General features: G+C 47.6%; 1 protein-coding gene across 4 annotated transcripts; it reads right to left on the bottom strand.

Annotated features, from left to right (window-relative positions):
• Positions 1–25383: 25383 nt before the first annotated feature.
• Ddx11 (DEAD/H-box helicase 11) lies at positions 25384–52649 on the bottom strand. 4 transcript variants are annotated; one of them, XM_075951566.1, is made up of 27 exons: positions 52537–52649; positions 49861–50008; positions 46163–46408; positions 45661–45747; positions 45195–45352; positions 44382–44427; positions 43510–43617; positions 41635–41722; positions 41074–41279; positions 38482–38634; positions 37626–37672; positions 37233–37312; positions 36350–36394; positions 36168–36235; positions 33490–33528; positions 33166–33286; positions 32940–33062; positions 32669–32781; positions 29095–29167; positions 28760–28863; positions 28065–28214; positions 27754–27822; positions 27539–27639; positions 27184–27268; positions 26806–26884; positions 26327–26481; positions 25384–26254 (listed from the first exon to the last, which is right to left on the bottom strand). In XM_075951566.1, exons 2-27 carry the CDS (start codon positions 50002–50004, stop codon positions 26219–26221), a joined length of 2724 nt encoding a protein of 907 aa, XP_075807681.1. In that variant the 5' UTR covers positions 50005–50008; positions 52537–52649; the 3' UTR covers positions 25384–26218. The 4 variants fall into 4 exon arrangements, 3 of the variants coding, with proteins under 3 accessions (XP_075807681.1, XP_075807680.1, XP_075807682.1); XM_075951565.1 differs by having other exon boundaries at positions 27539–27822; XR_012908172.1 differs by lacking the exons at positions 25384–26254; positions 27539–27639 and having other exon boundaries at positions 26427–26481.
• Positions 52650–53492: the final 843 nt, after the last annotated feature.

A 53492-nucleotide genomic window follows, 5' to 3' on the forward strand; every position in this document is an offset into this window, starting at 1 on the left:
TGAGCCCCAGCAGGCATCCCTCCAGGTCCTCAGTTCTGCTGCAGATAGGTCAGGCCAGCTACCCAGCAGCTGCCAGCTGCTTCCTGACACTTAGGCATTCTACCTGGACACCTCTGGGGTCCCTTCCCCTGGATCTAGCATTGATCCTTCTGTTTCTGTGGTGCTGTATGTGACAGTCACTTGTCAACTTTACACAGCGGGAGGCATCTGAAAAGAGAGGATCTCAACTGAGAGAGCGCCTCCATCAGATTGCCTGTGGGGAAGTGTGGGGGCATTTTCTTTATTAATGAATGAGATACAAGGATGGTAGCGTAGGGTAAAGGGGCCAAGGAAAGAACACCCTGGCCCTGAAATGACTCCAAGTCCCAGACTTGGATCAGGAGGGAAAAAAAGACAAACAAAAAAACACCAACCCTCAGCACAAAATCCCTCAACTTCAAGATCAGGCCACAGAAATGCTCCAATCCCAGGTCACCCTGGAAAACCCTGCTCTCACCCCCAGGAAAACCTGCACTGATGCTGCCTTCTCTTCAGTTCTCTGCTTCTTCTCCCCACAGCAGGGGCAGCCTCCCTCCTGGCTTTTTCCCTCCCAATAGTCAATCTCCAGTGTGAGGTTTTCTGTAGTGTGTGACACAGGTGGTTTCTTGGCTCCTGAGCCAGGATAGCTTTCCACCTAAGCTGTAACAGTTACAGGTAGCCCACTGCGGGTTGTAACAGCAGTGGGCAGGATGCCCTGGGAGGTATAGAGCTGGCTCAGAGGGCCTGTGAAAACAAGACTGTCGGGAGCTCTCCTCTACAGCCTCCATGTCATTTCCTGCCTCCAGGTTCCCGCCCTGCTCCAGCTCCTGCCTTGACTTCTCTTCCTGATGGTAAATTGCAGTGATATTTTGTATCTATTTTTAACAAATGAAGCTTCCTGAAGATCAGAGTAGAAAGCTAAGCCACTAGAGACCAGGCATGGTGACTCACACTCAGTACTTGGGAGACCCACGCCTTTAATCCCAGCACTACAGAGGCAGAGACAGGAAGGGATATGGCTGGACAGAGAGAGATATAAGGAGTGGGGAGATGAGAGGTTTGGTGGAGACAGATGCAGTGTAAGGACAGGATCACCCCACCTTCGGAGCATAAGGACTCTCTAGTGGCTGGCTGCTTTGCTTCCCTGATCCTCAGCATTAATCCCTGTATCTGGCTCTGGGTTTTTATTATTAAGGCCTATTAGAATTCGTGTTACAGTAAATGATTAGGATGTGTGAAACCTTCTCCATCCCAAATTGCTTTTGGTGGTGATGTGTGTCACATCGATACAAAGTAACCTAGGACAGACGTGTACTTTGTCCATTGGTCCTGCTCAGGGGCAGGCAATGCTTTGGTGTCAGAGAATGAGGATGAAACAGAGGCTGAGAGACACGCCCCTTTTGAGAAAGGTGGTTGGTAGTTAGAACTTTGGGGGATGGGAAGGCCCTAACTGCCACAAACTGGGGTTTAACTTACATTACGTAGCCCGCTTCTGGAGATGTAGTCCTCAGATAGGGGGCCTGTATCATCTGCTCACCACGTTTTATTTTGTTTTTCTTTAGACGAGGTCTCAAGTCAAGGTTTCTCTGTGTATCCCTAGATGTCCTAGAACTTGCTCTGTACACCGGGACTCCAATTTAGAGATACACCTGTCTCTGCCTCTGAAGTGCTGGGATTCAAGGTGTATACAAACATCACCAGGCTTCCTCATGGGGTTTCTACAAGCTCAAAACACAAACCAACTGTCTCCAGCCATCAGGGGCACATGAGAAACAGCCGAAGGGAAGCAGGCTCTATGTTCAAAGGAAACACTGTTTCAGATGGGCAGGAGTAAAACATTCAGACATTCTGCACAGCAGGGTGGTGGTCTCCTCAAGCAGGCTCTCCTAAGATGTTCAGAGCAGCTGCCTGTGGGCTTCATGTGGCCCACATCTTAAGAAGACAGTATGGTGACTCAACACTGTGGTTCTGAGGAAGTTGGGTAGGGACGCAGGCAAGTTTGGACTCTTCCAGCTGTAGGTGGAGTCGAGGCAGAAAGAAGAGTCGGTGCCCCAGGCCTCAGCCTATTTCTCTCCCTAGCTGGACAGTCAAGAGGCAGGAAGGACAGAGGCTGCAGTTGACCTGCCCATTGTTCATTTCACCATAGTGGTTGAAAGTCACCGGTGATGCCCTTGGGGAGGGATAAGAAGGTGATCTATAGAAACAGATCTGGGAGTCATCTGTCCTCTTCCATAAGGCTGTTTGCAAAGCTGAATCAAGAGGCTAGAGACATGCCTGTCCCGTATTGTTATTTAAAATGGAACTGCTGTTCTCCTCAAAGCACATGGATCCTCAAAGCCAAAATGTTCTTAAAGTAGAGGCTGCCATCCAGACACTGAAGAAGATCATACCTCAGAGCGACATGTGGAGGGCAGGATGGGTACCATGCCTGCATTAATCTCAGCCTGGGCCACATGTCCATGGGGTAGGACCCCAGCCTTGCCTTTGTATCTACTGTTACCACATCCCACAATGTCCTCAGGAATAATGCACACGGATACCGAGACATAGACACCCTGTGGTCTCCTCCATGTCCCTCTACACAATGCTCGACTGCAAGGCTCTGCTCACTGAAAGGGGTAGCTCAACTCATCCAGACACCTCAGAGCCCTCCTGATAGCTCCTGCTTTCCCCAGATCTAAGCCCTCCCAACCACCCCCTAGCCACGTCTGGCATTGCTCTTTTGAAAATGGAATTTACTGCTCCCCAGCTTCTCTGTCTCACTCCATCTTCTCCGGGAATCCACTAATAGCTTCCAGCCACATGCAGTGTCCCCAGGGAACGGCTCCCGCCATCACTTCTGCATGGCGTGTGCACCAATGGTGACTACTTACAAGGAAGTCCCTGTCACACTCTGCACGCGCGTCCCTCTTTGTCTCTCCTCAGAAGGCTGAAAATAACAGCTCACCATACTTGACAAACGCCTGAGAGCAGGACCCCCACCATGGCGTCTATGGGGCTCAGGGAATCCTAGCTGCCGTAGTGCAGCTGATTGAAGAAGGAACAGCTAAAACTGTCCTGGAGAGGGAGCCTGGCTCTCCAAATCATGACTCTTCTATTGTCCAGTAGATGGAGTCAGCCTCTCCTACAACCTCTAGTTTTTTTGAAAAGTGGTCCCTTTAAATAGAGGCCATTGCACCTGAAGCAAGAAAGCAACAAGAAAGCAATGAGCTGGGATGGCCACCTTGGGTTCATCGTATATTCAAAACCACAAATTTCTCTCTCTTTCTCCCTCTCCCTCTCTCTCCTAGAAGCATAATGTACCTAGAATGTCCCCAACTTCTCTTGGTCACAAGCCTAGTCTCCAGAGTCACACATTTCATTTTTCCTTTATCCTGTAGGAGAATGTTGTTTGCCTTTATGTCTCTAGAGATCAATGCTCGGTTTCATGCCTAGGCACGTACTTTGCCAGACTGCTGCCTCCAATAGTACACAGCAAAGGGACACTCTGCTAAGCTCTTCTTTGCTTTCCGGATTCTTTACCTTCGTGGGATCACACTCCCTTTCTTCAACTGAGCTTTGTTTCTCTTTATCTACTGGGACATCCCAGTGACGATGTTGGAGTGATGTAGTCCTTTTATTAAATCCTTGGGGGTCCAACTGCTCTGGAAAGACCCTTGAGGAATTCTGAAGTTAGTCTTCATATATAACTGGGAACCTAAGATTTGGAAAAAAAAGTTATCAAGGCCTGTCCTTCAGAATGGCCTCTCTAGAGCTGTGGAGTGTCAAGCTGTCCAGCATGGGCAGGCTAATAGGACTGCCATAGGCACCCACAGGGATGATACCCATGTCAAGCTGTCCAGCGTGGGCAGGCTAGTAGGACCGCTATAGGCACCCACAGGGATGATACCAGGTCAAGGGTTATTGTATAGTTGACATGAGCACAATAGTAGTGAGATGCGTTCCTGGGGACTCTTTAAGACTGGGTTCAGGCTGAGCCCCCAGTAGTGCAAGGGAGAGAACATGCAGGAAACTGGGGTCACACTCTGAAGATAAGGACAGAGACCCCTGCCCTGAAATGCTGTCGGTCAGCCCTGGAGGGACAGGTGGGGAGGTGGACGACATGGAGTAAATGGGCTCAGTCTGGGAGTGCTGAGCGCTTGGACCTCTGTGTTGTAATACAGACACAGGTATTCGGACATACCACATAGGCTTTTATATTACAGAGTAATATATAATTATTTATCTGGCATCCTCCACCTGCAGCCTTCAAGAGGAGGCAGAGCAAGCATTCTGACCAGGAACTTACATATTAAGGAGTTGAGGTTCCATGAAGGGACTTGACAGAGATCACGTAAAAAAAAAAATGAGGTTTCTGGGTCTCTTTGTTCCTCAGCAGACTGGCCCCTTTGATCAGCTGCATCAATTACTCTCCATTTGCATTTCCCTAGGACCCTGGTAGTGTACACCGGGCTCTACACTTTGTCTCCAGACAACTATCTATGACCTTAGTGTTCTGGAGTGCATCTAACAGGATGCTCAGATTCTGTAATGAAATCAAGGTGTTCAGCCGTTGTTTCCATCAGCTATGACAAGTGGATGACAACTTAAGCTTGGGAACAGGCTTCAATATCTGTAATTTTCTCTTTCGAGAGTCTGACTTTTTGAGACAGGGATGACTGGAGATGGCTTGAGAAGCAGGCGAGAGGCTGCAACCCTGCTATAGCTGCTGTTTTGAGAGTCCCTGTTCACTGGTCATAAGGCCAATCAGCACCCAGGATAAGAAGGGAGAAATCCAGATCTCCTATATGTAAGGATCAAATCTACACAGTGGTTTCCCTGAACTCCATGAAGTGAATATGTATGGCAAAAGCCTAAAGTTCCTCCCTCCAACCATCACTACCTCCCTTGGAGGAGAGTAACTCCATGCCCAAGAGAACCCAGGTCACCTCCTCTCACTTTCTGAGCATTCACGCTTAAAGTGCCCTTTAATTCACCCTGGAAGCAAGCCCTTGGACCACATATTTGACAGGTTCAGGCTAGAGAGTGGCCAAAAGTTCCCCATGCTATGTATCTTTCTGCCTCTGTTCTCCCTGGTCCCAAGAATGAAAGATTGTAAACGCGGCTTTGACAAATCCCCTAATGACTTTGTCTCTTTGTAGGATACATGATCAAAATGTACCTCAACCTCAAAAGGTCTAAAATGGTTTTGGAGACTCAGGATCCAGCTATAAAGGCCACTAAACACTGTTCTAGCTGTAATTTCTAAATGAGGAAATATCTGTCTGTCTCTTTGATTCTATGAAGCAGAAGCTAGCAGACACTAGTACTTTCATAAGAAGGGGGACAGGTCTCTGTAGGCTATAGCCCGCTGTGATGGGTCCATTTCAAGCTCTGACCTCACAAACTGCCACTGTGATGGGAGAAAGCATGTCCTGTATATAAGGCTGTAGGGCGGACTGCATTTCCGTCTCTAGAGACCGGAGAGGTGATCTCAATGCCTGTGGGACTCCTTACTAACTACCTACTCGAATAGCTGTTGGTTTGAGGCTTCTCCACAGCCTATGTGCAGAGAAGAGAAGCACAGTGTCCATGTAGCCTTATGTCCCGCCTCCCCCAAAAGAGGAATCTTTAGAGTCAATAAAAGATTTTTTATAATATTGGTCGAGGTGCATTTGGTTCTGTAAAACTGACCTATCAGGAGGATAACTTCATGTTTTTCTTTGGGATCACCTTCTTATTTAGCTTCTCTAGGATCTCATATTATAGGCTCAATGTCCTTTATTTATGGCTAGAATCCACTTATGAGTGAGTACATACCATTTCATCTTTTTTGGTCTGGGTTACCTCACTCAGGATAGTGTTTTCTATTTCCATACATTTGCATGCAAAATTCAAGATGTCATTGTTTTTTACCGCTGAGTAGTACTCTAATGTGTATATATTCCACACTTTCTTTATCCATTCTTCCGTTGAGGGGCATCTAGGTTGTTTCCAAGTTCTAGCTATTACAAATAATGCTGTTATGAACAGAGTTGAACAAATGCTTTTGTAGTATGATAGAGCTTCTCTTGGGTATATTCCCAAGAGTGGTATTGCTGGGTCCTGGGGTAGGTTGATCCCGAATTTCCTGAGAAATAGGCACACTGATTTCCAAAGTGGTTGCACAAGTTTGCATTCCCACCAGCAATGGATGAGTGTTCCCCTTACTCCACATCCTCTCCAGCAAAGGCTATCATTGGTGTTTTTGATTTTAGCCATTCTGACAGGTGTAAGATGGTATCTCAAAGTTGTTTTGATTTGCATTTCCCTGATCACTAAGGAGGTTGAGCATGACCTTAAGTGTCTTTTGGCCATTTGAACTTCTTCTGTCGAGAATTCTCTGTTCAGATCAGTGCCCCCTTTTATAATTGGGTTGATTAGCCTTTTACAGTCTAGTTTCTTGAGTTCTTTATATATTTTGGAAATCAAATCTTTGTCTGTTGTGGGGTTGGTGAAGATCTTCTCCCAGTCAGTAGGATGCCTTTTTGTATTGGAAGGAGACAAGATTGCCAGGAAAAAATTGGAAACTTGGGGATGGGGATGGGGTGGGCATAAGGGGAAATGGGGAGAGCTTGGGGGAATGGGATGGTTGGGAGGGAGGCAGGGTGGATATGGGAGTAGGGAAATATATATATATATATATATATATATATATATATATATCTTAATTAAGGGAGCCATTTTAGGGTCGGAGAGACTTGACTCTAGATAGGGAAATATGTATATATATATATATATATATATATCTTAATTAAGGGAGCCATTTTAGGGTCGGAGAGACTTGACTCTAGATGTGTTCCCAGGTGTCCATGGAGATGTCCTCAGCTAGATCCTTGGGCAGCTGAGGAGAGGGAGCCTGAATAGCCCTATCCTATAGCCAAACTGATGAATATCTTGCATATCACCATAGAAACTTCATCTGGCGATGGATGAAGCTAGAGACAGAGACCCACATTGGAACACTGGACTGAGCTCCTAAGGTCCAAATGAGGAGCAAAAGGGAGAACATGAGCAAGGAAGTTAGGACCGCGAGGGGTGTGCCCACACACTGAGACGGTGGGGCTGATCTAATGGGAGCTCACCAAGGCCAGCTGGATAATGGAGCATGTGATCAAACCGGACTCCCTGAACGTGGCTGACAAGGAGGGATGACTGACAGTGCCAAGGACAATGGCACTGGGTTTTGATCCTACTGCATGTAATGACTTTGTGGGAGCCTAGTCTGTTTGGATGCTCACCTTCCTAGACCTGAATGGAGGGAGGAGGACCTTGGACTTCCCACAGGGCAGGGAACCCCAACTGCTCTTTGGACTGGAGAGGGAGGGGAAGGGGAATGGGGGGAGCGGGAGGGAAATGGGAGGAGAGGAGGTGGAAATTTTTAATTAAATAATAAAAAAAATTTTAAAAAGGCAAAAAAAAATCAAAGAGTATGGGGATTGCATCATTCCCCCTGTTGGCAGAAGCCGACCGACCCAGGGAAATGCCTAAGTGGAGCCATATGTAACTAAAGAATGCTATTGTGTGAATAGTTAGTGATGGGAAGATGAGCTGACTTGTGTGAAGACTTGTGTGTGAACAGTTAGTGATGGGAAGATGAGCTGACTTGTGTGAAGACTTGTGTGTGAACAGTTAGTGATGGGAAGATGAGCTGACTTGTGTGAAGACTTGTGTGTGAACAGTTAGTGATGGGAAGATGAGCTGACTTGTGTGAAGACTTGTGTGGCTCTGCTGTGTTTTTTTAATAGCTTCGAAAATAAATAAAATTTGTTTTCTGAAAAAAAACTGGCCTATCATTGTTCTACAGGCACTCTGGTGGCCATAAAAGTCGTAGACAACATAGAGAAGGACTTTCAGTCCATCATGTCAGAGATGGCGAAACTCAAAATACTAAAATCATCCTAAAATCATTCCCCTCTTCCAGCTCTAGTAACATCAAAATATTCCTGTTTTATTTCTGAATACAGCCCAGGAGGAAACTTCTTCCAACTGATAATGGAAGAGAGCAGGTGACAGGAGGAAAAGCCAAGAAAATATCCGAGCAGCTACTGTCAGCCATCAATACTGATCAATATCAATACCTTGACATTGTCCATTGAGACTTGAAACCCCAAACATCCTGCTCATTGCAGAGGGCAATGTGAAACTGTCAGGCTTTGGTTTTAGCCACCAAGTGTAGAGCTGGCATGAGCTGCAATAGCAAAGAGGGACCAAGAGCTTCTATGCCCCAGAAAATATCACCAGGTTCAGTGCTAACAGCAGACTGAAGGGATGAGTCTACACAAATCTAGCTCACTCAATCAGGAGGCTTACTGAAGCTCCTTGCAGAAGTGTGGGTGCGGAATCACTTAAAGAAGGGGTGACTGAACGGCAGCTGCCCCTCTCAATGCCCGTGACCACCTAGCCACATGGCCTGCCTCTCCCAAAAAAAAATAGCCTGAAAAGGCAATACCAGGTTAAGTTTACATTGGTCAAGGTGCACTTGGCTCTGTGAAACTGGCCTATCATTGCCTCTCAGGCAACCCGGTGGCTTTTATAGTTGTCGACAACATAGAGAAGCACCTTCAGTCCATCATGTCAGCATCCCAACGTCATTTGCTTCTTCCAGGTTCTGGAAACCTGAAAACATTAACTTTAATTTTCAAAGATGTTTTCTGGCTGTTGGAACTTTTGCTGTGTTTTTATTTTGGAAGCAAACATTCATCCACCCACCCCCATGCCCCACCACAATCTTCCTTCCATGCATCACCCTTCTGTCACTCCGAAAATGCATAGCTTTTGCATAAACTGTCTGAAAAGACTGAAATAAACACAGAAGAGGCAAAGGAAGTGTACTTTGTCAAAGACTATGCCCCTCCTTTTTTGGGATGGGGTACTATTGTGATGTCCAGGCTGGTCTTGAATTCTTGGGCTCAAGAGACCCTTCTGCATCAGCCTCTCAAGTGGCTGTGGGTAAAAAGGTGTTTGTCACCATGCCCAGCTGAAATGTTCGCACCCTCAGCAGGTGATGAGATAAACCCCATGAATTAACCATGTGGGTGTCTTTTTCTAGGGGGATAAATGGTGGCTTTTTACACTTTAAGTCTCAGACACTACAATCTATTCTTTACCCTTAACATCTGCAGTTTTGGGGCACCAGGGACCTATTGCAATCCTGAGTCACCAGGGACACTGTTTGCCGATCCTTTTCGTGGTCTTCACCTGGTTTCCGTGACCAGAAAACTTAGCCAGTCTGGGCTTTGCTTTCCATCCCCCAGTTGATCTCTACAGCTTAGAGATGGGCAGAGGAGGTGAACAGAGGTGAAAGGCCTGTTACAAGACAAGAAGGAAGGGCAGGGAAGTCCACTAGCTGGGCTCCAGGGGTGTATTCCCAGCCAGGGATGTGGGAGTGGGAGCCCAGACGCAGGCTCTGTGCCAGGCCCCCAGCATTCTTATTTCGTTACAGAACTTGTCCTTCAAGGTTATCTGTTCCAACTGATAATTGAAGATGGCAGACTGCAGGAGGAAAAGGCACAAAAATCACTTGGACAGAGTGTGTGAGTCGTCAAGCACTGCCAAGAATGACCTTGACATTGTCGCTCCAAACCTGAGGTCCCAAAACAACCTGCTAGATACAGAGGGCAATGTGCAGCTCATAGACTTTGACCTTGCCTCCAGGTGTAGAGCTGGCACTATGTTGCAAGTGCAATGTGTGACCAAGACCTTCAATGTCCCGGAAAATATTAGAGTACCCCAGGTCCAGTACTAACAACAGACTGGAGAAGTTATTGTACCCAAATCTAGCTAATTCAATCAGTAGGTTTACGGGGGCTCCTTGCAGAAGTATGGGTGTAGAATCACATACAGAAGATGTGACTCATGGGTAGCTGCATCTCTCGATGCCTGTCCCAACACTGTGACCACCTAGCTCAATGACCTCCATCCCAAAAAATTAGCCTGAAAAGCCAGTACAAAGGTCCTATTAACCACTGGCCAAGGTGCATTGGGCTCTGTGAAACTGGCCTATCATCGCCTCACAGGCAGAATGCACGGTGGTCATAAAAGTTGAAGACAACAGAGAAAAGCACCTTCAGACAGCGACACTCAAAATACTAGAGCATCCTAACATCATTTGCCTTCTCAAGGTTCTAGTAAAATAAATTCATTCTCATTTTATAACATAATATGCCCAGGGAAGAAACTAGGTCCAAGTTTTAATGAAGGATGGACAGGCTTAAGGAAGAAAGGTCGCAGAAAATATCCAGGCAGCAAGTGTCAGCCATCAAGTACTGCCATGACCATGACGTCATCCATTGAGACCTGAAGCCCCAAAACATCCTACTAGATGCAGATGGCAATATGAAGCTGGGAGACTTTGGTCTTGCCACCAGGTGTAGAGCTGGCACTGCGCTGCAAGGGCGCTGTGGGACTAAGAGTTACAGCCCCAGAACTGGTACTGAGAGAAGGCTACGATGGGAAGAAGGCAGGTATGCGGATCTGGGAGGTTGTTCTATTTTATCACCACCGGGCACCACCCCTTCAGAGGAAGCACCCTGAAAGAGTCCACGAGGAATATCATCATCAATGGGACCTATGACATCCCTGCTCACGTCTTGGGGCAACCTGAAAACCTAATTCACCAAATGCTCACAGTTGCCTCAGACAGGAGGCCCTCCATTGAAGACCTTCAGCAACATCCATGGGACATGAAATGTGAAGAAAACATCCCAAGTGACACCAACTGAGATTCTAGCATTCTGGACATCCTCTCTGGCCTTGGGTTTAATGCAAATGCCATCTTGGAATCCCTGTAAAAGAGAAAATATGATGAAATGGTGGGGACATACCTTATCATCCAAAAGCAGATTTTCAAGAGACTAGAGGTTGGCTCTACCACCTCAGCCAAGCCTGCACACCTTGACCATATGTCCCCATCTCCACTACATCCTATATCTCTGGTCTTCCCCAAAAACAAAGAACCAGCGAGCCCACCTTTGGCCTGATTCACACCCAGCCCTCACAACAGCACCTGCCTGATGTCCTGACACTATCAGGGCAGAAGATAGTCAGAAGTTCCTCCAAGCCTCTGTGTTGTCCCCAGAAGAAGAGCCCCACTTATAGCTATACCCCCCATCCAGAGCTGTGGCTGAACCATGTGTCTGCTTGGATAACTTCATCCCTATAGAGATAAGGAGAAGGAGAGACAGATTTGCAGTGATAGGAGAAACAGCCTGGAGAAATCCCCTACAAAGGTTGGGGAATCAGCGTGAGGAGTTTGATAGCCTGTAGGTGCAGTGTTGTCTGTCTGTCTGTCTGTCATGGAAACCTGCTTTGCACCCAAGTGAGGAGCAGTGGAGGCAGCTGAGCTCCCTGCAGCAGGGTCTGGCGAGTTTTAGAGCAAAATTTAACCCTTTAGCTTCCAGGAGTCATAGTAAAGAAAGCCTTTTGGAGATTGTGGCAGAAACATCATTGGTCCTTGCTGCGTTCTCTGGGGCTCTTGTTAAATGGTTCATTAGAAGTAACAAGGAACACCAATTAGGTTTGTAGTGTTTCACTGCCTCTCTGTTAGACCCCAAGTAAAAGAGCAGCAGCCTCTTTTGTCTGCGTTTGACTTTCAGTTACATCCTCAAGGTAAAGTTTTCTATGCCTGATGTATCAGTATCATCTATGGAACTGCTAATCTGAACAATTGCCCATTGCATTGTAGCTTTGTTTGACCTCTAGTAAGAGAGAAAATTACATAAAGTGAACATTTTAAGAGGGTTAAGGGGGGAAATCACTCATCCTTAACAGAGCATTTATGTCCTTCAAACCAGTAGCTTTCTACTGGTGAGGACTCTGAAAAGTTGCCGATACTGGAAGTGTCCCTGGGATGCTTCCAGAAGAGACCTCTCTAGGGTACTCTCTGGGGGGGGGGGGGTTATTCAATCCTACTCACCAGTTCAACGAGGGGGGTCAGTGTCCTCGGGGTATGAAGGACCCTTGGTGAGATCTTAATTGTGAGGCTGATGCTTTAGGGTCTCCTGATCGTCCCTCAAAGGAGGTCTCCTGTTCCTTCAGCGAGATTTCCAGATCAGTACGTCTGGGAAGCTTCGTCTTTTGGGACAGTTCCAAATGAGTGACACTTCTTTCTCCAGGGGTGTTTTTATGCCTACTTCTTTTGAATCCTGACTACCGAGTTCAAGGTGACAGGTAATGGGGTCCCTAAAAGTTCAGCTTCTAGAGACCCCTCTTAGGATTTTTTTAAAGATATATTTATTATACAGTGTTCTGCCTGTATGTATGCCTGCGACCAGAAGAAGACACCAGATGTCATTATAATGGTTGTGAGCCACCATTATAATGGTTGTTGCTAGGAATTGAACTGGACCTCTGGAAGAGCAGCCAGTGCTCTTAACCTCTGAGCCATCTCTCCAGGAACCCCCTCAGGATTTAAAAGAAGGTCTCTACAATAAGTGAAAGGGAACTAGAAATCTGTTTGGGCTCCAGTAAGCGGGAGCCTTAAAGTTCTAGCCTGTAAGGCTTCCGTTCAGGGTTCAATTAAAGGTCCCAGAACTGAGGTCTTTAATCCATTTGGACTTGAGTTTTGTGCATGGGGGTAGATATGGATCTATTTGTATTCTTCTACATGTTGACATCCAGTTATGCCAGCACCATTTTTTGAAGATGCTTTCTTTTTTCCATTGTATAATTTTAGCTTCTTTGTCAAAAATAAGGAGTGTTCGTAGGTGTGTGGACTGATAGCCACTTCTTTGATTCGATTACATTGGTCAACTTGTCTGTTTTTAATGACAATACCAGGCTGTTTTCATTACTGGAGCTCTATAATAGAGCTTGATGTCAGGGATGGTGATGCCTACAGAAGTTCCTTTATTGTACAGGAATGTTTTGGCTACCCTGGGTTTTTGTTTTTCCATGTGAAGTTGATTATTGTTCTTTCAAGGTCTGTGAAGAATTGTGTTGGGATTTGTAGAAGGAATGGCGGGCTGCATTCCTGCCACCCCAGCTACCGGCTGCCTGGCTAGCTTATGCCCCAAAATAATTACACACAAATTGTATTCTTTTAAACACTGCTTGGCCCATTAACTCTAGTCTCTTACTGGCTTACTCTCACATCTTGCTTAACCCATATTTAGTAATCTGTGTAGCACCACAAAGTGGTGTCTTACCAGATAGATTCTAGTGTACGTCCATCTTGGGCTGGAGCTTCATCGTGTCTGCCCTGGAGAGGAGAGGTATGGCGTCTGACTAACTTCCCTTCTTCCCAGCATTCTGTTCTGTCTACTCCACCCACCTAATTTTCTGACCTATCAGACCAAGCAGTTTTCTTTATTGATTAATCAATGAAACAACAGATTGACAAATGACCTTCCCACATCAGGGATTTTTATGGGTATTGCATTGAATCTATAGATTGCTTTTGGTAGGATTGCCATTTTTACTATGTTGATCCTATCTATCCAGGAGCATGGGAGATCTTTCCATTTTTCTGGTATATTCTTCAATTTCTTTCTTCAAAGACTTAAAAGTTCTTGTTAAATAGATCTTTCATTTCTTTGGATAGTTACTCAGAGATATGTTATTTGTGGCTACTGTGAAAGGTGATGTTTCTCTGATTTCCCTCTCAGCTTCTTTATCATTTGTATATAGGAGGGCTACTGATTTTTTTAGTTGATTTTGTATCCTGCCACATTACTGAAGGTATTTATCAGCTGTAGAAATTCCCTGGTAGAGTTTTTGGGGTCATTTATGTATACTATCAAATCATCTGCAAACAGCGCAAGTTTGACTTCTTCCTTTCCAGTTTGGTCTCCTTTTGCTGTCTTATTGCTCTAGCCAGAACTTCAAGAACTATGTTGAATACATATGGAAAGTTAGGACAGCCTTGTCTTTCCTGTTCCTGACTTTAGTGGAATCACTTTGAGTTTCTCTCCATTTAATTTTATGTTGGCTGTTGGCTTACTGTGTACCGCCTTTAATATGTTTAGATATGTTCCTTGTATCCCTGCTGTCTCCATTTGCATTTCCCTAGGACCCTGGTAGTGTACACCCGGCTCTACACTTTGTCTCCAGACAACTATCTATGACCTTGGTGTTCTGGAATGCATCTAACAGGATGCTCAGATTCTGTAATGAAATCAAGGTGTTCAGCCGTTGTTTCCATCATCTATGACAAGTGGATGACTGTTGTGGGAGGTCCTTCTGCTCCTCCAGCCTATAGCCGCTGAGATACCAGCCCATTGGGGCGTGGTCTCTCTCCCTTTAAAAGAGTGGCTACTTCCCTTCTCGCCCCTTTTCGCTTCCTGCTCCGTTTCTGGTGACTAGACTGCTTCCTGATTGCGCAGAGGGCTGTTGTCTGGGACGGTGATCTGTAAGTTTTTTCCCCTTTAAATAAATATCACACTATTAATCATAATTCCAAACTGGTGTGGCATTGTTTGCGACTTACGCCTTCAGATGACAAGCCTACAACTTAAGCTTGGGAACAGGTCACTTCAAAATCTGTAATTTTCTCTTTAAATCTGTAATTTTCTCTTTTGGGAGTCTGACGTCTTTGGCCAGAGGATTCCTTGTGAGGACATGGCTAGCTGGCTTTGAAGAGTCAGACACTGCATTCTTCCCTCTGTCAGGCTTCTTCTGAGGATCGATGGGCTTTGTGTCCTGGGCTTCAGTTCCTCAGCTATTGCTCAGGAAGGAAAATGCATTTGCAGTGAGCACTCATCAGATAATAGAGAGTGGAGTCCCTAGTGAGGCCTCTTCCAGCTCTGCAGGGGCTGTTGCTCTCTGGGTCCTCCTATGATGGGGACTTCTTTCTAGCTGCACTTAAGTGCATGCTGAAAGCCTGTCCTTATGACAAAATCTGCCCCTGCCTCCCTACAGAAGGCCTGTCTCCAAACACCATCAAACAGGGGGAAGGCCTTGCCATCAATCTGGGAAGACACCAGTGTGCATTTATTTTGAGCTGCAGGCAACAAAAGAATCATAGAAAGCATGCCTTCATCCCCCTCCCTGCCTCTTCTGGGCTCCTTTCAGTGTGGAAGCAGTTTGCAAAATCAGGGTGCTGCCCCAGGTGGCAAGGGCATTGCTTCTGAGAGTTTGCTGAATCTCATGCAAAGGAAAAGCACAGCTGAACATGGGGGGAACTGGGCACTACCGGTGGAGGTGGATGGTTCTAGGTCTTGGGACAATAGAAGAAAACAAAAAGCATGGAGACACTTCTCTCCCCTATGACATTTTTCAAATGGTTGCTTAACTGAGAGCAGATGCCCTAAAGGCCAACGGCAGGATACTGACTCTTGGTTTCTGTAGAAAAGCAGAAGGGGTGGAAGGTATATGCCCAGGGTCCTGATCTTTGCAGAGGTATTTCAGACAAGCCCAAGGTACTGGACACCCTTTCAGGGTGAGAAATATCCCCATATTTTTCTCAGAATCTCTCTTCTGCACTGAGGCACAGATCATATTCATGTCATGTCCAAGAGCAGAGAGCACAGCGCTAAGTTGCTGTGGCCTGAGCAGATCTCACTTGGAATAGTCTGTGGACTTTGCTCACATTTAGTGAACCATAGGAGTTTCTGAGTATCTTGTAGTGGGTGACCTCTGTGGTACAACTGCCAAAAGTTGATGCATGAGGGTTTTTAGCTGCCCAGAGGCATGACCTGGAATTTTGTATGTCCCTATTAGGATGCATTGCAGTCTGTGAATGCTGTTCCTTAAGCAGGGGTGGTGTTAAGTGCTCAAAACTCAGAAAGCATCCTGCCCAAATTCTACCCATTATTTTCATCATACCTTTTCTGAGAAAGGGTTTGGGAGCATTGAAGAGCTCAGTCCATGTCCAACTCTACCCTTAGAATTGAGACCAATGGCAATGACCTTGACATTGCTGTCTGCATCCAAGTGGGTGGTTTCAACTTTGTTTTCTGGCAGCATTTGATCGCTGTTATGATCTGTTCAGATTGTTTCTTGACCTCTTCTTCCAGCAGAAATCAGGATTCCCCCCCCAGCACATTCAGTTATTAATTAAAAACAGATGTCGTCATGATATGGAGCAAGCAGGTTGCATTCAAATGCTGTGACCTTTGGAAAACGGGCATTTCCAACAAAAAAAAAAAACATAGCACAGAAACTTCTCTGTGCTTTCTAAGATAAGATTTGTGTGCCTGCTGGGTCCCTTGCGAGGCCAGAAGAGGCTAATTTTACAGGATCAAGCCCACACAACCTTAGTAAGAAGCAACAACTACTTTCTCCTGAAGCTCTTTTTCTGAAGGGACTGGCCTAGAAATGAGGCAGAGCTCCTGCCTTGCTCCTCTCCTGACAGGTCCTGGGAAAATCTCAATCCAACAACTGGAAATGAAACCAACATAGGTACATATGAGTTCCTTAGGTTGCAAAAAAAAATAAAAACAGCTTCTTAGAGTATGGGGACAAAACTCAAACCCAGAGCACAGACTTATATACATGCTCACAACTGTTCCCGGTGAACAAGAAACAGTTCCCACACTGCTCACCTTAACCCACAGTGACTGTCACCTCTTTTGCCCTCAATAATTTTTTCTGTTCTTGTGGTAATGCTAAGGATATCTGAAGTGATTGAAGGAGAACAGTTCCCATAGTCTCCTGTGTCATTACTTGGTCCTCAGTTCATGGAACTCTTTGGGAAGGATTAGGAGGTGTGGCCTTGTTTGAGCAGGTGTGTCACTAGGGGTGAGTTTGGCAGTTTCAAAAGCCCATACATTTCCCAGTGATTGCCTCTCTGCCTCCTACTTGTGGGTCAAAGCGCGCTCTTAGCTGTTCCTACCATCATGGACACTAATTCCATAAACTATAAAACTTAATTAAACTCTCTCCTTTACAAGTTTCTTGCCTTCTTATGGTCTCTTATTACAGCAAGAGAAAAGTAATGAGGGCACCATAGTAGCTTCTGCCTCAATGGATCAAAGAGGCCGACATTTCCTTATTCATGAATCTAAGCCAGTATGATGCTTCAGTGGCCTTTGCACTTGAGGATTGTTGTGATCCAGCTGCTCTCACTCCCCCTGACTGACAGCGGAACTTCCTTGTGGTCTGTAATTGACAAGGATGTTTATGTTCTTTCTGGCCGGTGGGTCTCCACAGAAGGAGAAGAGGTATAAAAGGTTGTTGCTGGGCAAAATAAAGGTTGCTGTTCTTCCACCTGAAAAGAAGCCTCCATGTCTCAATCCCGGCACCCCCTGCCAGTCTCAGCTATCCAGGTTGCACAGGCTGCAGCAAGGATCTCAGATCATTTCAGGCTTTTAGGACGGAGGCTCTCAGAGGGAGGAGCCATAAATCGTCGTATCGAGCTAGGATGCCTATGAACCACAACAACGGCCAGTAGGGCTTGATATCCAGGTTGTCAGAGAGCTCCAGAAATGCAACTTTTCTGAGCTGAAGCCAGTGCTGGGACAGGCATCGTGATGCAGCTGCCATGAGTCACCCCTTCTTGTAAGTCACTCCACACCCACACTTCTGCAAGGAGCTCCAATTGTCTGAATGAGCTGGACTTGGGTAGAATCCTTTCTTCAGTTTGCTGTTAATACCGGATCTGGGTACACTGATATTTTTCATGTATCTCCAAGGAAGGCCTCTGAACACACATTTAAGGAAGGCAGGGGGCATCAGTCCTGCTCATGGTTTCTCCCATTGGCCACTGCCTGACTGCGTCATTGGCAGATGACTTCACTTAGTAAGCACTCAAATTTTTACTCTAATTTATTTATTTATTTTGGTTTTTTGAGACAGGGTTTCTCTGTGGTTTTGGAGCTTGTCCTGGAACTAGCTCTTGTAGACCAGGCTGGTCTTGAACTCACAGAGATCCGCCTGCCTCTGCCTCCTAAGTGCTGGGATTAAAGGCGTGCGCCACCACCGCCCAGCTTTACTCTAATTTAAAATGACCCATGAGGGCTGGAGAGATGGCCCAGCGGTTAAGAGCACTGACTGTTCTTCCAGAGGTCCTGAGTTCAATTCCCAGCAACCACATGGTGGCTCAAAACCATCTGTAATGAGATCTGGGGCCCTCTTCTGGCCTGCAGGCATACAGGGAGGCAGACTGTTGTATACATAATAAGTAAAATAAAAACTCTGGTGAGTTTTCTTCCCAGGCCCCTGGGGAACAAGCCTGGACAAACTCTGTTTAGGAGAGAGGCTGTGCCCTCAGATTCCCCATCCCAAGGCTCCTCCTACTTTTTCACTTATGCCATGTGTTCAGGTTGGTATTGGGGCCAATTCTGACAGAGTTCCACACCCAGGACTTCTTCAACCCTGATCAGAAAGGTAGGAGAGGGGAAGTTATCTGTCCCACCATCCACCTCTCCAGGGATGGCTGTCCAGGCTGTCACTAGTGTGGTTGATCTCAGTGGCCAGCATCCCCCAGTGTGTCACTTCACGTTCCTACGAGTGGACTGGCCTGGGGCAGACTCTCAGAGCACAGCTACTAGTCACCATTGGACCAATCAGGGTTGAGCACATCCTGAAGGGTAGCACCAGGCCTTGCTGCTATAACAAGATGGCCCCATGCCTTTGTCTACCCCATGGCGCTCTCATGCTGTGTGAACCTGCCGACCTGTTGAACAGCACCAGAAAGGGGCCTGAGGATTAAGAAAGAGATAAAAGATGGAAGATAGAAATTGTGGTTGGAATGTAAAATAAATAAATTTAATAAAAAAAATAAATGTTTCTGCTTCGATTGTTTTAGGGATGTATCTCTTCCTCGGGGATTCTTTAGCTGTAGATAAGACACTGTCCCCACCTCTTTTATGCAGGAAAACACAGGCTTACTGATGAGAACTTTAGATCTCAAACTCGGCCATCTTCCTGTGTTACGCCCATGTCACAAGACCCCAAATGAGACCAACAAGGACTTGGTTTCCAATGTAAACACAAGGGTCTTTATTGACAAGCTGGAGCCTGATCTGCTCCAACACTCCGACATAGCAGATGGAAAGAATACGGCCCCAAACTCGGGGAAGGGTAAGTTTTTAAGGGGGAACAACCACAAGCAGGGAGTTCTAAGTCTTGGGCATTTCAGGATTGGGTCAGGGGGTTTGGGGCCAGGTGATTTTTAAAATCATTGGTCAGGCTATTGCCCAAAACCACAAACACCGACAGGATGTCTGCAAGAACATCCAGACCTTGTAAAGCTCATTGCCCTGTCTTCTGGTTGGCTGTGTCTAGGGGTCGGTGCTTAACTTTTGCTGCCACTGCACATTTCGTGGTTTTTTTTCTGGAACTGAGTTCAACCCCTGGTTACCAGCTCTCTAAAGATGGAGGCCCTTTTTCAAAATGGAGTCTGTGAGGCCAAGTCGGTTTTCTTAGGTCCCCACACCTCTACCCATTCTGCCTCAGATCTGATTACGAGTGAGGAATGGAAGCACAGAGATGGGGAGGACAAGGCGAGGATGCTGATTAGGGGCAGCTCTGTATTCATAGCAGGTCAGGCAAGCGGTCTCTAGAATGGAGTCTGCCTCACAGGTGGAGTTAAGGCACTTTAGTAGTCAGAGAACATATGAGAAGCATGATTAGGCTTGGTCGTCATAAACACCACAAGTGGAGCAGGGGGAGGGAAAGAATAGGTGGTTTTGTCAGGATCATTCTGAAGTTGAGGGACCTGGTGTTTCCCCTCATATTGAGTAGGAGAGATATGAGCATCAAGCAGCAAGCCCTAGAGCTAAGGAATTTGGAGGAGTGGAGCTTTAGACAAGGGAGGTAGGAAGAGGCAGGGGAGGGAGAGTCTAGCTGTGATCAGCTCACAGTTAGATGTCTCTACCAAGAGCAGCAATGAAATCCCTACAGAAGGATTTCCCAAAATAAAAGGATTCTTCTCCATTTTGAAAGCTAAGTTCCCTCATGGCCTCACTGTCCTGTGGTTCCTAAATGTGCCTCTCACAAGAAAATAGAGTTAAAAGTTTAGGAGTGGGGGCTGGAGAGATGGCTCAGAGGTTAAGAGCACTGCCTGATCTTCCAAAGGTCCTGAGTTGGGGGCTGGAGAGATGGCTCAGTGGTTAAGAGGATTGCTTGCTCTTCCAAAGGTCCTGAGTTCAATTCCCAGCAACCACATAGTGGCTCACAATCATCTGTAATGAGGTCTGGTGCCCTCTTCTGGCCTGCAGACATGCACACAGACAGAATATTGTATACATAATAAATATTTTTAAAAAATTAAAACCAAAGGTCCTGAGTTCAATTCCCAGCACCCACATGGTGGCTCACAACCATCTATAATGAGATCTGGTGCCCTCTTATGGCCTGCAGTCATACATGCAGGCAGAACACTGTATACACAATAAATAATTTAAAAAAAAAAGTTTGGGAGTGGAGAGGAAAGGAGAGGGAATGAAGGGAAAGAAAGAGAAGGAAGAGGGAAAGGAGGGAAACTGGAGAGAGAGACGAGGTGGGTTAGAGTTCGTTTCTTGCATTCAACCTGCTTTACTTATTCCTATCTGTAACTGATAACTGATAACAATTTTACTGAAAACAGTGGTTGTGATGTATGAAAATAGTCGTTAGCATTACAGAACTGACCCCTTTGACCCATTTCTGAAGAGAAGCCTCCATCTCCGGCCCTGACATCTAGCGCTGGAATTTCTACGCGCACTGAAGCTCCCCACAGCAGCATCTCGGGATAGGTGAGTTCCTTCTCTTTGACAGCTCATGTCTAAGCAGGGAGTGCTGAAGGTTCAGGACTGCTAGAAACTGTGGAGACACTAAGGAAAGGAGCAGTTTTGGTTCTCTCCAGCCTCAAGCAGGGGACAGCGACTAGTGATCTTTCTTAAACAGAGAGGCAATATTAATCAGGTTTTTACTTGAGATTTAGAACTGAGGAACTTGAGGAATTTTCCTTGGCAGTGGGAACTGAAACTAAAAGGAAGCAGGTTGGTGAAGAGGCCATTCAAGTTTAAGATTTGGGTAAACAACAAAAGAAACGTGCAGCAAAGTGAAGATGGTGGCTCCATGTGTCATCTGAGCAGAATTCCTGGGTCCAGTTCTCATGGCAGGGAGCCCCATGTCTGGCAGCAGTCCGTGTGCCTGGTTTTCCCAGATTGCCGTGTTCTTCACCTCCAGCTGCTTCATTCCACAGAGTTGCCGTTTTTGGTATTGCTAGTTCTCTTGTACCTAGGTGAGCTTGACTAAAGGAGAGCTCTATGGACCTGGGCTAAACTGTGGTGGCCCACAAATGACTCGGTTTCCGTCTGGAGTCTATTCTGACTTCTAAGTCAACTGAGTTCAAGCTTGCTTGTTTCAGGCTCCTTGAGAGCTGTGAGGAAGCTCCGATTAAGCCCATGAGAAAGAACACAAAATCTACTAAGACACTGGCTGATGAATGCCAGCTGAAGGCACATCCAGGTAGGAAAAAAAAAAAGCTGCTAGCTGCTAGCTGCTAGCAGGACTCACATGGTAGACAGCGAGCCTGTTTGCACTTTCTTCTCGGGACAGTACAGAGATGCCGTTCTTTTGTTCTGCCTTCTGCCCTTAAGCAAGTTCAGAAATAACTCTGGCCCTTTGGTATTAGTGGACAGACCTCCCATATCTATTCTGTTTTTATCTGCCATTGTCTTAGCCTTGCACCACCACACACACACACACACACACACACACACACACACACACACACACACCTCCAGGCACCCAAGATGATTCATTGGATGTTGCGGGAGGTCCTTCCACTCCTCCAGCCAATAGCCGCTGAGATACCAGCCCATGGTATCTCACGGGGCATGGTCTCTCTCTTTAAAAAAGCGCCACTTCCCTTCTCGCTCTCTTACTTCCTGCTCCGCTTCCTGCGACTAGACTCCCTTCCTGATTGTGCAGAGGGCTGTTGTCTGGGATGGTGATCTGTAAGTTTTTACCCCTTTAAATAAATAACCATTCTATTAATCATAATTCCAAACTGCTGTGGGATTGTTTGTGACTTACGCCTTCGCCTTCAATTGGAGCAGGCTCCGACATTAAATCCATGGTTTTCTGCTTGGAGTAACTAATGTTTCCACTCCTTACCACCCCCAATGGCTTAAAACCCCCAATGGCTTTCTGTCGGAGATCAAGCTCAGGGAGCTGTGTCCCCAGCCAGCAGTTATTTAACTTCTGTAGCATCAGCGTCCAATACCTAATGCTAAGGCAGTTTTAGTGACAGATTAATTAAATAAGACAATAAAAACAACCCATATTGTCTTTTGCTTAGCTTGTTTCCAGCCAGCTTTTCTAACTAAAATTATCCTGTTTCTCTTTAACTACCTCTTGCCTCTGGACTTTTTATCTTTCTTTATTCTATATATCTTCTTTTCTTTCTTACTCTGTGGTTGGCTGTGCGGCTGGCCTCTGGAATACTCTTATTCTTGTCTTTTTCTCGTTCCTCCTTCTCTTGAGCCTAGATTTCTCCTCCTATTTTTTCTCTCTGCATGCCGGTCCTGCCTATCCTTTCTCCTGTCTAGCTTTTGGCCATTCAGCTTTTTACTAGACATCAGGTGTTTTAGGCAAGCAAAGTAACCCAGTTTTACAGAGCTACACAAACGCAACCTAAAAGAATGCAACACATCTTTGCATCATTGAACAAATACTCCATAGCATAAATAAATGTAACACATCTTTAATATTCCACAGCACTGTAAAATGTTTAATGCATGGCAATATTCACAATTTATTGGTTGCTTCCCACCCCTTCTTCCTATTTTAATGCTTTTCTTTTTTTTTTTTTTTTTTTTGGTTTTTCGAGACAGGGTTTCTCTGTGGCTTTGGAGCCTGTCCTGGAACTAGCTCTGTAAGCCAGGCTGGTCTCGAACTCACAGAGATCCGCCTGCCTCTGCCTCCCGAGTGCTGGGATTAAAGGCGTGCGCCACCACCGCCCGGCCTTTAATGCTTTTCAATTACCCATCTTCTCACCATTAAACTTCCCTAGTTTGCTATGTAGGAATTAGAGAACTTAAAGATTCCGGGGAATACCTAATCTCTGTACACAGGTATCGCTAAAATCCAATCTGGTACTCCCTTATTTTCCCATCCTAAAGAAATGGGAAAAAGTTCTACTGTTAAGTACTTAGACAGAAGATCCCTCTTTTACAGCACCCAGTCCTAATCAGAATACTTCTTAAGATATGGTGAGTCTGAGATGTGGGCCCCCAGAGAAGCTGTGTTCTAGTTGGGCTTTTTGTACAGGCAGAAAGGTAGAAAGTTGGTGAGAGATGCCCTGTGCACAGGGAGAGAGATGGTGAGAGATACCCTGTGCACAGGGAGAGAGATGGTGAGAGATGCCCTGTGTACAGGGAGAGAGATGGTAAGAGATGCCCTGTGCACAGGGAGGGAGGAGGGAGATGGTGAGAGATGCCCTGTGTACAGGGAGGAGGGAGATGGTGAGAGATGCCCTGTGTACGGGGAGGGAGGAGGGAGATGGTGAGAGATGCCCTGTGCACAGGGAGGAAGAAGGGAGATAGTGAGAAATGCCCTGTGTACAGGGAGGAGGGAGATAGTGAGAGATGCCCTGTGTACAGGGAGGGAGGAGGGAGATGGTGAGAGATGCCTTGTGTACAGGGAGGGAGATGGTAAGAGATGCCCTGTGTACAGGGAGGAGGGAGATGGTGAGAGATGCCCTGTGTACAGGGAGGAGAGAGATGGTGAGAGATGCCCTGTGTACAGGGAGGAGAGAGATGGTGAGAGATGCCCTGTGTACAGGGAGGAGAGAGATGGTGAGAGATGCCCTGTGTACAGGGAGGAGGGAGATGGTGAGAGATGCCCTGTGTACAGGGAGGGAGATGATGAGAGATGCCCTGTGTACAGGGAGGAGGGAGATGGTGAGAGATGCCCTGTGTACAGGGAGGAGGGAGATAGTGAGAGATGCCCTGTGTACAGGGAGGGAGGAGGGAGATAGTGAGAGATGCCCTGTGTACAGGGAGGAGGGAGATAGTGAGAGATGCTCTGTGTACAGGGAGGGAGATGGTGAGAGATGCCCTGTGCACAGGGAGGAGGGAGATGGTGAGAGATGCCCTGTGTACAGGGAGAGAGATGGTGAGAGATGCCCTGTGTACAGGGAGAGAGATGGTGAGAGATGCTCTGTGTACAGGGAGATGGTGAGAGATGCCCTGTGCACAGGGAGGAGGGAGATAGTGAGAGATGCCCTGTGTACAGGGAGAGAGATGGTGAGAGATGCCCTGTGCACAGGGAGGGAGGAGGGAGATGGTGAGAGATGCCCTGTGTACAGGGAGAGAGATGGTGAGAGATGCCCTGTGTACAGGGAGGAGGGAGATGGTGAGAGATGCCCTGTGTACAGGGAGGGAGATGGTGAGAGATGCCCTGTGCACAGAGAGGGAGGAGGGAGATAGTGAGAGATGCCCTGTGTACAGGGAGGGAGGAGGGAGATAGTGAGAGATGCCCTGTGTACAGGGAGGGAGGAGGGAGATGGTGAGAGATGCCCTGTGCACAGGGAGGAGGGAGATGGTGAGAGATGCCCTGTGTACAGGGAAGAGGGAGATGGTGAGAGATGCCCTGTGCACAGGGAGGAGGGAGATGGTGAGAGATGCCCTGTGTACAGGGAGGGAGGAGGGAGTTGGTGAGAGATGCCCTGTGTACAGGGAGGGAGATGGTGAGAGATGCCCTGTGTACAAGGAGGGAGGAGGGAGTTGGTGAGAGATGCCCTGTGTACAGGGAGGAGGGAGATGGTGAGAGGTACCCTTTGTTCAAATGCTCTTCTCTGAGATAATCTAGACCTCACCCCAAAGTGCAGATTAGAAAATTGGTTTCCAGCTATGACTGGCTCAGCAATGGAGGGATCCACCAAGGACTGGAAAGAAATCTCTAAGTAAAGAATCCCCCATATTAAGAGTTTTCCCAATTTTGATAGCTAAGATTCTTAAATGAGCACCCCCAAAACGACCGTCCTCCTGGAAACCTTGGCTACTTCACAAAGAATGTTTTTCCTCAGATTGACACTGGGGTCCCAGATACAGGTTCAATTTTTCCTGTCTATCACTTCACACAAAGCCAAATGGATTTAGGAAGCATCACTGACAACCAAGACCAGTTACGGCCAAACATTTAAATCTATGACCCAATTGTATATTCTGACCAACAAAGACATGATGTTAACTGCAGACAAGCAACCCCTAGGCAGGACAGGGCCCTCCTCATTCACTCCAGCACAAACAGCCCTGAGAGGCTCCTGGGCAAGTGGACCACTAAGCTCCAGTAGTCTGTAGAGGGCCGAGTGGCTGAACAACTGTCCCTCATCTTGCCTCACCCTTTTCCATGGTCAGGGCTTGTGTGTACCACGTGCCAGGTCCACTGTCTAACTGCGCCGCCCCTAGGGTACTTTGCTTGCTTTTGTTAGGACTGAGAAAACAGTGACTCACAATAATAAAGAATGGTAACTACCCAGGTGAACAGTGCCCTTTATTTAGTAAGGGAAGGGTGGCCTTGCCAGATGCAGATGGCTCAGCAGACCATGAGCTGTCCTCCTGACCCGGTTGTCTCAGCAATGAGAAGGAACGTCTGAGGGAGTAGAACATTTTTTTCTGGATTCAAAAAAGAGGCGAGTTGGGGCAACTACTGCAGAGCGAGGGATGGTAATTATATTTCCCCATAGCCAAAAATGTTCTGGTGACGGAGGGGCTCTAAACGTAGTCACAGCAAGAGTCTAGTGGTCCTAGCGTTGCTCCTGAGGCCATGGTAGGTGTGGTGGAATTGGTGGCTGAAGAGAAGAGGTCTCCTTGGCTTGAGGAAGGAGCAGCAGCTAAGCAAGAGAGATCCACCTCCTCCCGGAGCTACAGTCAACACAGCCTGAATGTGGAAGCCCTGCAGACAGCAGGGCCCGGAATAGGGACGTCTGTGGCTGAAACTGGAGCCAAACGCCAAGAACAACTCACTGTCCCTAAAAAGGATGAAGGCAGGGTGGGCCTCGCCTCATAAAAGGGCAGAGAGCAGCTGCTTGCACAGCCTCCTGAAGCCAGACAAAAAACTGAAGCTGAGTCAGGCGCCATGGGAAGAACCAGTCTCAGGGAATGTGGCGCCTGACAATGAGGTTCTGGGCCATGTTCCTTCAGGGTGAATTTGATTTGTCCTGGTGGCTTTTCTGTGTAAGTCACAACACTGGAATCCACTGCCTCTGAAAGGTTGGTATCGACTTCACAGGTTGCATCTGCTTTTGACCATCTCAGGTGAAACACAAAGGTCAGGTCAGGTCAAGGAGGGAGAATAGAAGAGGAGCCTATACCAGTCGGGGAAGTGATTTCTCCCGATGAAACTGCAGGGAGAAAAAGACCATGAGAAGCTCATTACAGGCTGGGAGGTCTGGGGCACAGGGAACAAAGCTAACCTTCCGCATAGCAGCAAAGGCAGGGCCAAAGGTGGCTTTGACCTCCACACGGTCTCGTATCCAGGCTGGCAGCTTCGCCAGGACAGAAGGGCGGGCATACCGGTGATCCAGGAGCACAATACTGGCAAAGTCTCTCTGGTGCCTAATGGCCCTGCCTGGGTAGACACAAAGATTAGGACTCTCTTGTTTTTCAAGACAGGATTTCTCTGTGTAACAGCTCTGGTTGCCTGGAACTCGCTTCGTAGTCCAGGCTGGCCTCAAACTCACAGAGATCCACCTGCCTCTGCCTCACGAGTGCTGGGATTAGAGGCATGTGCCACCACTGCCCAGCCAGGTTGGGGCTCCTGAGAAAACTTGCCTACCAATACTGCATGTCCATTGGGATCGCCTCCCTCATTTGCTCCTCAAATGGACACTAAGCAGTAAAATCCCTCCTTCCTTGACCCATCCATCTGCCCTAGCAGCAGCCCCAGACTTACCTATGGACTGGTTTACAGCCTTCATACACAGATTCTCCACCAGCACCTTCCCTGGGGGTGCCTGACCTTGTGTCCTAGGCTAAGAAGAAAAAAAAAAAAGGGAAATGGAAGATCAGAATCATCTACTCTTGCCTGCCTGGTACACAGGCTTTGGAGCAAGGCTGGGTTTCAAGGGTCTTAGCCAACAACTTGTGCTACAGGATATTTATAGAGAAGATCAGGGGGGCCAGAGGTGTACTCCAAAGCCTCTAAGGAGGAACAAAACATCTGCACCATGCGCTGTCACAATGCAGGTCCTTGCCATCCAGTCCTCGGGGTTTCTACTCCACTTCCTCCTTGCCCCTTCCTTTCACCGTCTGAAACACGGCGGATACTCACAATGATCTGATTCAAGTAGGCCATCTTCTCTTGCAACTCTGCAGACTTAATGTTGGGGTATGGCATCCCCACCATCACCACACACCTGTAGTGGGTGACATGGCCCATGGCGTAAGTGGCAAACAATCATGGATGGGGACACCACATGAGATCAGCTAACTGCTATTTTGAACCAATTGTGTTCAAAGTCATGGCTGCCCACTTCTCTGTTCTACTAAGCCAGATGGAGAGGGCTTTCACACACCCACAGCCTGCAGACCCCAAGCAGGCCACACGGGTACCGACCCTACGGTGTGACTCGGCGGGAAGGGCCCAGGGCCCTCAGCCCCAGCAGACAAGAGAACAGCACACCTACCGGCCCAGGTCATCAGAGAAGTTGATCCCTTCACTCATCTTCCCTCCAACCACAGAGAGGAGCAAAGCTCCTGTCAGATGGCCTCCTTCCTGACTGCAGCACTGTGAGGGGAGAGCCACACCAGTGCTGCTGAGCCAGACCTGGGAGCCTTCCTCACATCTGTCCCCAGCTGTCAGGCACAGAGGGCTTCTGGATCCAGCCCCACTTCCTCTCACCGAGATGCACTTGGAATACGCCATCAGCACCTGCTCCACCTGGCTTGCTTTCTTGGGCTCTTGGAAAATCTAAAGGAAGAAGGCCACACAGCAAAAGGCTTCAAAAGACTGAGGCTTAAGCCTCAGTCTGGGTTTTGAAGCCTGAGGATGGAATATGTAATCAAGTTTTGGGGAATCCCCATGGCCAGGTCTAGACTTGGTAGATTTTAGAAGCTATGAGAATCTGGACCATGCCAAGTCCACAAGATTAAGGAATCCTAGGAAGAGCGACGGGTAGCAATGTCCTCATAAACAGGCTACGGGGCACTCACCTTTTTCTTGACAGACAAACGTGCCAGCAGGCCAGTCTTGTCCCAGTGAGCATGCACCTGGCGCAGGTACTCATAGGAAGGGAAGAAGCATACCACTCCTCCAGGGACCACGTTGCACAAGTTACAGAGGATGCGGCCCGTCTCCTCCATCTGCAGAAGGCAGACAAAGAGCTGGCTAGGAACAGGTGCCACGGGCACACCCAAGTAGCTCCCCTTCTACAGTGTGGAATGCCCTACTTACTCTTACCAGACCATGCCCAGCTGGGGATTCTGGTGACTGTGTGCCGTTATGACACATCCCATCGCTGGCACCCCAGGATTGAACTAGACTTTTGGTATGCCATTGTGCTCTCCCTAAGTTCCAGTGCCATGAGGGCACTGTCCAGAACAAATTAACATTGAGATGCTACAGGAACTGTGCCCAAGAAAAGCATCCTTCCCGCTGTAGAGGCAAGGAGCAAGAACCCCCCAAAATGGTCAGCCTTCTTCCATCCTACATTAATGGGATGCTGGGAGCTCTTTAGAAAACATTTAGTAGTCTAAGGAGAGGAAGGCAGCCAAGGTCTTCCTTGATAAATATCTAAAACAATAAATCTGCTCGTGCCATATATGACCATCTGCCCCAATGCCAGCGCTGAAGAATTCTCTCCTTGACCACACACACCAGAGAGGATGGGACATGGGCTGGCACTAACCATCTGAGGCAGCTCTCTTCTCTGGTAGGTGAATTCCAGCTGTTGGTTAGAGGGCCCACTGCATATAATAAGGGGCAAGATGTTGTCTGGAGGGATCACGTGACCTGGCGATACCAAAAGAGGGCTGAAAACCAGTGTCCAGGTAGAGCAGTTTCTCAGATCACTTCCCCGACTAGAAACAGAAATCTGAAATGCACGCGGCTTCTCTCTGCGCTGACATACCCAATGCCAGCGACGTGCTGAGGAGAGTACGCTGCTGAGCAAACCCACTAAGGGTAACTAAATCAAGACCTCAGAGTTTCTTGGCCCGTTCTACCCTCCCCACGGTTCCTTACCACAGGAGAACTCCACCACCCGGTCAGCTTCCACTCCAGAACATGCCAGCAGCTGCTCCCGAAAGTCAGACACCTGCAACCAAAACATCAGGGCCTTGTGACCGCAGAGCTTGGGGGGCTGTGTGCACTGCGGTGCATGTAAGGGAAGTCTGGGATAGGTGGTAACAAGTAGAGGAAGCACAAAGAAAGGCCGATGGCCTTCAGCTGAAACAACCAGTAATGGCGTCCACTGTTGACAGAAAACTCAAAAAGAACAGCAAAGGACGTTGGCACATTTGACTCCAGGCCCTTTCTATGCATCAAAATCAACAGTGTACAATACTAACTATAATATACAAAGAACTCAAAAAAAAAAATGAAACAAGAAATCAAACAACCCAGGAAATGGACCGGTAAAATGAAGAGTTCTCAAAACCGGAAAAAGGAATGGCCAAAAACGTATGAATAAAATGTCTAAACTTACTAGCTACCAGAGAAATAAAAACCAAAACTGCATTAAGATTCCTACCTTATCCTAACCGAGTGACAGTCAAGAAAACAGAACACTCAAGACTTAGGGATCCTCAGGAAGAAGTGAAAGGGAAGAATGACTGTTCCCAGAGGTGGGAGACAGCATCACGAAAACTGCTTCAGGACACAACAGGACAGGTTAACTATGTCACCGTGACTGTGACAGATTGAGACCGGGGCAAGCTCAGGCCAGGCAGAACCACAGCACGGAGACGGGGATGTGGGGACAAAATCCTACCACTAACTGAGGCACGACTGGCCTTTGACAGAGGCCGGGAGAGGGAAGGTCAGGTCAGTACGCCAACCACACACCAAGGCAGGACTTACTACCAAGACTGCTAGCACAAAATGGACTTGATGGAACCGAATAGAAGCCCTGGATATCAATCCACACATCTTCTTTGATAAAGAAGCAAAAAATATCAAATGGAAAAAAGAAAGCATACTTAACAAATGGTGCTGGCATAACTGGATATCAACATGTAGAAGAATGAAAACAGACCCCTATCTATCACCATGCCCAAAACTCAAGTCCAAATGGATCAAAGACCTCAACATAAAGCCAGCCACACTGAACCTTACAGAAGAGAAGGTGGGAAGTACACTTGAACGCATTGGCACAGGGAACAACTTCCTAAATAGAACCCCAGCAGCACAGACACTGAGAGAAACAATTAATAAATGGGACCTCCTAAAACTGAAAAGCTTCTGTAAAGAACACGGTAAACAAGACAAAACGACAGTCTACAGAATGGGAAAAGATCTTCACCAACCCCACATCAGACAGAGGGCTGATCTCCAAAATATACAAAGAACTCAAGAAATTGGACACCAAATGCAAATCAAAACAACTCTGAGGGCTGGAGAGATGGCTCAGTGGTTAAGAGCATTGCCTGTTCTTCCAAAGGTCCTGAGTTCAATTCCCAGCAACCACATGGTGGCTCACAACCATCTGTAATGAGGTCTGGTGCCCTCTTCTGGCCTGCAGACATACACACAGAATATTGTATACATAATAAATAAATATAAGAATTTAAAAAAAAAAACAACTCTGAGATTCCATCTTACACCTGTAAGAATGGCCAAAATAAAAAACACTGATCACAACTTATGCTGGAGAGTTTGTGGGGAAAAGGGAACACTTCTGCACTGCTGGTGGGAATGCAAGCTGATACAACCCCTTTGGATGTCAGTGTGGCGATTTCTCAGAAAATTAGGAAACAACCTTCCTCAAGACCCAGTAATACCACTTTTGGGTATATATCCAAAGGATGCTCAATTGTGCCACAAGGACATGTGTTCAACTATGTTCATAACAGCATTGTTTGTCATAGCCTGAACCTGGAAACAACCTAAATGCCCTTCAACCTAAGAATGGATAAGGAAACTGTGGTACATTAACACAATGAAGTACTACACAGCAGAAAAAAAATAACATCTTGAATTTTGCAGGCAAATGGATGGAGCTAGAAAACATCATTTTGAGTAAGATAACCCAGACCCAGAAAAACAAATTTCATATGTACTCATTCATAGGGGCTTTTAAACATAAAGCAAAGAAAACCAACCTACAAATCACAATCTCAGAGAACCTAGACAACAATGAGGACCCTAAGAGAGACATACGTGGATCTAATCTACATAGGAAGTAGAAAAAGACAAGATCTCCTGAGTAAACTGGGATCATGGGGACCTTGAGAGAGGGCTGAAGGGGGGTGGAGAGGAAAAGAGGAGAGTGGAGAAAAATATATAGCTCAATAAAATCAATAAAAAAAATTAAAAATCGGGGGGGGGGGGAAGATATGTGATTAAGAGCCCTCAATGCTCTTGCACAGGACCTGGGTTTGGCTCCAGTACCCACTTGGTGACTAACAACAGTCTGTCACTCTAGTCAAGATAATTCTTTAAGACTACACAGTATGAGTTGGGCATGGTGGTGCATGCCTTTAATCTCATATCTTGAGAAGCAGAAATATGTGAATTTCTGTGAATTTGAGGCCAGTCTAATCTACAATATGAATGCAATCTCTCTCTCTCTCACACACACACACACAATAGAACAACAATGACCATGTATCACATTAATACAAATGTCCAAATCTGTACACACACCGCAAACCAAAAACAAAACAAACGCCTATGTGGGCTTGGAATGTGCCTTGACTGATGGTTCTGAGGTCCATCAGCAGGAATACAGGGAAAACAAAACAGAAAGGCCATTCGAGTAAGCAGCCAAGGCAGGGACCTGTGCTTAGGAGCCCAGCGGTCTAAACCCCGAATGTGCACAGGATGAAAGATACAAACGATCCTTAGATTCGCTGTCTGCATGGATCACAGAACTGTGAAAACCAGGCACAACGGGAAAATGGTCTAAGTAAAATCAAAGCAGGCGCTGTGTGAGAAGAATATGGTGAAATGTGAAATTTCCTATGTGGTGTGAGCAGAATACAGTGAAATGTGGCATTGTCTACGTGGTTAGAATATGGAGAAATGTGGCATTATCTACGTGATTAGAATGCAGCACGGTAGAATATGGTGAAATGTGGCATTATCTATGTGGTTAGATTGAGACAGGATAGAATATGCTAGAACAAATATTTGCTAACAAGGATGATATTAACATTTTATTGCAGAGAGAAAAAGTAAATTATACCACTAATGTAGAAATGTGGTTTTAAAAAAAACATACGTACATATGCAAAATGTATGTATGTACATACATATGTTCCATATACTAGCATGAATCTTTCATTGGTAGAATTCTGACGTCTACAGCTTGTCTTTAATTTATATAATAAAACTATGTAACTTATCTAAAAACATACATGCAGCGACTTTCTAAGAGGTGCTGGTACAGGAGGGGAAAGAGAGGGAGGTACCTAAGTGAGAGTCTGGGACCACAGGGGGCTTGTTCTCAGAGAAGTCTGCTTCTGGGGCTGCAGACAGCCAAGAGCCACAGTGCTACTGCCCCACCAGGCCAGGGCAGTGGCACTAGTGGGCACTGCTGGGTCTCTTTAGAGCTCCAGGGGACAGAAGAGAGCTGACAAGTGTCTTGGTGCCTTACTGGTTGCATGGTGCCTCCTGCAATGACCACTGCTCGGCATTCCTTCACCACCTGGGCAAAGTGCACAGCTGGATTCAAGAGCAAGAATTTGAGGCTGCTTTGACCAACATTGCCTGAAAGACAGACAGACAAAGGGCAAAGAGAGGAGTAAATTAGGCATAGGAAACCCCAGCTGATCCACAGAGGCCAGTGAGTTAGCACTTTCCTTTAAGAAACAACTCATTTGTCTTGCCATCAGTACTAGGCCCCTTTGCCACAAGCAGTCGATTACCTTGCCGGTTCAGGATAACCCTGCCATCCTGGTTGGCAGTGGTGAGAGCTGCCAGAAAGGCCTCAATGTGCATCAGAGGGGAGGCAGGCCGAGGGGCTGTGGCCTGGTCCTCCTCCAGGGAGTCTGCAGACAAGGGAAGGATGGGGGGAAAAGCCTTCCTTAGGTCAAGTCTATGTTGTTTCCAAGGGCCTGTGCCTGGCTCTTCTCTCTCACCCTCCTAACTCACCCTCGGTAGGCCCTGAGTGCAGGCTCTTCAGGAAGTGCTGGAAGCCATCCAGACCGTGGTTCTCCTGAGAGGCTGAGACAGATGGAAGAACAACCCCAAAGCGTTCTGTGAAGCCAAACAGCTACGTGTGGAGAGAGCAGGAGGACACACACAATGAGAAGCAGCCCTGGATGAGACACCAAGCCAGTCTGCAGTCCACTTCCTCCCAAGCCAGAAATCACTCCACACTATGGGCAGTAGAATCAGAGGCCTTGAGTTCCCAGGACAGCAGAGTAAGGCAGGCAGGGGTACTCGGGCTCCTTGCCAGGACAACGGGAAAGGTACCTTCCTGCTGATCATGCTCTTCTCCAAATACCGCTGCACCTGCAAAACCAGCACGAGCCCGTGAGAAGGAAGCACACTGCGGTCTCAACTTTGAAGACATGGCCACGCCACACCACTAAGGGAAGGTGGCTCACTGGCACCTCAGAGGAGCCAAAACACCACAAGAAATCTTACTGGTCTGCTTCCTGAGGTCACTGTTCTACTTCCCATAAAAACTCAGGGTTCCTCCCAACCCTAGCCTCCTCACAATATCTCCACTGCTCTCGTGGCTCTAAGGGTATTCAGGATAAGGTCTGAAGGGTGGGAAGGTTGGCTCAGCCAGTAGGAGCACTGGTTGCTCTTCCAGAAGACCTGGAGCCTACATGATGGCTCATAGCCATCTGTATTATCAGTTATGGTGGATCTGATGCCTTCTCATGGAGGCACACATGTGGTACACAGACATACATGCAGGCACAACACCCACACGTATAAAATAAAAAACAAACAACTTCAAAAAGAAGACAACAACTGTATGCTGTTTCCTTCTTCCAGATGCAGAGTGGGCCTTAAAGAAACAAGAGGTAATTTAAAGACAATCCTAAGGGCTGTGAAGATGGCTCACAAGCTTGCCGCATAACCATGAAACCCTAAGCTGGAAGACTCAGAGAACACATAAAAGCCAGAGACAACAAAGTGAGTGTCTATAATCTCAGTGTTCTTATGGAGAAATGGGACACAAAGACAAGAGACACCCCAGAAGTCTGGGAGTCAGCTTGCCTGGCATCCCCAGTGGAAAAACAATCAAGAGACATGCCTCAAACAGGGTAGAGAGCAAGGACCAACAAGGGAAATTGTTCTCTAATCTCTCTCCCCGCCCCCTCACACATACACACGGTGGCACAAGCACACCTAAATTCAAAACATGAGTGTGTGCATATACACGTGGCACACACATAAAAAGGCAAATCTTTAAAAAAAAAATCCAATCCTTTGTACAAAAGCAAGAAGGAGGTAAGATCTGGGCCAAGATGTAGTTTCCCTGATCTGTTCAGTTTGTAGATGTTGATGTCTCAGCTCAGGTCACAGTGGGAATTAGAAAAACTGCTACAGAGACCAGCATCTGATTAGACTGCTTCTGTCAGCCTCCAAAGGGAAAAGGGAAAGGCCTGAGGCAAGCTGGAGAAAGAAGTCTGCAGCAAGGGTCATAGCTGTGGAAGCTGCAATAACTCAAGAACAGGGGCAAATCAACTGTTGAGATTTGAACACACAGGAGAAAGGTACCAAAGACGATTGATAGGATCACAGTAGTGACAATGACCAAGGCGTTAGTCTAAGGACAGATGATGTAAAAATGGAAGGCAGCCGGGAGGTGGTGGCGCGCCTTCAATCCCAGGCAGAAGCACGCAGATCTCTGAGTCAGTTTGAGTTTCAGGACAGTCAAGGCTACACAGAGAAACCCTGTCTTGAAGAAAAACAAACAAACAAACAAATTGTCTTTGAGGGCTGGAGAAAGGGCTCAGAGGTTAAAAGTACTGGCTGCTGTTCCAGAGGTCCTGACTTCAATTTCCAGCAACCACATGGTGTAGTAAGATCTGGTGCCCTCTTCTGGCATGCAGGTAGACATGCAGGCAGAACACTATATACATAATAAATACACCTTAAAAAATAAAGAAAGAAAAAGAAAATGAAAGGCAATCAGGGAGAGAATCGGATCTAGGATGGGTCGAGCTGGATTTGAACATTGGCCCCCATCCATCCATTCTTGGTTCACTGGTGTGTAGCTTGGGCCAGCCATCCTCCAGAGCAACTATTCTAAGCCAGGTTCTTAAATGGCCATAGTATGTCCAGGCATAATGCTCAGAACAAGAAGACAGCATCCACTGGGTGTGGGTGGCCACAGCCTTTAATCCCAGCACTAGGGAGGCAGAGGCAGGCGGTTCTCTGTGAGTTCGAGGCCAGCCTGGTCTACAAGAGCTAGGTCCAGGATGGGCTTCAAAGCTACACAGAAACTCTTCTGTCTCAAAAAGCCAACAAACAAACAAACAAAAACAGTCTCATCCCTTGAGGCAGTAGTACTTAATTTAGACACACTAGGTTACGGTCTAGTGACACAGCTACCTAACACCCGAGGGAACACCAGATAGCAAATGTAACAGAAGCAAAGGTCTGGGACTGCCACCCAGCCAAGGCTCCAGCAGGAAGACAGTGGTCAGGCGGGCCCAGCCATGTTCTCACCCTGCCCACCTCAAACATTAGACCACGGACTATATTCTGAAAACAATTCCCTGGAGAAAACTAGCAGAACAGAGGTGGAAAGGGATGGACAGTACCTGGAGGCTGGGTTTGTGCCTAGGAGTGCAAAGAACAGCAACAACCTCCCATGCCAAATTCTACAACTCCCAACCCAAGTGAAGCCCACTTGACTGTTGCTGTCCAGCTTGAAGACCTGGTAAACTGCCTATTTCTGATTTTGGTCCTTGGATGATGGACTATTCAATGACAATGATTTGCATTTTATTTCTTCCATGTTTATTTTTGATTATGTGCTAGAGTGAGAACACAAGGCCTTATCATTACAGGCAAGTGCTCATCACCTGTGCTCCACCCCTACCTCTCCCACAGCTGCGCTCCACCCCTACCTCACCTTCCCAGCCTTAAGTAAACCAGAAGGTGCTTAAATCAGAATAGACCTTTACCTTGAACAGGTTGATGTTGTCTATCTGGCTCTGAAAGAGAAAGTCGTTGATGCTCTTCAGCTCAGAACCTGCAAGCAAACAAAGGACCCTGGTTTTGCACCTTGCCGAGTCCCTGGCTCAGTCCCAGAGTGGAGGTCTGAGTGGTTCAGATCACCCCCCACCCTCGGCAGCAAACTCCTCACCTGTCTGGAGCAGGCTCTGTGTACTAGGATTTTGTTTAATGTTACCTAAAAAGAGGGAATTCCAATCAGTCAGTTCTCTGCTCAACTACAAGGAACATTCACGTTTCAAGAGACGTTTGTTTGGGGCGTTGACAGCAGACAAAGAACACACTATGAGGACAGGCAGTTCCAGGAGCCTTGCAGATGGGATTCACACACTTCAAATGGAACCCAAGGCCAGGCAGGGGACAGATCAAAGCAGTCTCCCCACTGTCACTCTGAGCAGGGCAAGGAAAAAAAAACAGGCTCTTCCAGAAGACAGGGAGCGATGACACAGGCAGAGAAGGAAGCAGACAGTGCTAACACAGGACAAGATCTCTCCAGAAAAGTCTCCATGGCTTTCTGACCCTATGCCTTTAAAAGCATTGCCCTATAATGAAACAGTCCCAGCCCAGAACAGCCCAAGAATCCTGGATGCCAGAGTCAGCAGCCTCCAGTCTCATGAGCCACAGCCAAGTACCGCCCTGAGCTTTAGTTCTTCCTCTGTGACAGAGGCTTAAAGTTCCTAGGTTTCTGTCCACACAGGGGCAACTGCCTGTGTGCCAGTGCTGGTATACCATGTGGCTGAAAGTATGCCACACAATATGTTTTGCTTTACACTGTATGATCAGCATAACCATACAATCAGAATTCTTAAAGTAAAACGTGGAGAAATAAATAAACTGGGGCCTAAAGTGATAACAATGAAAATGCTAGTGAGGTCAAACATCTCAGTGAAGCTAGAGAGGACATCCCAAACCAAAGATGAGACAGGGCTTAAGACACCCAAGGGTCCTGACTGGCAGTCAAGGAACAAGACCAGCACAACCTGGAGATGGGGGTGAGCCAGGGATGACAGTCCTACCTCCCAAAACAGCCACAAACTTCTCCAGCAAGTACAGAATCTGTTTGATGTACATAAGGTTCTTGGCCTTCAAACGCTTCCTGAGGAAGTAGCGACAGCGTTAGCACAGGATTCTGCAGCAGCGTCTCTCCGCCAGATGCCATGGGACCTTTCTGCCTCGGCCTGACACACTGGGCTGGGAGCTACAAACCCTCCAGCACATAAAAAGGCTAAGACCAAGGCTTTCAGAGCCTGCTGCTCTGTCCCCAAAAGCCTAGGATGTGGACATAGACCAGGACAGATCAATTCAACCTACTCCTCTAAGACCTGGGCACTACAGTAGCCTCCATTTGGGTTCTGGAGACCACTGAGACTGAGCATGGCCACATTTCCTTCCTCGGGCTAGTGTCTTACCTGTATCTTTCCATGTACTGGAGCAACTGGGAATGGGCCTGGCAGAGCTGGGGAGAAAACAGAATAGCATGAAGGCATCCCAGGATATGGTTAGGAAGATCTCTGTAGAGAGACATTAGTCTGTGACTAGGAAATGCCAGCCAGGACACCATCAAGGTGATGAGCAACTGGACAGAAACAGACAAGGGCAAAGCACGGAGACACTATGGGCTGATGACCACTGAGAGGGCAAGGGAAGAGGCCAAAGCCTAAGGTCCTAAATATCACATATCACAGGGGAACTGGGTTGGGGGATGACTTCACTCCATGAAGAGGGAAATTCAAACCTGTGGCGGGTATCACATAGGTTTCATGATCAAATCCTGCCTCACCTCAGTTTGTGCAGTGGGTACAACACATGATTTTGCCCTCTATGAGTCCCAAGGTTCCAAAGCTAAAACGGGGAGCTACTACCCCAAAAGAAAGATGTGAGGCACACAGAACCCTTTTCGATGCTTGCCACATAACAAATGACAATAAATAGGGGCCTGCAGAGACCCTGGGCATCCCTCCAATGAAGACCCCCAAAACAGTATCAAAATGATAAGATGCAATCCCGTGAGGCTTGTGGGGCTCCTGGTCCCTGCCACCACCATCCTACTGACAGAGAACTAGTTAACAGTATCCTGGAAGAAAGGCAGCTGAAGATAAAAGATGCCACTCTGTTCAAGCTAGGTACCAAGAGCCTCACACTTGCCAATGAACAAGAAAAGACAGGGTTTCGGTTTTGCGAAGCCCCACATCCAGAGGAATTCCTGGCCCAGGCGTTTAAAGGAATGACCTATGTCACTGCCCAGGATGGAAAAGGCTAGCCCACCTGGGAACCATTGACCTCTGTGCTGTAGATGCTGGTGATGGTGTCGATCAGGTTGTGCGCCTCGTCAATGATGACCACTTGGCCTTGCAGTTTGATTCCTGCAGCCTGTCGGGTGGCTGCATGCAACAGCATTGGGTAGGGTAGCACCACTAGCTGTAGGGAAAGATTACTGTCAGACACTAAAACAACTCACCTGTCTTGCACATGGCAGAAAGCTTATCCTGCAGTAAATGATCCAGGTCACTGAAGTCCTAATTCTTACTTGATGTGGGATTTCCCTCTGTATGCTGTGAATATTTTTTATTACTACTGGTTACTAAAGAAGCTACTTTGGCCTATGGCAGGGCAGAATATAGCCAGGTGGGGAATCTAAACAGAGATATAGAGAGTAGGCAGAGTCAGAGACATGCCATGAAACTGCCAAAGGAGAAAGATGCCAGAACCTTATCCGGTAGACTACAGCCTCGTGGCGATACACAGATTAATAGAAATAGGTTAATTTAAGATATAAGAGCCAGATAGGAACACACCTACGTCGTTTGCCAAGCAGTGTTGTAATTATTACAGCTTCTGTGTGATTATTCGGATCTGGGAGGCCCAGAAACAAATGAGCAGTCTCCACTTACACTTAGTCCAACCTTGCACGGAGTATACAAGCCAGAAAGCACAGCTAGGTGTTCTGCCTGCTCCTACAGACCTTCCTGCAGATTTTCTATGTGGAACGTCAGCTGTGAGGAACTAAACTTGGAGCTGATCATCTGGAAGGGTGAGAGGTGGAGTCCTTGGGGGTGAACCTCACCTAAGATCCCAAGAGAGCCCTCAGACTCCAAACTTCTTCAACACACTGAGCACCAGAATGCAACATTAGCCTATGGTCCTGGGGCTGCTACTTCCCAGCTCTGTGACCCTGGCAAAGTCTAATTGACGTGACCCTTGGTTTTTCATCAGCTAAGTGAATCTGACAACTGCCAGTTAAGGGTGAATATAAAATCAAATCCGTGGATCTATGTTGCTGTGAAGGTTCTTCCACTTAAAAGACAACAAATAAGCAAGGGAGACTGCTCAGTTGGTAAAGTCTTCTCCTTGAAGCCATAAACCCATGGGGAAAAGCCAGGGGTGGTGGTGCCACTTGAGATCCCAGCAGCAGGGAGGCAAGGACAGCCTCACTTACCCACTAGCCTTGCCACACCCAGAGTTGCTCTCTGGCCTGCACACAGGCATGTGTACATACACATGTACCCACCAAACACACACACAAAGATACTGATAATATGGAAACTCAGGAAACTGGGAACACAAGGCCCAGGTGCCAATACGGGTACCATACTTAACGCAGACAAGAGAAAAACCATCTTTCTGTGCCCGTATTCTCATGGAGAGAACAGGGCTATTCCACTGGGCTGTTACACAGGAAAAGAAGGTGAAAACTGCTTACACATGTCAAGAACACAATCTCATGTCTTCATACTTAATGGTGGCAGCACTCACTCACTGAGACATCTGTAGACACCAGTTTGTCTATGAGTACCCACACAGAGCAGGGACATCCATGAGTGAGCACTGCACTGGGTATGAGCATCCACACAGAACAGGGCTGTCTGCACTGGGTGTGAGCACCCACACAGAGCAGGGATGTCTGTACTGGGTATGAGTACCCACAAAAAGCAGGGATGTTCGCAGAGGGTGTGAGCACCCACACAGAACAGGGCTGTCTGTACTGAGTGTGAGCACCCACATAGAGCAGGGATGTCTGTACTGGGTGTGAGCATCCACACACAATAGGGCTGTCTGTACTGGGTGTGAGTACCCACACAGAGCAGGGATGTCTGTACTGGGTGTGAGCATCCACACAGAACAGGGATGTCTGTACTGGGTGTGAGCACCCGCATAGAGCAGGAACATCCATGAGTGAGCACTTTGCTGTAAACGTGATCACTGAGAACTGCTCTCTTCTGAAATCCACTTAAGTCTCCCAGATGACACAGATCTCCCTATGAATGACACATTTCAGGGAAGGAGGGAAAGCAGCAAATAGCGAACCGCAGGAAACTATCAGGAAATAAATAAATAAGTAAACAGTTTTTCCTCTGTGTATAAAGGTAAGGCAGGTCTAATCAGGACAGTATTGCCATATGCAGACAGATAGGTATGTCTGCAGTCCACCTGCAAAGCCATTTGGTGATGTTCACGTCCTGCCCTCCTAGCTGCTGAGAGCTCAGTAACACCAACTGGTCTCTAGCCCAAGCTACCAAGGATTCCTGGCCTCTTCAGACTCTACGCTCTGGGTAAGATAATGTTGTGTCGTGAGTGTGCGATGCTGCACGGTTGTCAGCTAACCTATGTAGGGACATCTTCACCTACAAAAGAGGAATGAGAAGCTGGGCAATGGTGGTGCACACCTTCAATCCCAGCATTCAGGAGGCAGAGGCAGGGAGTTCGAGATCAGCCTGGTCTACAAGAGTTAGTTCCAAGACAACTATGGCTGTTAAAAAGAGAAACCATGTCTTGAAAAACAAAACAAAACAAAAAATCCCTTGTTTTGTAAGCCCCAGTTAGTACAAGGAGTACTTCCCATTTCTCCAGCACACTCACCTGGGCTGCAGGGATAGCGAAGCGGCTTCCGTAATAGGGGCAGGCCCGTGCCTCCTTCCCAAGGGCCACAAGCTGCTCCATGTCCTTCACCTCCAGCAGAATCTCGTCCCGGAGAAGCTGCATCTGCTCATGGTTGTGGAAGGGGCAAGAGGTATGAATTTTCCGTCTCTTTCTCTTTGGCTTGTCTTCCACAGCTCCGTTCTTCTCTGTGGTGGGATAGTTGAAAGGAAGCAAGGACAGGAAGGAACTCTGGGTCAGAACTGGTGCAGTGACATTCGAACATGTTCCCTTGCTGCTGACTGTGGACTCAGCAGAACACTCTGGAATTTGTCTTTTTATTTGCCATAAAGAGATGACACAAACATCTCTGAGCCAGGTCCCTGACCCTGACCCAGAAGGCATAAACACTCTTGCCCAAGGAAGGGGCCCGAGGAAGGAACTAGGGCCTGCTTGGCCATTATTTCTGGGGAACACAGTCTTCATCACCATGGCCCTGTTACAAGCCCACCACACTGCTGCCACTTCCACTCTGCCCCAAGCAGCCCGCGCTCCCGTGCGCACCGTGTTTGCTTCTCTGCATGTCCACACAGCGGTCATTCATAAGTTGCACAGAACCCAGGCTTTTCACATCTTCATTCACACAAAGATTCTACAAGGCAGGAGAGAAGAGAGAAAGCGACGGCCTTCAGGCACACTGGGCTAAAACCTCGGCCACCAAGCTCCCCTCAGTCAACCCTAGATATTGTCTCGTCTTGACCTGCTTCCCCTCCTTTACAGAACGGACCATTAATACACATGTGACCACTGAATTGCTCTTCCACCTTCCTGGATGAAAAGAAACTTGCTTGTGCCCAAGGTATAGCAACATAAAACTCGCCACCTTTTGAGACTGGAGCTGCCTTCAAACGTGCCACCCAACCGTGCTCTGTACCGCCAGTGCTGACTTATTTACTCTTAGTTTGGGGGGCGGGGGGTGCTTTGCCTGCATGTATGTCTGTGCACCATGTGCGTGTCTGATCCCCAAGGAGGCCAGAAGAGAGTATACGATCCCCTGGAACTAGAGCTACAGATGGTTGTTAGCTGCCATATAGATGCTAGAAATTGAGCCTGGGTCCTCTGGAAGCGCAACCAGGGCCCTTAGCCACTGAGTCATCTCTCCAGCCCACATTTATATTTGTTTTTTGAAGCTTGCTTCTTTGCAGTTAGAGTCCTGGCCCTGGTTAGATAAGAGAGGTTGGAGGGAGGGGCTATTTGGTTGGTTGGTTTTGAGTTTTGGTTTTTCTTTTTTGTTTTCTTTTTTTTTTTTTTTTTTTTTTTTTGGTTTTTCGAGACAGGGTTTCTCTGTGGCTTTGGAGCCTGTCCTGGAACTAGCTCTGTAGACCAGGCTGGTCTCGAACTCACAGAGATCCGCCTACCTCTGCCTCCCGAGTGCTGGGATTAAAGGCGTGCGCCACCATCGCCCGGCCTCTTTTTTGTTTTCTTGAGACAGGGTTTCACTGTGTAGCCCTGGCGGTCCTGGAACTCACTCTGTAGACCAGACTGGCCTCAAACTCATAGCAATCCGCCTGCCTCTACCTCGTAAGTGCTGGGAGTAAAGGCATATGTCACCACCACCCAGCTTTTTTATGTTTTTTTGAGACAGGGTCTCACTATGTAGCTCTGGATGTCCTAGAATTCACTATGTAGACCAGGCTGGCCTCAAACTCAGATATTTGCCTGCTTCTGCCTCCCCATGTGCTGGGATTAAAGGCGTGTGCCACCACCGTGCCTGAATTTTTTTAATGTACTGATTTTCCGTTTCTTTCCCATTCAAAGGGTGAGGTTTCTGTGGAGTTTTTCAGGAAACAGTTTACTGAATAAAATATACTGTCCTTTGTTGTGGTCTGTGGACCTGGATGCGAGAAACATGACCAACAGTATGTCTTGTAATTTCTATTTTTTGAGATTATAATTACATTGCTTCTCCCCTTTCCTTTCCTCCCTGCAAACGCTCCTTGATCTCTTCCAAATTCATGGCCTCTTTTTTCGTTAACTGATATTACACCCATATATGTATATATACAGGCATATATATTCTTAAATATGGCCTTCTCAGTCCATAAGTATGTTTTAGGGCTGACCATTTGGTCTTGGATAACCAATGGTGTGCTCTTCCCTGGGAAAGACTGTTTCTCCGCTCTCAGCGTTCCTTAGTTCAGCTCAACATCTTTGATACTGACTACGGACGGGTGTCCTTTAATGAGCAGAAATGGTGCTGACTAAAAGATTCAGGAAGGACCCAGGCGGCCTCCCCTGCGCCTTCTAAAGAATAAGGCGAGCAAGGGAGCAGAGCTCCCATGCCCACCTTGCCTTCACTCCACCAGTTTCCTATGCCTAGGCCCAGAGACAAGGCAGAAGAAGGAATCTGCCTGGGCTGGCCCTGCCCACTTTGCTTACCTGCCGAGAGCCAAGAGAGACTAGCCGGGTTTCCTTGCCGAAAGGGCTCTTCCGTACTTCCTGTATAAACTGGGCCAGCTGTGAGTGTGTCCGACTGCAGTAATAAATCTGATAAGAGAAAAGCAAGGGGATTCAAAGGGGGGGGGGGGGGTTACAGCTCACAGTGGCCTGAGATCCTACGGGAAGATGTGAAGTGGTTACACGTGCACTCTTCCGGGCCGACGGCAGGCACTCCAGCTCAGGTCAGGTACCGCCTGAGGAGGGCCTGTCAGTGCTCTAGGAGTCTAAGCAGCTCCTAGGACTCAACTCTCTCAACATACACTTGACCTCGAGTCCTACCACAAAATAGGAGCTGAGGACCCTAGGAGAGTGGGTTTGGATCCTCACCCCTGTGGAGAACACAGGTGCACATTCTGGCTGCTCGAGAATTCAGCCGCGTGAGGAGAGAGAAGTGCAGGGAAGGACACCAACTTTCAACAGAAGAGACACAGCTTAGATGAAACCATGTCTTTTAAAACGGAGAGGTATCATGCCACACATAGCTCATGACACTCCACGAATGTGAAACACAAGCAGGAAGAGAAACACGCCACGAGAGTCCAAGAATAAGGAGGGCACACTTGCTTGCTCCTCCCTTGCCCTCACCACTGCCCACTGCAGAGGGGAACTCTGTGAGTCCCTGGCCCACAGTGGCCGCTCCTTCTAAGGTTTCCCCTCAGAGCCTAGCTAGTCAAAGGAGCAACAAGAAGCAACGCTCTACATTTGGGAAGCACACACCTCAGAGCCGAAACTGCTAGAACCAAGAGTCCCGGACCTAGAAACTCCCCTTTCCCCACTCTAGAAGCATCCAAGGAGTCGGCAGCTTAGCTCACCTTGGTTATATGTTCTTCCTCCAAGTCATCCTCATCCTCATCCACTCTAAGAGAGAGACAAACATGGAGATGAGTTTTCATGGTTCACTCGTGACAGCTAGATACCTAAACGCACTGTAACGTGCTCTGGGCGCTCACTGACAAGCAGGAGGGTGGTGGCCCTTTACTCAGACGTCAGCAGAGCTGAGGGGCAAGCCCTAAAAACAACACAGACACGTCCCAGGGAACTGCCGAGACCTGCTCTCCGGACACCCCACACAAGCACGGCCGCCACTGCTGCTCAGGTCTGTGAAACCTAGAAAACACAGGTGAACGGAGGCCGGGACCTGGAGGCTCCCTCTGTACCCAGAGGCCACTCCTCTGTCACCTCAGGGCCTTTAACTATTACCTCTCCCCAGCATAAACACTGAAGCCTCTTCCCTGTCCTCCTGAGTGTGGCTGGGGCTTTGCCGTGCCCCACCATCGATTATAGCGACACCCCATCTTTTTGTTTGTTTGTTTTGTTTTTCGAGACAGGGTTTCGCTATGTAGCTCTGGCTATCCTAGAACTAGCTCTTGTAGACCAGGCTGGCCTTGAACTCACAGAGATCCACTGGTCTCTGCCTCCCAAGTGCTGGGATTGAAGCCATGCACCACCACCGCCCAGTCTGACACCCCATCTCAAAGTGATTTTCTCCTACTATGCCTCCTGTCATGTACACAAGCCAAGAACCACTATCATTGGGTGCTTCAGATTACCTCCGGCCTGACACTCTGGTCTGAGGGCAGAGCTGCCCAGCAGGGCTGGAGACGGACATGCAGCAGTGGTCTCACCTGCTGGCTCTTCTCTCCTCATCACTCTCGTATTCTGCCAGAACCAGCTCCTCCTCCCCACACTCCAGCTGCTCCAGCTGTTCTGGTCCTGTCCCTATGGTGGCCAACATCTCCCTGCTGAGGCGCAGGAGAGTCTCGGTCTCCTCCTCTTCCTGTTTCTGGGGAAGAGCAGATACAGAAAGAAGCCTCAGTCCTGGAGCTCCCAGCTGACTCCCTAAAAGGGCTGGCCATGGGCACTGCTGTCACCAACGGCAGAGCGCCCACATCCATCTCATAGCATGAGCCTCCCTACCTAACTCAAGAATTCCTCTCCCCGACTCGGATACTCCACCACTTAAGATCCCTAGCTGTTGGCTAAGGAAAAGGGGCCAACGGAGCAAGGAGTGTAGTCCGCCACTCGGGTCTCTCACTTCAGTCCCAGGCAGCGTCCAGCTGTCTCACGCGCCACAGGCCTCCAGATGCTCACCATGCGCTTGGCTGCAAATCTGAGCCGTCCATCCTGACAGGCCTGCTGCAGACGCTCTTCCCGCTTCCTCCTCTTCGCCTGCTCCTCCTAAAGGACAAGGACACAGCAGAAAGACTCCTGCAGGAGGGGCACCCCAGCCTTTCTTGGCAAGGAGTCTACTGAGGGGCTTCCTGCCCTTGCCACACACCCTGCCTCCATCTCTGCAGGTCTGGCCCCACAGCTCAGTGCAAAGGGGCTGTATCCTCTCCTTCTCTAGGGCAAACAAAAGTCATTCTTCAACTGAGTCCTCGCCGGGTGAGTGAGAAATGAAACCCAGGTGAGCCATTAAGGAAAAGGCCTGCTCGCCTCCTAAAGAGACAGCGATAGCCATGCCAGTTCACAGAAGGGCTGAGAGGCCCCAACACAAAGAATATGGCATTCCTCAATCTTGTAATAAGTTGAAAATAATCAATGACGCTTGTTTCCCTGATCACGTCCCTTTCTCAGCCCCTTCAAATCTCACCTTCAGCCTCTCCACCAGGTCCCTTTCTTCTTTCTTCTGAACAAATTCGGTGATCCAATCGGGTTCTCCAGCAGGCCTCGGGGTGCCAGAGGACTCTTGGCAAGATGAGGAAGACATGAGCGAGTTCTTCCCATCACACGTGGGGCCAGACCCAGGTGCAAGGAGACGAGCCTCTGCTTGTAATCTCTTCTCTTCAAAGTCACGGAGCCAGGAGAGGGCCCCACAAATGAGACTTAAGGACTTGCCCTGCAAGAAGAAGAATGACCTTAAACAAGGCCAGACGCAAAGCTCCCCAGACGGACAGCTTTCCCCATGTAATAATAAGAAGCTGCAGTTCTAAGTATGAGGATGCTCTAAGACCATCTAGCAAGGAAGGCAGTTAGTAACAGAGTCCACAGAAACAGGAAAGGGGGTGTAAAGCCTGGCCCACGAAGCAAGAATGAGGCCGGGGGTTGGTGGCTCACGCCTTTAATCCCAGCACTCGGAAGGCAGAGGCAGGAGGATCTCTGGGAGTTCGAGGCCAGCCTGGTCTACAAGAGCTAGACCGGGACAGGCACCAAAGCTACAGAGAAACCCTGTCTCAAAAAAAAAAGAAGAAGCAAGAATGAGCGGCTTTTAAACCACATCGCTCCACCTTCCAAAAGAATTCGAGTGTTTTCTCCACTTACAAATACTGCAAGTTAATATAACTAAACAATGGTGGGAAAAATACATTACTAGCCAAGAAATACAAAGCATGAAATCCCAAATTCTTGCCAAGACGACATCTGACTCTATGCTTTAAAGGCGACTGAAGTCCAGACACAACATAATCAGTCACATGAGTTCCTGCTGTTGAGACAACTGCTGTCCAAAACACTCTTCTTGACGATGCTCACAGTTTCTGTGGTCCCTTTCACAGGCTGGCACGCACACCCTGTGCTTAAGTCCTAACTCTGGTGTCTCAGGATGTGAACTTACCTGGAAACATCACAGTGGGTCCAATTAGTGGACATGAGGCTCTTACGTAGGTCCTAATTCTTACAAGGACTGGGAACCTTATGAAAAAGGGACATTTATCATGATTGGGAAACCCACAGAAACAGCTGACTCGAACTAGTGGGAGCTCACTGACTCCAGACTGAGAGCTGGGAACCTACATAAGACCAAACTAGGCCCTCTGAATGTGGGTGACAGTTGTGTGGCTTGGGCAGTTTGTGGGGCTACTAGCAGTGGAACCAGTATTTATTCTAAGAGTATGAACTGGCCTTTTGGAGCCCATTCCCTAATGGGGGATACCTTGCTCAGCCTAGATACAGGGGGAAGAGTCTTGCTCCTGCCTCAAGTGATGTGACAGACTTTGTTGACTCCCCATGGGAGACCTCACCCTCTCTGAGGAGTGGATGGGAGCTAGGGTTAGGGGAGGAAGGGGGAGCAAGAGAACAGAAGGGACGGGGCTGGAGAGATGGCTCAGTGGTTAAGAGCATTGCCTGCTCTTCCAAAGGTCCTGAGTTCAATTCCCAGCAACCACATGGTGGCTCACAACCATCTGTAAAGAGGTCTGGCACCCTCTTCTGGCCTTCAGGCATACACACAGAATATTGTATACATAATAAATAAATATTAAAAAAAAAAAAAAAAAAAAAAAAAGAGAACAGAAGGGAGAGAGAACTGGGATTGGTATTAAAATAAGATTGTTTTACCTAGACCTGGAAGGAGGGAGGAGGACCTTGGACTGCCCACAGGGCAGAGAACCCTGACTGCTCTTTGGACTGGAAAGGGAGGGGGGAGGGGAGGGGGGCATGGGGAGTAGGGGGAGGAGGAGGGAAAAGGGAGGCGGGGAGGAGGCGGAAATTTTTAATTAAAAAAATTTTAATAAAAAAAAGAGACATTTAGTTGGACACATACATAGAAGAAAAACACCACGAAGAAACACAGGAAGAAGATGGCACTACACATCAAGGAGTGGGCCTGGATATCCTTCCCACATAGCCTTCAGAATGAGCCAAAGTAGCTAATATGTTGACTCCAGACTCTGAAACCCGAGCATGTAAGATACTGGATTTCTGCCATGCACCCAATCTGCAGTGCTCTAGACTATGAGTCCCCAGGAAAAGGACACAGTTCTAGAAAGGAAACCCCGGACTGTTGAATCTTTAGAGCTAACCTCCTGTCTACTGAATCCTCTGCCTGCCTAGTCCAGGGCGGCTCAGAGTCTCCAGACCAGGGTTCTAAACCTACCTGCCCTGGGAGGTACCATAAGTTAAGACACAGACTCCTCGCCTGCAATCCTGGATTAGACCATGAACATGTTACTAGTTCTGGGACTCTGAGCTGACTCTCAAAGCTCATTTCCATATATATGCAAAAACGGGACAGATAAGAGTAAGACCCACTCACGGAGGAGCCCATACAAGCCATAGGCTAATTCGCAGGAGCAAAAAAAAAAAAAAAAAAAAAAACTGGCGGTAAAGTAAGAAATTGGGTACGTGCTACTGTCAAGTCATGATGGAATATTATTATCTGAGTTTGCAATTTTTATGGTCTTATTACAATAGCTAACCCTGTGGGACTTTAGTTGCCTTTGGCGTTTGTGTTAGAGTGCTTGCTATTAATGTTAGACAATAACTTGGGGCATACCCTTAGGAGCTGCTGTTTAGTGGAGGCTGTGTAGGGGCTCTGTCCCTGGGCCACTGTTGCAGGCTGCTCCCACCCACCCTATAGAGCAGCGGTTCTCAACCTCCCTAATGCTGCGACCCTTTAATACAGTTCCTCATGTGTAGTGACCCCCCACACACCATAAATTATTTTTGTTGCTACTTCAAAACTGTAATTTTGCTATTGTTATGAATCATAATGTAAATATCTGATATGTGGGATGGCAGGTAGGTTACCCTTGTGAAAGGGTCATTCTTACTCCCCAAAGGGATCGCAAGCCACAGGCTGGGAACCACTGGTATCCCAGGAGACATACTTTCTGTCCCAGAATCCTGGGTATCAGTTCTGGAGATGCAATTTTCCTCATATAGGGTCAGGGATCATTCACTGTCTTTTACTTGTTCATTCAGGAAATCCATATGAAGAGCCTCCTGGAGGCCAACCTTGCCAGGCTCCACTGATGGCAGGCATGCAGTGAACAGGGACCAGACGTTCCTATATCTGGGAGGCTGAAGCCTAGAGTCTGAGAGTCTTCAGACCAAAATACACCGCTCACTATCCCATAGTCCTCACTATGCAAGGTAATACACCAAAGTACTGGAAAGAAGCTGGGGACCACAGCCCTATTCAGTCTCAACAGCCCACCTCAGATACATCCCTCACGCAATCTGGGTCAGGAAGGAAAACACAGGGCCCCTTGGTTGCCTCCCAACGACACTCAGTAACCTATATTCTACACTCTAAAACAGCATGCTGAACCTGGGGGAAAGTCACACCCGTGTTTATGTCCCTCAACATCCAGGCTGCAGTGTGCCAGAGAAATCCCAAAAGCACTGATGCTACGGCTTGCGTTGCAATTTTAAAGTCTCGGCTGCCGTTAGCCTGGTTTTTCTCAGCCCGTGGTGCTGTGCTCAATGGTTTAATAGAGGAAGTGACCGTTATGCGTTAAGATAAACTGACGACACCTGTGCCCAGTTTCTTCTCAAGGAAGGCAATGTCTGCACAGGAGTAAGGCGACCTCCATGTTGTCTTAGTGACACTCCCTCATCCCTCACACTCACCGTGCCAGTTGGACTCTCAAATATCCCAATCTTGCCAGCCTCCAAAACCTTGTAGAGCTCCGCCATGAAGTCCTTCTGGATTGGATAGGGAGGGAAGGGAAAGGGGAAATGGACGCCACCCATATCCTGGTTTTCATCAGCCATCGCCCTGGAGTTAAAAAAAATAAAATAAAATATGAGAAATCTACAGCTTTCTAGAGACCCATAAAGCAGCTTGAAATCTACAAAGCCCAAAGCACAGTTTTCCCACTTGTCACAGAATTTCCTTCTTGGGTTCTATATTTTCTGGCAAGTAGAGACCACATTCTGTCCATTTATACACATACATGATCTACCAGGACCATACACTCCATCTGGTGATGCTGGTCAAATATTACTATTGGAAGGTCCAGTCCAGGAAAGCTCTAAGATGAGCCTCTGGCACTGCTGCGGGAGGCCCTTCCAAAACCTTCACAAAAGCAGAACACTCCCGCACCAAGGTGAAGGTCGTTGGGGTCGCAGTTGGCCCTTGTGATTCCTTCACCAAGGCCTCTACACCGGGGCGCTCGATGCCCCAGGGGCCTCACCTGCTCCTGGGATGAAGACCCATAAGCCTATGGATTTCCCACAGGATGACCAGGCTTCTTCAGACACAGTACCAGTTCACACCCACAGCCTCCTGCATCTGACAGTGCGCGTCTGCTTGTCCCCCTCCTACTCCACTGCCGCACAAGCAGCGCTATCTACTGGTCATCTTTTTCAGGCCTCAAGACCTAAGAGCTTCCTGGGACTCCGCAGTAGAAAGCTTCCTAGCAGTTAATGGGAGCCTCAGGGGGGATGATCTCTGACCTAACACCCCTAAAAAAAACAGCTGTTTGGTTCCAGTCTGGAAGAACGCTTTTCACAGCCACTAATCTCTGACCAGAATGGCTTCCCAATACCAAGGCCCTAGCATTCCTCTTCCCCTGCCAGGCCAAGCGCCCTCAGTTCCAAGTGTGTTTCATTTCCATCTCCTCTTCTGAAACTGTTCTTCTCAACCATCTCTTTGCCATCCGGAGGTCACACTCATCCACACCCCTCTTCTTGAGAGTTAACTGAACAGGTCCATCCTTTCTAAGTCCAAACAGCAATAACCCCAAGACCCAGTTTATTATTAATAAATTGAAAACCTTTCTTTTTCTATACTGTCCTAAATGGCAGTGATGGTGCCAATCCACTTACGAGGAAAAGTAGTTGCCAATGTGTTCTTCCAGTTATAGTTAGGGGTAGAAAAATGACTACCCAAGTGGAGAAATGTCCAGAACAAAACAACAAAAACTAAAATCCAAATAACAAAGATAATTCAATAATAAAAAGAGCTATGTAACTGAAAAACCATTAAAAACATGAAGGGAGGGAGAAAAAAGTAATCAACAGGGGCTGGAGAGATGGCTCAGAAGTTAAAAGAGCTTGCTGCTCTTCCAGAGGACCCAGGTTCAATCAATTCCCAACACTCACATAGCAGCTCACACCTGACTCTTAACTCCAGTTCCAGGGCTCCAGATGTACACGCAGGCACAATAGCCATACACATAAAATGATAAAAATAAAAAGGTTTTAAAAAGTCCTTTAATCCCAGCACTTGGGAGGCAGAGTCAGGCAGATCTCTGTGAGTTCGAGACCAGCCTGGTCTACAAGAGCTAGTTCCAGGACAGGCTCCAAAACCACAGAGAAACCCTGTCTCGGAAAAAAAAAAGTAACAAAAAAATAAAAAATAATATAAAAAGGTAACCAACAAACTTTGAGCATTTGGCATGTGCTCTGCAGCCAACACCACCCCCCCTTTTCTTATTATCTCAGTCTATCACCAACATCATAACAGAACAGGGCTGCTGGATGTTGATGTTAAATAACTGCTGGCTGGGAGCATAGTTCACTAGCAGCCCTGAGCTTGATCTCCAACAGAAAGCTGTTGGGAGTGTTAAGTAGGGAAGTTATTAGTTACTCCAAGAAGAAAATCATGGGTTTAACCCAGGTCCACAGAGCTCTGCTTCGGTCAAGATCACCTAGGTACAAGATAACCAGCAAGACTAAATAAAAAGGCGATTCCCTGGAATGAAGTAGCTGGAGGTGAAGAACGCTATCTGGGAAAACCAGGCACACGGGCCGCTTGCTGGCAGACAGGAACTCCCTGCATACGAAAACTGCAAACTAGCCAGGATTTCAGGACAGGGCAGAAACCATGACCTTAGTATTTACTTCCACGTTTATGCTACTTCCATTACCAATGTGGTAGATTTACATCCCATCTTCCTTCCTGAATCCTAAAGACCGGCAGTACAGCATAGCACGTAACAACTGCCAAACTGAATCTCAGGTTAACAATTATCAATAAGCCTGTGTCTTCATGTTTAACAGGGGCAGTAATGGTGCACCCCTAACGCTCACTAGATAAAATAATTCCCTAGGAAATCGCTTAATACAGCTTTCCTAAATTGTAGCACTCAACACGCTACGCACATTCAACTGAAGGCGCCGGCCGGGCTGCCCTCGCATTGGTTCTTTGCCTGTCAATCACGCTGTCTCCACCCCCCCAGACTTCCGGCCGCTCCGCGCGCTCCGTGCATTCCGCCCCCTAGCTCTCTCGGGCAGCCTCCTCGGTTTGCGTCTCCACTCTAGCCTCCCTTCTCGCTTCGCTTCCTACGCAGCCTAACTCACCTTCTACCGCAGAACGGGCTCGCTGAAGCGAGCAAGCAACGCTTGTCTTGCTGCGGGGGTTGAATCGCTGCTCCACCGGAGTGTCCGCCCGCAGGAAAACCGGCCACGCCCCTGCGCCACTGCGCCTGCGCACTTCAGAACACCGGCGGGCTGGGAGCTTCTAAATCGCCTCAATTTGGAGTGCAGTGAGTGTAAGTGCGAGTCTTGATTGAGCCTTGATCTGGCCTTCGAAGTTAGGTTTTTGGTTTTACAGATTATCGTTTTTAAATAAGACTTTTCTGGAACAATATTAAATGTTAGAAACATTATCAAATAACAGATGTACACAAAGTTTTAACTAAGAGGTTTTTTTGGTCTAGTCCTTCATGCATAGATTTATGAATTCTTCCTCCTTAATGTAGATATTGAATCTGTTATACAGTAGTGGAGGTGCAAATTTGTACTACGGTGAATTAATTAGAGGTGGGGAATGCAGAATAAAAAATTGGCAGGCCCTGAGGAACAGTCAGTCTGTCGAGATTTGGTTTTCTGTCACTAGTTACAAAAGCACAGGAGGCATAGCAATCGGTCCTTACTGACCTCTCTGTTTATTGCATAAAGGACACTGGGCATGACCCACTTTCAGAGGCTGCAGCAAGAAATCCTAACCACAACCTCAAACTTGGGGCCCTTCTCCCTCATTCCCAGGAAACACAAGGATGATTCGTTTTCTGCCCTTTAGTGCCCGTTGTTATAAGGAGCTGGGCAATTGCTGGACTTAATCCTTGGTGGGGTCTGCTAGCCTTTAAATAACTGTGCTGGTTTTGTTATCACCTAAACACAGGCATCCAAGGCTCAAGACAAAGTGTGCAGTAGCTGACCTTTGTGGGGGCCAGCCATGATAAGTATGGGCAGATCACCCAAAGGAAGTTCTTTATTTCCAACCACTGTCACCTGCCAGAGTAGAACTCGGCCCT

The sequence above is a fragment of the Microtus pennsylvanicus genome, chromosome 17 (assembly GCF_037038515.1).
Source record: "Microtus pennsylvanicus isolate mMicPen1 chromosome 17, mMicPen1.hap1, whole genome shotgun sequence".
Classification (NCBI taxonomy): Eukaryota; Metazoa; Chordata; class Mammalia; order Rodentia; family Cricetidae; genus Microtus; species Microtus pennsylvanicus.

What these genes read in the sequence shown, in the direction of transcription:
- Ddx11 (XM_075951565.1), bottom strand. Translation starts at nt 50,004, where the DNA reads ATGGCTGATGAAAACCAGGATATGGGTGGCGTCCATTTCCCCTTTCCC. An exon ending in CAGAGGTCAATGGTTCCCAG is followed by an intron (nt 37,673 to 38,481) that starts GTGGGCTAGCCT and finishes TTTTCTCCCCAG; the next exon opens with CTCTGCCAGGCCCATTCCCA. An exon ending in TTCTCTGATGACCTGGGCCG is followed by an intron (nt 27,269 to 27,538) that starts GTAGGTGTGCTG and finishes CACCCACTACAG; the next exon opens with GTGTGTGGTGATGGTGGGGA.